This window comes from Rutidosis leptorrhynchoides, chromosome 6 (assembly GCF_046630445.1).
Source record: "Rutidosis leptorrhynchoides isolate AG116_Rl617_1_P2 chromosome 6, CSIRO_AGI_Rlap_v1, whole genome shotgun sequence".
Taxonomy (NCBI): Eukaryota; Viridiplantae; Streptophyta; class Magnoliopsida; order Asterales; family Asteraceae; genus Rutidosis; species Rutidosis leptorrhynchoides.
The window spans coordinates 61,795,081-61,867,169 of record NC_092338.1 but is presented as its reverse complement, the minus strand read 5'-3'; the positions used below and the strand labels follow the sequence as shown (position 1 = coordinate 61,867,169).

General features: G+C 35.6%; 1 protein-coding gene, 1 long non-coding RNA gene and 1 pseudogene across 2 annotated transcripts; 2 read left to right on the top strand and 1 right to left on the bottom strand.

Moving 5' to 3' along the window:
• Positions 1-41,241: 41,241 nt before the first annotated feature.
• Positions 41,242-45,941, top strand: LOC139851765 (TMV resistance protein N-like). Its single transcript, XM_071840929.1, has 6 exons — positions 41,242-41,766; positions 42,190-42,425; positions 42,485-43,251; positions 43,324-43,599; positions 43,766-44,632; positions 45,235-45,941. The coding sequence occupies exons 1-6, from the start codon at positions 41,270-41,272 to the stop codon at positions 45,847-45,849; spliced, it is 3,258 nt and encodes a 1,085-aa protein (XP_071697030.1). The 5' UTR covers positions 41,242-41,269; the 3' UTR covers positions 45,850-45,941.
• A 5,449-nt stretch (positions 45,942-51,390) lies between these two features.
• Positions 51,391-53,671, bottom strand: LOC139851767 (uncharacterized). Its single transcript, XR_011760712.1, has 2 exons — positions 53,451-53,671; positions 51,391-52,062 (listed from the first exon to the last, which is right to left on the bottom strand). It is a non-coding gene; the product is annotated as an uncharacterized lncRNA (long non-coding RNA).
• Positions 53,672-54,008: 337 nt separating this feature from the next.
• LOC139851766 (TMV resistance protein N-like) lies at positions 54,009-60,123 on the top strand (annotated as a pseudogene).
• The last annotated feature ends 11,966 nt before the right edge of the window (positions 60,124-72,089 follow it).

Sequence of the window (72,089 nt, the reverse complement as noted above, 5' to 3'; positions counted from 1 at the left end):
ATAATATTTCACGTTCAAACTTTTACACAATATTTTACAAACTTACAATACCGCTTATTTTACATATAGCATGAAATATATCACACAATAAATTTGATACAAGATGGTTGTGAAGATAATTCTAGCTAGTACACAAGTCGTTCAGCAAAGGCAATAAAGACACGTAATTCATACGTCCAGAAACAAGTCATGCATTCTGGTTTTACTAGGATTACTTCCCATCCTTGGTCTTGTGGAACATAACCGTTATGGCCGTTGATAAGACAGCGTGTTGTAACGTCGTCAAAGGGACGAGGGTTACGTAATGTCCAACAGTCCCGTAACAATCTAAAAACCTCATTTCTTACCCCAATTACCGACTCTGTCACTTGTGGGAACGTTTTGTTTAATAGTTGTAGCCCGATGTTCTTGTTCTCACTTTGGTGAGAAGCGAACATTACTAATCTGTAAGCATAACATGCTTCTTTATGTTGTATGTTAGCCGCTTTTTCTAAATTACGAAGTCCAATATTCGGATATATTGAGTCAAAATAATTTCTTAACCCATTGCGTAAAATAGCATTTGGGTTCCCCGCAATATATGCGTCAAAGTAAACACATCGTAACTTATGGATTTCCCAATGTGATATCCCCCATCTTTCGAACGAAAGCCTTTTATAAACCAAGGCATTCTTGGAACGTTCTTCGAATGTCTTACAAACTGATCTCGCCTTAAATAGTTGTGCCGAAGAATTCTGACCGACTCTAGACAAGATTTCATCAATCATGTCTCTGGGTAGGTCTCTTAAAATATTGGGTTGTCTATCCATTTTGTGTTTTTATACTGTAAAATAGACAAGAGTTAGATTCATAAAAAAAATACTTATTAATACAAGCAATTTTTACATATATCATAAAGCATAAGCACACTATATTACATATATTACACCACACGAATACAACTATCTTATTCCGACTCGCTTGTTTCTTCTTCTTCGGTTTTGGTTCGTTTTGCCAAGTTTCTAGGGATATATGATGTTCCCCTAATACGAGCCATCGTTTTCCACATTGGTTTAGAAAAACCTGGTGGTTTAGAGGTTCCCGGGTCATTGTTACAACTTAAGGACTTTGGGGGTTGACGATACATATAAAGTTCATCGGGGTTGGAATTAGATTTCTCTATTTTTATGCCCTTTTCCTTATTATTTTCTTTTGCCTTTTTAAATTCAGTTGGGGTAATTTCTATAACATCATCGTAATTCTCGTCGGAATCCGATTCATCGGAGAATTGGTAATCCTCCCAATATTTTGCTTCCTTGGCGGAAACACCATTGACCATAATTAACCTTGGTCGGTTGGTTGAGGATTTTCTTTTACTTAACCATTTTATTATTTCCCCCAAAGGTTCTATTTCTTCATCTGGTTCCGATTCTTCTTCCGGTTCCGATTCTTCTTCCGGTTCCAACTCTTCTTCCGGTTCCTCTTCGGGAACTTGTGAATCAGTCCACGAATCATTCCAATTTACATTTGACTCTTCATTATTATTAGGTGAGTCAATGGGACTTGTTCTAGAGGTAGACATCTATCACATAATATCAAACGCGTTAAGAGATTAATATATCACATAATATTCACATGTTAAAAATATATAGTTTCCAACAAAATTTGTTAAGCAATCATTTTTCAAGTAAACACGGTCGAAGTCCAGACTCACTAATGCATCCTAACAAACTCGATAAGACAGACTAATGCAAAATTCTGGTTCTCTAAGACCAACGCTCGGATACCAACTGAAATATCCTGTTCTTATTGATTAAAAACGTTCCATATTAATTGATTTCTTTGCGAGGTTTTGACCTTTATATGAGACATTTTTCAAAGACTGCATTCATTTTCAAAACAAACCATAACCTTTATTTCATAAATAAAGGTTTAAAAAGCTTTATGTAGATTATCAAATAATGATAATCTAAAATATCCTGTTTACACACGACCATTACATAATGGTTTACAATACAAATATGTTACATCGAAATCAGTTTCTTGAATGCAGCTTTTACACAATATCATACAAACATGGACTCCAAATCTTGTCCTTATTTTAGTATGCAACAGCGGAAGCTCTTAGTATTCACCTGAGAATAAACTTGCTTTAAACGTCAACAAAAATGTTGGTGAGTTATAGGTTTAACCTATATATATCAAATCGTAACAATAGACCACAAGATTTCATATTTCAATACACATCCCATACATAGAGATAAAAATCATTCATATAGTGAACATCTGGTAACCGACATTAACAAGATGCATATATATAAGAATATCCCCATCATTCCGGGACACCCTTCGGATATGATATAAATTTCGAAGTACTAAAGCATCCGGTACTTTGGATGGGGTTTGTTAGTCCCAATAGATCTATCTTTAGGATTCGCGTCAATTAGGGTGTCTGTTCCCTAATTCTTAGATTACCAGACTTAATAAAAAGGGGCATATTCGATTTCAATAATTCAACCATAGAATGTAGTTTCACGTACTTGTGTCTATTTTTTAAATCATTTATAAAACCTGCATGTATTCTCATCCCAAAAATATTAGATTTTAAAAGTGGGACTATAACTCACTTTCACAGATTTTTACTTCGTCGGGAAGTAAGACTTGGCCACTGGTTGATTCACGAACCTATAACAATATATACATATATATCAAAGTATGTTCAAAATATATTTACAACACTTTTAATATATTTTGATGTTTTAAGTTTATTAAGTCAGCTGTCCTCGTTAGTAACCTACAACTAGTTGTCCACAGTTAGATGTACATAAATAAATCGATAAATATTATCTTGAATCAATCCACGACCCAGTGTATACGTATCTCAGTATTGATCACAACTCAAACTATATATATTTTGGAATCAACCTCAACCCTGTATAGCTAACTCCAACATTCACATATAGAGTGTCTATGGTTGTTCCGAAATATATATAGATGTGTCGACATGATAGGTCGAAACATTGTATACATGTCTATGGTATCTCAAGATTACGTAATATACAATACAAGTTGATTAAGTTATGGTTGGAATAGATTTGTTACCAATTTTCACGTAGCTAAAATGAGAAAAATTATCCAATCTTGTTTTACCCATAACTTCTTCATTTTAAATCCGTTTTGAGTGAATCAAATTGCCATGGTTTCATATTGAACTCTATTTTATGAATATAAACAGAAAAAATATAGGTTTATAGTCGGAAAAATAAGTTACAAGTCGTTTTTATAAAGGTAGTCATTTCAGTCGAAAGAACGACGTCTAGATGACCATTTTAGAAAACATACTTCCACTTTGAGTTTAACCATAATTTTTGGATATAGTTTCATGTTCATAATAAAAATCATTTTCCCAGAATAACAACTTTTAAATCAAAGTTTATCATAGTTTTTAATTAACTAACCCAAAACAGCCCGCGGTGTTACTACGACGGCGTAAATCCGATTTTACGGTGTTTTTTGTGTTTCCAGGTTTTAAATCATTAAGTTAGCATATCATATATATATAGAACATGTGTTTAGTTGATTTTAAAAGTCAAGTTAGAAGGATTAACTTTTGTTTGCGAACAAGTTTAGAATTAACTAAACTATGTTCTAGTGATTACAAGTTTAAACCTTCGAATAAGATAGCTTTATATGTATGAATCGAATGATGTTATGAACATCATTACTACCTTAAGTTCCTTGGATAAACCTACTGGAAAAGAGAAAAATGGATCTAGCTTCAACGGATCCTTGGATGGCTCGAAGTTCTTGAAGCAGAATCATGACACGAAAACAAGTTCAAGTAAGATCATCACTTGAAATAAGATTGTTATAGTTATAGAAATTGAACCAAAGTTTGAATATGATTATTACCTTGTATTAGAATGATAACCTACTGTAAGAAACAAAGATTTCTTGAGGTTGGATGATCACCTTACAAGATTGGAAGTGAGCTAGCAAACTTGAAAGTATTCTTGATTTTATGTAACTAGAACTTGTAGAATATATGAAGAACACTTAGAACTTGAAGATACAACTTGAGAGAGATCAATTAGATGAAGAAAATTGAAGAATGAAAGTGTTTGTAGGTGTTTTTGGTCATTGGTGTATGGATTAGATATAAAGGATATGTAATTTTGTTTTCATGTAAATAAGTCATGAATGATTACTCATATTTTTGTAATTTTATGAGATATTTCATGCTAGTTGCCAAATGATGGTTCCTACATGTGTTAGGTGACTCACATAGGCTGCTAAGAGCTAATAATTGGAGTGTATATACCAATAGTACATACATCTAAAAGTTGTGTATTGTACGAGTACGAATACGGGTACATACGAGTAGAATTGTTGATGAAACTGAACGAGGATGTAATTGTAAGCATTTTTGTTAAGTAGAAGTATTTTGATAAGTTATTTGAAGTTTTTCAAAAGTGTATAAATACATATTAAAACACTACATGTATATACATTTTAATTGAGTCTTTAAGTCATCGTTAGTCGTTACATGTAAGTGTTGTTTTGAAACCTTTAGGTTAACGATCTTGTTAAATGTTGTTAACCCAATGTTTATAATATCAAATGAGATTTTAAATTATTATATTATCATGATATTATCATGTATGAATATCTCTTAATATGATATATATACATTAAATGTCTTTACAACGATAATCGTTACATATATGTCTCGTTTAAAAATCATTAAGTTAGTAGTCTTGTTTTTACATATGTAGTTCATTGTTAATATACTTAATGATATGTTTACTTATCATAGTATCATGTTAACTATATATATATATATATATATCCATATATATGTCATCATATAGTTTTTACAAGTTTTAACGTTCGTGAATCACCGGTCAACTTGGGTGGTCAATTGTCTATATGAAACATATTTCAATTAATCAAGTCTTAACAAGTTTGATTGCTTAACATGTTGGAAAAATTTAATCATGTAAATATCAATCTCAATTAATATATATAAACATGGAAAAGTTCGGGTCACTACACACTCCTTTGGCACCTGTGGCAAAATAGCTTGCCACAGTCACCAAAGTGATGTTTGTGGCATTTGTGTAACAACCCGACTCTAAATCGACTCGAAAATATTATTTTATTTTTTTTATATATAAAAGAGCCAACTTGGCCTGCCAGGCTTAGCCCGTGGCGCGGTCAGCCCAGCCGCGGTGCGGCTTAACACTGTTTCAGGGAGTCAGGATCTTTAAAACCCTCTACCTCCAAATCACTTTATAACCCGCGGCGCGCCCAGAAGGGCCGCGGCGCGGCTCGTCCCTGTTGCAGATTCCAACTAACAAAAATTACACAAGTGCCAATTTTCGCTAACACAAGATCCAACGTTTCAAAAGGCTTCGCGCCACATCGATAAAAAAAGTTTACATGTTTTAATACTCCCATTTAAACATTTGACCACCGAGCATCAATTGCTCGTTACACAATCAAAATAAGAGTTTCGACCACAAAAGTTTAACTACCAAACGACACTTCGAGCATGGTGTTTGGGGTTTAAACTACCCATATCTATGTCGAACTTCCAAAAGCTTCTCCTAACAAACGAAAAGTGAGATCACTAGTCCAAACGTATACCTTTGCCCTTATCTACGCCGGAGCCTAAAAAGGTAAACAACGAGAGGGTAAGCTAACGCTTAGTGAATGCAATAGTTGTACACGTACATATATAATATACCTACTTGCAACCACCTACTCATATACCGAATACATGCTAGCAACACAATTAGCTTATAATCTCAAATACAAGCTATTAACCCTCAATACCATAAGCTAGCATAACAATAGTATATATATATAACCCACACAATATAACATGCTACACTACAACGCAATAACCGTGGTTAACCAATAGCACAAGGAATGGTACTCGAATTTCCCATCGGTGTTCATAACAACCATTAGAGCACTTAACACGTCATACACTAATCCCACGGGTGGCATCTTGACACATCGATACTCCACCCCGAGTGGTGTCTTAACACATCGACACTTCACTTTTCATATTACTTGAGGTGGAATCTTAACACGTCGATACTTCACCTCGAGTGGTGTCTTAACACATCGACACTTCACTTTTCATATTACTTGAGATGGCATCTTAACACGTCGATACTTCACCTCGAGTGGTGTCTTAACACATCGACACTTCATTCTTCATATTACCTTGGGTGGCATCTTAACACGTCGATACTCCACCCCGAGTGGTGTCTTAACACATCGACACTTCACTTCTCATATTACTTGAGGTGGCATCTTAACACGTCGATACTTCACCTCGAGTGGTGTCTTAACACATCGAAACTTCACCCATTACCTTTCATGGAGTGGTGTCTTAGCACATCGACACTTCACTTGTCGCGTGCACGTGGTGTCATAGCACATCGACACTTCACATCTCACGCTACACAAATAAATACATTATATACCTACGCATATAATTATTCCACTCACCTTAGAGCCTTTAGTGAAAGATAACCGAGCTTGCAAACTTCAATGTAACGTACCTATTACATTTAGCACATAATCAATCACAACTCAAGTTGGTCAACCAACTCACTCACCATCCGAGTGTCATTTTGACCCTTGGTGCAATTCCAACCCATTTGCACACTTAACCCTAATATTGGGTCAACTTCGCCAAAACCCTAACACTAGACAAATATGGTCTTAATACACCTTTTAACACAAGGTTATCTCATTCTTGCGCCCATTAACCCACTTAGGTCATCAAAGACTCATTTGACCCACTTCAAGGTTAACACACTCATTTGGGTCACTAGCAAACCCAAATGCACCCATTTACTTTAAACACTAAGGGTGCTAGTGATTTACTAACATTTAAGACCCATAAACACAACTTACATTTCAAAACCCTAGGTTAGTCATCTTTGAGTCCTCATGACCCAACTTACCCAAAAACCCCCCAAATCACTAGCAAATGGATTTTATGCTCATCTATAACCCAAACCCTAACCCTTTAAACAATTAAATAAGGAATCAAGGTTAAGACTTACCACTGTAGCTAGTGAGGAGATGAACAACTTTAATGAATGCACCTAGGCCCGAAATCAACTTCCTCCTCTTAAATTTGAGCTTTCTCTCTCCCAAAATGGGTCTCTCTCTCTAGAATTAAAGTGGAAGAGATAAAGTGGTTGAAAAGGGAGTAAATGAAGATCTAGATCTGATCTTGTGCTTTAAATTCGTTCACAATGCGAAAATACCAATTTGCCCTCCTTATAATTAAAATAAAAGAAATCATTTTCGCCAGGTGCCAGCCGCGTCGCGGACCCATTGGCCTCGCCGCGGAACAAAGCTGAAACTGAGGGTCGCCAGCGATATATATATATATATATATATATATATATATATATATATATATATATATATATATATATATATATATATATATATATATATATATATATACACACAATATGTACGAAACGGTTTCGGGTCTTACAACTCTCCCCCACTTGATTCGGATTGCGTCCTCGCAATCCAAGCCGCATGACAAGCAGGAAGATGCACCAAAACGAATTCTTCGGGTTCCCACATAAACTCAGAACCCTTACTACGACGCCATTGGACCGTAAAAGTCCTCACCTCTTTATTTCGCAACCTTTTGACTTTCTCATCGAGTATAGCAATCGGCTCCTCAACATACTCTAACTTATTGTTTAGCTCAATCTCGTCTAATGGCACCCATGAAGAATCATCCGCAAGACACTTACGGGGATGGGAAACATGGAATGTATTATGGATCCCCGCAAGCTCTTCGGGTAATTCCAAACGATATGCAACTTCACCAACACGAGCTAAAATTTTAAATGGCCCAATAAACCGAGGAGCTAACTTTCACCGTTTTCAAAACCGAATAACACCTTTCCATGGCGAAACTTTAAGCATCACCATATTACCTTCTTGGAATTCGATCAATCGCCTACGTTTGTCGGCATACAATTTTTGTCTATCTTGCGCCTTTTTCAAATGAGCCCGAATCATATCAATCTTGCTATTCGTTTCTAAAACCAAATCGGTACTCCCGATTTCCTTTTGTCCCACTTCACCCCCAACAAATTGGAGTTCGACACCTTCGCCCATAAAGCATCTCATAAGGTGGCATACCGATACTAGTATAATAACTATTATTGTACGAGAATTCAACCAAAGGTAAGTGCTCATCCCAACTACCGCCGAAATCAATAATACACGCCCGTAACATATCCTTCAATGTTTGGTTTGTACGTTCGGTTTAACCGTCCGTTTGAGGATGGTACGCCGTGCTCATATTCACTCTTGTACCCATATCTTCATGAAACTTTTCCCAAAACCGAGATGTAAAACGGGTATCTCGATCTGAAATAATAGATATAGGAACTCCATGCCTCGATATCACCTCCTTGATAAATAACTTAGCCAAGGTCTCCGACGATATCGCTTCCCGAATGGGAAGAAATAAAGCACTTTTCGTAAATCGATCAACTATTACCCAAATCGAGTCAAATTGGGTTCTCGCCGTCTTTGGTAACTTTGTGATGAAATCCGTGGTAATGTGTTCCCATTTCCATTTCGAAATTTCTAACGGTTGTAACGTACCATAAGGATTTTGGTGTTCGGCTTTAACTTGCAAACACGTGACGCATTTTTCAACATACTTAACAACATCACATTTCATGCCCGGCCACCAATACTACTTCCTCAAATCAAGATACATTTTCGTCGCGCCCGGATGAATGGAATACTTCGACTTATGTGCTTCATCAAGTAGCACTCGTCGATAATCGCCCATTTTAGGCACCCACACCCTTCCTTGAAAAGATAACAAACCATGCGGACCTAAGGTAATAAACTCCGTTTGTCCCACGATTCGTTCCTCATGCTTATTGTTAACAAAAGCTTCGATTTGAGTCTTGCCAAGCTTTACAAGAAAATCGTTAGTAATAATCATACGTAACAATCCCAATCGTAACGTTGGGTGATGACTCTTTCGACTTAACGCATCCGCGACCACATTCGCCTTGCCCAGATGATAAAGTATTTCACAATCATAGTCTTTTACCACATCCATCCACCTACGTTGGCGATAATTAAAATCTCATTGGTTAAAGAGATGTTTCAAACTCTTATGATCCGAATAAATCGTACTCTTGACACCATACAAGTAGTGGCGCCAAATTTTCAACGCATGAACCACCACCGCCAATTCAAGATCATGAGTCGGGTATCTCTTTTCGTGTTCCTTTAATTGTCGAGAGGCGTAAGCGATGACTTTACCCCTTTGCATTAGAACACACCCGAGCCCATTTAAAGAAGCATCACAATAAACCGTCATGTCTTCCACACCTTCCGGCAACACTAACACCGAAGCTTGACACAATTTCTCTTTTAACAATTGAAAAGCAATTTCTTGCTCATTTTCCCAATTAAATCTCGCGTTCTTCCTTGTCAATTTCGTCAATGAAGAAGCGATCTTAGAAAAGTCTTGGATAAACCGACGATAATAATCGGCCAATCCGAGAAAACTTCGGATTTCTGTAGGCGTAGTCGATCGTCCCCAACTCTTCACCGTCTCTATCTTCCCCGGATCTACTTGAATACCATCCTTGTTCACAATGTGGCCAAGGAATTGAACTTCCCTTAGCCAAAATTCACATTTGGAGAATTTAGCATACAACTTCTCCTTCCGCAACGTCTTTAACACACTCCGCAAATGATGTTCATGTTCCTTCATACTCTTAGAATAGACAAGTATGTCGTCAATGAACACAATTACCAACTTGTCCAACATAGGTTGGCACACTCAGTTCATAAGGTCCATGAATGCCGCTGGTGCATTCGTAAGACCAAAAGGCATAACTACAAACTCAAAATGCCCATAACGCGTTCGAAAGGCTGTTTTCTCAATATCTTCCTCGCTGACCCGCATTTGGTGATAGCCGGACCGTAGGTCGATTTAAGAAAAGTAAGTCGCGCCTTGGAGTTGATCAAACAAATCATCAATCCGAGGCAATGGATAGCGATTCTTGATCGTCACTTTATTCAAATCCCGATAATCGATGCACATCCGCATACTACCATCTTTTTTCTTTACGAATAAAACCGGAGCGTCCCATGGCGAAGCACTCGGTTGAATAAAACCCTTCTCAAGTAACTCTTGGGTTTGATTTAACAACTCTTGCATTTCCGTCGGCGCTAAACGATAAGGAGTTTTAGCAATGGGGGTAGCCCCCGGAACCAACTCAATGCGAAATTCAACTTGTCTTTTCGCCGGAACACCCGGTAACTCATCCGAAAAAACGTCTTCAAATTCATTTACCACCGGAATGAAGCGACCCGTCCTAATCCATCCAGACGAAGTCCATATCGATTACAAATGATTCACAATAGTTGGTTACATCGCGAGGTACTTGACCTCTATATGATACATTTTACAAACATTGCATTCGTTTTAAAAGACAAACTTTCATTACATCGAAAGTTGACAGTCATGCATACCATTTCATAATATCCATCTATAAATGATCTAATCTGTCATTTACTTAATCATAATCTTTACTGAAATCAACGACTCGAATGCAACTTCTTTCGAAATATGTCATGAATGACTCCAAGTAATATCCTTAAAATGAGCTAATGCACAGCGAAAAATTTCTTTAATACCTGAGAATAAACATGCTTTAAAATGTCAACCAAAAGGTTGGTGAGTTCATTAGTTTATCATAAACATTCATTATCATCATTTTAATAGACCACAAGATTTTCATTTCTCATAAATATACGTCCCATGCATAGAGACAAAAATAATCATTCATATGGTGAACACCTGGTAACCGACATTAACAAGATGCATATAAGAATATCCCCTATCATTCCGGGAAATCCTTTGGACATGATAAAAATAACATCGAAGTACTAAAGCATCCGCTCCAACGGATGGGGTTCTTTAGGCCCAATAGATCTATCTTTAGGATTCGCGTCAATTAGTAGATCGGTTTACTAATTCTTAGGTTACCAAGCAAAAGGGGCATACTCGGCTTCGATCATTCACCCATGTAATGTAGTTTCAATTACTTGTGTCTATTTCGTAAAACATTTATAAAAATTGCGCATGTATTCTTAGCCCAAAAATATAAAGGGTAAAAAGGCAAATGAAACTCACCTAATGTATTTTGCAGTAAAAATACATATGACTATATCGAACAATGCAGGGTTGACCTCGAATTCACGAACCTATATCATTTGTATATTTATATTAAAACGTATAATCGTAATCGAGCAAATATATTATTATTAGTGATGTAGTTCATTTATATAATAGATTAATAAGTTTCATTATATATTTTTTCATTTTATATATATAGCTATATTAATATAGTTAAGTTATGTGTATTAAATATATATATTTATATATCTAATTTTTATGTTTATAACTTTATTAATGATAATTTTACTAAAAATGATATTTTTACTAATAATGATAAAATGATAGTTTTACTTATAATGATTCGTTTAATAATAATACAATTGTAATAATAGTAATAATTATCATTTTTAATAATAATACTATATATAAAGGGTATAAATATTATATGATATGTAGTATTAATATATTAAATTTAACTGCAGGTTAAAATACTATTAATGTTATTACTTTTATTAAATAAATATTGTTAGTAAAATCAATAATAGTATTATCGATATAACATATAGATATGAAATTTGATATGTAAAATTGGTATTGTTAATATTAATAATATTAATGTCATTATTATTAGCATTATTATTAGTATCATTAATAATACTATTATTAGTATTTTTATTATGTTTATCATTTTTATTAATAATTATTAAACCTATCTTTTTATTAAAAATTTCCATTATTATTAATATTATCATATCAATATTTTTCTATTACACTGTATTATTTGATATTATTATTGTTAATGATTATTAGTATTTTATCTATATATATATTTATAATTACAAATATGATCATTATGATTATTAGAAAACAAAGCATTTTATAAAATTAATACTATTATCATTTGATTATTATTAGTATCATTATTATTTATTAATATATAATTATTATCAGTATTTTATCAATAATAATAATATTATTATCATTAACATAATTATTATTAATTAGAATTATTATCATTAACATATCTATTAATTAATAATATTATTTATAATTTATAAAAAAATAGAAAAAGAGTACGAATCTATTTTACATCTTTGCCTAACTGTATATAATTTTTGTATCTATCTGCTAATTGATTCCATTACAACAAACAAATCCAAATTATGTTAAGAAATCGTACGCCACTTTTTATTTTTTTTATTTTTTTTCTGTTCTGATTACAATGGGAGTCGGATCAATTAAGCTATCAAACAAGATACATTAGCTGTAATATTATCTATTGGCCTCTATATAACACTCTGTAATTGTAATTCGATTTTAAAAAACGCAAAAATCAAACTTTAATTTGAATACCCAGCACGTACCTCTGTTCTTGATAAAATTTTCAATTACTTCGAATTCGAATGCCATTTTAAAATCCTTAAATGTAGTTATGTTAGAAATCTTTTATTCAAACTCTCTGTAAAGTTTCAAAACCAAATTCTTTCTATCGAATTCGAATTTCAGAGTCAAAGTTCAACTTTAAAAAGTCAACCGTTTTGTTCATCATGAAATTCGAAATTTTTGGATGTTTCAAGAACAATTGATGATTTAGAAAGATTCTAGGAGAGAGTTACAACCTTTTTCATGTTATAATCTTTGTCTAAAATGCCATTAATTTCAAAATCACTGGTGGAGTTCTTCGTGTTCATAGGAGTCGCTGCTACTGTTTATTATTTATTTTTTTCTTTTTAATTCTGTTAAGTCAACTCAACAACATCTGAATGTTTCTGTTTTACTTGTAATAACTAAATCAAACAATCCATTAGATGTTAGGATGTCACAGAGAATTTGAGTTGTGTGATTAAGAAGATGAATACGGGTGTTGATATAAAATAAATTGGAATGATAATAATACCAGAAAAACTGAGTCAGATGGATGGTTAAGTGTGATTGCGGTTGAGCGAGAGGTCTCGGATTCTAGTCCGATCGAGGACAAATTCTTTTTAGTGAAGCTTTTAATGGGTATAATCTCTTATTTTTGTTTCTATTATTATTATTATTATTATTATTATTATTATTATTATTATTATTATTATTATTATTATTATTATTATTATTATTATTATTATTATTATTGTTATTGTTAATGTTACAAGTATTATTATTATTGTTATCGTTAACATTATTATTATTATTATTAAGATTAATATTACCATTATTATTATTAATATTAATTGTTATTAGTATTATCATTATTATTAAAATTATTATCATTATTATCATTAGTATTATTGTTAGTAGAAAAACTATTATAATTACTAATATTAGTATCTTTAATATCAATATTAATATTATTATCGTTATTATTATTAAAATTATTATATAAAGTATGGTTATTATACTTACTAAGCATATTATTATATTTATCATCAATAACATGTTATTATCTAAAATTATCATTTTTAGTAAGAATTAGTATTATTATTAAAAAGTATAATTATTACTATTATTACAATTGTATTATTATTAAACGAATCGTTATAAGTAAAACTATCATTTTATCATTATTAGTAAAAACATCATTTTTAGTAAAATTATCATTAATAAAGTTATAAGCATAAAAATAAAGATTAGATATATAAATATATATATATTTAATACACATAACTTAACTATATTAATATAGCTATATATATAAAATGAAAATATATATAATGAAACTTATTAATCTATTATATAAATGAACTACATCACTAATAATAATATATTTGCTCGATTACGATTATACGTTTTAATATAAATATACAAATGATATAGGTTCGTGAATCCGAGGCCAACCCTGCATTGTTCGATATAGTCATATGTATTTTTACTACAAAATACATTAGGTGAGTTTCATTTGCCTTTTTACCCTTTATATTTTTGGGCTGAAAATACATGCGCAATTTTTATAAATGTTTTACGAAATAGACACAAGTAATTGAAACTACATTATATGGGTGAATGATCGAAGCCGAATATGCCCCTTTTGCTTGGTAACCTAAGAATTAGTAAACCGATCTACTAATTGACGCGAATCCTAAAGATAGATCTATTGGGCCTAACGAACCCCATCCGTTGGAGCGGATGCTTTTGTACTTCGATGTTGTTTTTATCATGTCCGAAGGATTTCCCGGAATGATAGGGGATATTCTTATATGCATCTTGTTAATATCAGTTACCAGGTGTTTACCATATGAATGATTATTTTTGTCTCTATGCATGGGACGTATATTTATGAGAAATGAAAATCTTGTGGTCTATTAAAATGATGATAATGAATGTTTATGATAAACTAATGAACTCACCAACCTTTTGGTTGACATTTTAAAGCATGTTTATTCTCATGTATTAAAGAAATTTTCCGCTGTGCATTAGCTCATTTTAAGGATATTACTTGGAGTCATTCATGGCATATTTCGAAAGACGTTGCATTCGAGTCGTTGATTTCAGTAAAGATTATGATTAAGTAAATGACAGATTAGATCATTTATAGATGGATATTATGAAATGGTATGCATGCCTGTCAACTTTCGATGTAATGAAAGCTTGTCTTTTAAAACGAATGCAATATTTATAAAATGTATCATATAGAGGTCAAGTACCTCGCGATGTAACCAACTATTGTGAATCGTTTGTAATCGATATGGACTTTGTCCGGATGGATTAGGATGGGTTGCTTCACGTAATTTCACGAATGGGTGGTGGCTCATCACTAGTATCAACAACATTTGCAAGAAAAGCCATGCCACCACTAACAAGGAAACGACGTGTCCGTGCAAAAGTGCATATTGGCACAAGTCTTCTTCGCTTATCGCCATGAATAATTAACTCTCCCCCACTTGGGGTTTTCACACGAATAGATTTTTCATGGCATGCAATATCGGCTCTATAACGATCGAGCCAATCCATACCAACAACAATATCAAAATCACCCAAAGTCATCGGAATGAGATCGATTTCAAAAGTTTCGGTACCAAACACAACATTACAATTTTTACAAACATCAATCCCTAGCACCGTTTTACCATCCGCTATTTCGACTTCTACCGGATGACTTAACTTCGCTGGCGGTTTATTTAACTTAGGCACAAATCGAGGCGACACAAAGGACAAATTAGCACCACTATCAAAAAGTATTCGTGCCGGATTAGAATTAACCATGAAAGTACCTGAGACAACTTCGTTAGATTGTTTGGCTTCATCATTGGTAATCAAATAATTGCGACCCCTAGCCGTACCCGCCGCCTTCTCTAGCCGCTTAACATTATTGTTGCGCAAGTCGGGACACTCCGGCCTCTTGTGCCCTTCTTTACCACAATTAAAACAAGTAAGCTTGGTTATAGATGATGGTTTTGGACATTCACGTATCATATGGCCCTTTTGTCCACAATTGTAGCACGCATAAGAAAAATCTCCGGAAGCACCTTTCTTCACACTACCAACACTCTCGGAACCCTTCTTGTTCTTTTTGTTTGAAAAGTTCGAATGGCTCGAACCTTCTATCTTTCTTTTGCCAAAAGTAAAGCCACTCTTCCTCAACACGAGCGCCTCAAAACCTTTGGCCATATTGAACAACTCATCAAAACTTTTCACCACATTCACACTTATCTTCTCTTGATAACTATCATTTAAGATTCGATAGAAGTCTTCCTTCAACATTTTATCATTCCCGACATACTCCGGGAAAAATTGAGTCTTGGACAAAAACACGGATTTGAGAGTGTTCAAATCCATCGACCCTTGCCTTAAGGAATGCAACTCATCCTTAAGCCTTGTAAGATCGGCCGAAGTTCGGTACTCATCGAAAAATTCCGCCTTGAATTCATCCCAAGTGAATTACATGCATTGTTCTTCACCATAAACTTGGATCTATGCGTCCCACCACAACTTAGCATCGCCCCTCAACATACTACACCCGTACCTTGTTTTCTTATCGAGAGGACATTCACAAGTACGGAAGGCCCCCTCCATATCGGAGATCCAACGGGCACTCTTGAGAGGGTCTCGTTCACCTTCAAAGGTGGGAGGTTGAGAATCCTTGAAATTCTTATAGAAAAAGTCTCGTCTTCCCACTTTATCTTCGTGAAGAGCGGCCTTAACTTGCTCCTTTACCACATTGACTAGTTGCTCATCAATCGTATCTAGGAACATCTTCTTAACATCTTCGAGAAACTCCGCCTTTTGACGTTTAAAGATGGCCTCAACTTTGGCCATAAACTCGGAGTCCTCGCTCGTACCTCCATTATCATTTTCGGGTCCATTTCTCGTCTTCATTCTATAAAACGGAAAAGATTAAACAACGAAACGAAAGGACTTAACACATATGTATATACATATACAACACACTACCCCATCTTGCTCAACAATCGTCGTACATCGCTTGTTTGACACGATTTGAACCCGTAACAATGGTAGCTAATCATTGTTACGCGAGCACGTCGCATTAACTTGCTAGTACAACGTCTATCTCGCTTGATGATTGCATAAACACAATACAAAACAATTAGCGCAAGGTTAGTTCACATAAACCTAAGCACTAACCAACTCCCGGTCCGACCCGTCTCCTACAAGTCCCGCATAAAGCGCATACACAAATAAGTCTAAGTCTAGGCACCTATCTCAAGTTGCCTAAATCCCTTAGACCATGCTCTGATGCCACTTGTAACAACCCGACTCTAAATCGACTCTAAAATATATATATTTTTTTTTATAAAAGAGCCAACCTGGCCTGCCAGGCTTAGCCTGCGGCGCGGTCAGCCCTGCCGCAGCGCGGCTTAACACTGTTTCAGGGAGTCAGGATCTTTAAAACCCTCGACCTCCAAATCACTTTATAACCCGCGGCGCGCCCAGAAGGGCCGCGGCGCGGCTCGTCCCTGTTGCAGATTCCAACTAACAAAAATTACACAAGTGCCAATTTTCGCTAACACAAGATCCAACGTTTCAAAAGGCTTCGCGCCACATCAATAAGAAAAGTTTACATATTTTAAGACTCCCATTTAAACATCTGACCACCGAGCATCAATTGCTCATTGCACAATCAAAATAAGAGTTTCGACCACAAAAGTTTAACTACCAAACGACACTTCGAGCATGGTGTTTGGGGTTTAAACTACCCATATCTCGGTCGAACTTCCAAAAGCTTCTCCTAACAAACGAAAAGCGATATCACTAGTCCAAACGTATACCTTTGCCCTTATCCATGCCGGAGCCTAAAAAGGTAAACAACGAGAGGGTAAGCTAACGCTTAGTGAATGCAATAGTTATACACGTTGTAATGACCCGGAATTTTCCGACCAAATTATACTTATGAGATTAATATTTACATAAATTAAACCATACCAACATGATAAGCAATCCAAATTGTTGAGACTTGTGTTTTTGAAAAGAGTTTTACACAACGTTTGACCGTCCAATATGACCGATGATATCACGAACTATATAACATACGATAATTATACGTTTGTGTATATATATGTATTTATATATATTTAACATGATCTAAGGATGGTTTAACATCTCATTGTGTACTAATGACAATGAGTTATAAGTATATTTTGAAACTACTAACTTAAGTTTTCAAAACGATAACTATACGTAACATTCTTTGATATATATACTTATAATCTATAATGCTTATACATGTATCGTATATATAATGTATTTAATCACTTTTTAAGGACTTAAATACATAAAACAATATAAGTATATTCACAAAAGATAGCTATATTTGAATTCTCGTTCCGTTTCCTCAAGATTTCTATACGTATATCTAGGGTATATGTACTCGTATCATACCCAGCTTCTATACATATTTACTATTGGTATATACACATCAAATCAACATCCTAATCAACATTGTTACTGCCCTAGATATGAGGTAACTAGGATTTGTCAAGTAGTATGAATTATTAGTAAGAAAACAAAATTAGGAATCCTTTTCTTTCTTTATAAACTAAAAACGTTTTTATAAATGAACACCATTTCTTCACTCCATTTTCTCATACCTACACCCTCATTTCTCTCTCAAAATACTCCTAACTTCATACTTGATCATCTCCAAGCATTTTCTCCATCATTTAGCTTCAATTACAAGCCTTAAACACCATAAGAAAACTCTTTCAAAAACATATCAAAATAACCACCCATTTGAAGAAGTTTACTTCCAACCTTTTGATCTAACTTCACCACTCTTTGATTCCAAGATTATTTTTTTATCTTTTACAGTAACTTTGTCCAAGTAACTTGAGGTAGTAACCTTGTTCATAATCTTATTCAATTCATATTCATATAGCTATCTTATTTTGTGGTATAAAATTTTAACAACAAGAACATAGTTTGAATGATTTCAAACTTGTTCGCAAACTAAATAGATCCTTCTAACTTGACTTTTAAAACACTTCAAGACCTGTAATATATCATAATGATATGCTAACCTAACAAGATATAATTTGGTTTTACAAAGAACATCTTAAAAACTGAATCTACGTCGTCGGAGTGCAACCGGGGGCTGTTTTGGGTTGGATAATTAAAAACCATCTTGAACTTTGAATTGGAAGTTCATGTTCTGGAAAAATGATATTTCTTATGAATATATTAACACATAAAAATTTCATGGATTAACTCAAAGTGTAAGTATTTTTAGAAAAATGATCATTAAATGTTGTTTTTATGATGGAAAATGATCACTTTCATAAGTTTCACCAAAGTTTGACCTATAACCTATGATTTTGAATACAAACTAAGGTATTTTCAGTTCATATTCTTAAAATTTGACTCGATCCAAGGAAGTGGCAAGTTGAATCAACAAAAACAGAGTTGTAATGAAGAAACTACGACTAAAACAAGATTGGGTATCCGAAGCTAGTTTAGCTACGAAAATATTTGGAGAAAAAGTAAATTAATCATATCTTTTCTAATTAATATGATATTTTATATATAATTACTCATGATTTGATTTTTATATATTTCAGGACCACCCGTAAACAACGCGAGAAGATTAATCATAAGACCTCATGATTGTACGCAACACGTCATTTGACAACACGGTACTTTATGTACGCAACACATCATTTGACAACATGGTAGCATGGGTTGAGATTAATTCTGATCAATATGAATACGATGGGGTCTTTATTTATTTTATTTAAGCAACTAATTGTGGACCACTAACATCGGACTGCTAACTACGGACTAAGAAAATATTAAAAGTATTAAATGTATATATATATATGTAACGATTACTTAAAAAGAAAATATGTTGATATATTATATATATGGTTAGGTTCGTGATATCTATCGGAGACCAAGTCGAATTAAATACCTTCAAGGAAAAAGTGAGTTTCATTTGCTCCCTTTTTAATTGCTTTTGCAATATATATTTTTGGGCTGAGAATACATGCGCTGCTTTTATAAATGTTTACAAAATAGACACAAGTACTTAAAAATATATTCTACGTTGAGTTGTACCACTGGCATATTTCCCTGTAGCTTGGTAACTACTATTTACATGGGTATTGTAAACGCGAATCCTGTTGATAGATCTATCGGGCCTGACAACCCCAACCGGACTGGACGACCAGTATTCAACGGTTGCACAGTACTTCGTTTTGGTGACTACACTTGGTACGGTGTAGTGAGATTTCATAATAAAGGGAATATGCAACGTTGATTAAATGTTAAGTATGGTTACCAAGTGCTCAACCACTTAGAATGCTTTACATACACTTGCGAGTGTATTATGTTTATGATTATGAAATCTTGTGGTCTATTAACATATTGAAATGATTGTTATGATAAACCTATGAACTCACCAACCTTTTGGTTGACACTTTAAAGCATGTTTATTCTCAGGTACGAGTTAAGTCTTCCGCTGTGCATTTGCTCAATATAAGGACATTACTTGGAGCCGATCATCGCAATGGGACCAAATGTTGATGACTTCGTCCAGGTGGATTAGGACGGGTCCTTTCAGTTAGTATCAGAGCGGTGGTCGTAGCGAACCAGGTCTTGCATTAGTGTGTCTAACTTGTAGTTGTTAGGATGCATTAATGAGTCTGGACTTCGACCGTGTCTACATGTCAAAAGTTTTGCTTATCATTTCTAGTCGGAAATCATCTGCTTATCATCCTTAGGAAATTACCTGCTTATCATTCATAAGTCTAGACACGTTTTACTGCATTTACTGCATTGATAGTGTATAGACGAATTCTTATCTTAGCATATCTATTATTGCGAACTTTGACTGATATCTTTTCAAAGATTCTCCGTAATTTACGGGATTTTGGTATTATATATACATATGTAAATTATGTATTGAAGAGTACCAAATCTAACTCCTATAATCTATTCCATACCAAAAATTCATTTTCCCCATTATACAAGATGGATTCCGCATCTAGTTCGAATTCTTCAGATTCCGACAGTTATGCCGTATGGATTTCCATTCGGGCTCCGAAAGCAGCATCACCGGAATGGATCAACCAATTTCCCATCATCTATTCTGGATGAATTGGGGATGGGTTCGTAATATACTAAATCACTGGAGACAAGAAGAAAGTGATCCATTCCATCCACCAAATTGCCCTCTTGGCGATGAACCTGAAGCACTTACCGGCGAACCTATTCGAAACACCATTTTCTCTCTCATTTCTAGAGTATCTCGTCACGATTATATACTATCCCATATTACAAATCTTGTTCATTCGCTCGCTCCAACCGCCAATCATCCCGGTGTACTAGCAGAAGTTAACGAACTTCGCGCTCGCGTGACGGCTTTGGAGAACATGGTGCGAAGGTTGCAAACACCAGCAGCTGCACCAGTAGCATAATCAGCACCACCATCAATAACATCAACAATACCATCATCACCACTAACAAACAGCATCCGCATCACACGTCTCGACATCATAATCTGTCCCACAAACATCAACATCATACGCACCATATATACCAAGGAGTACCAACAATAATGAGCGATGAAGTATTGATCCATAACTTCATTGATATTCTGCGAAGAATATGTGGTTTCAAAAAGTTTTGGAGATTTCTTATTCTAGCTCAAACCAAAAAGCAAATGAGATTAATATCATATTAACTCATTAAATTCATGATTTCATCTGAAGAAAATATATATGTATATATGTTTTCATAAAGATTGTAATTAAAAGTTCTTTTGTACAAAATATTAATGGTGAAATTTTTTTTTAACGGGCAGGTAATACCCGAGGAATAATTAGATTTCATCTTAATAAGTTACATTGTACATTCGTCGAAGCTGATTCAACAGTCATTTACTATCCTACTTACAACCACCGATATACGTATCCGTTCACCGCAGAATAACCATTTTCATTCAATTTCATATTTGGATTTTGAATTCCCAGAATCCAACAAGTGGCATATGAAGAAAACATATGACAAAATAAAATCTGTTAGAAACAAACAAATTAACTATGAAAAATTTTGTTAAGAATCCACGCTAACTGTTCCAGCTAACTGTTCCTAGCTAACTGATTACATTTTATTTATCGCAGTTTATTTATCGCAATTTAATTATCGCACTTTTATTTATCGTCATTTAATTTCTGTAATTATTTTACGCACTTTAAATATCGGGACACGTATACAATATTTTGACATATCATATCGACGCATCTATATATATTATTTGGAATCACCATAGACACTCTATATGCAGTAATGATCGAGTTCTCTATGCAGGGTTGAGGTTGATTCTACAATAATATATATAGTTTGAGTTGTGATCGAGTCTGAGACGTATATAGGTCACGACACGTATTAATTAATTCGTATATTATATATTAAACTATATATGAATTATTGGACTGTTACTGTGGACTATCGACTGTGGACTAATGACATTGGACAATTAAAATGAATTAAAATATTAATTATAACATATGAAACTAAACATTTCTTCAAGATTGCCACTTGATTTCATCTTAAACCTCATTGTATCTCGACGATTACAATCAGCGTTCAAATCTATCATGATTCTTAAAAACACCTCAATCGAGAGGATAAACCAACCGCACTTCATTTACGGAAGAAAAGATTGATGCATATAGTTATGCACCTGAAAAACTCTCGGAAACTGAGTAAACGTTTGACACGTATCTGTTCTAGTTCCTTTGACATTGTTATTACCGAACATCGTTTTGCAATCCCTTTCCAAAGTAGCTAATTTTGTCACAGCTCCAGCAAGACAACTCCGACTTTTCATCCGAAACAACTTTATTATAACCGCGATATATATGCGTACTCTTTATTGTTACTGGGGAACCTTTTATATTCCACAATATTACCATCAGCGATTAATCATTCTAAAAACACAATTCTCCTGAAACTACCTCGGTTTGATAACCGATGACCCAGATCAGTTAACTTTGAAAATGCTGACGAAGCAGCATGTTGTAGATGATCTTAATGGCCAAAAGTTTGATGATAAAGAAAGGAGTGTTAGGAACGCTCGATAGAAAATTTAGTACCGAAAAGCGGATTATGCAAAACTATGAAGAAAGCCGTGGACAAATCACAAAGAATAAGTTTGCCTTCAAAGAATCCAAATGATTCTGTGCCTGCTGAAATCGTTAGCAAACATCTTATTTCTCATTCTAAACCTTCACAGACAAATCTTCTTCATCATCCATTGATATTAGAAATTCTAAGATATTCTCGTATGTTCTATTATAAATATCCTCCATATTTCTGGCAATATTTTCACAACTATTCTTATCTGAGATCATTTATCTCTCCGTAATATCTGCAACATAAAAGAAACTGTGTTAGTTTCTAAATTCTGAAACCTTCGAGTTTAAAATATGAATGTTTTGAAGTAGTGTTGGGAACTGAAGCATGGATTAGTATAATATAATGACACTTGATCAACGTCATTATATTACAGTAAGTCATGCTGAGTTTCTAATGAAGCATGATGATTCACAGTACCGTCATCATGTGCCATTTACATGACTCTTACATTCTATCTAATCTCTAAAGATATCAAGGGAATATTTTTCTGGATGACTCGGTCTTCTCCAGGGTATTCTGGTAATTTAACAAATCAAAATCGTTCTATTACCATTTTCTTCTTAGAGCATTAGCTATGTTCATTCTGAATTTCATATCTACGAATTCCGGACCATTACTCGCTTCACTCGAAGTCGGGAAGAGAAAACGAAAGCATGAAGCTCCGAAAAATAATGAAGAATATAAACTCCGATAATAACCTCGAAATTACAAACCGTGTATATCGATGCATATAGCAATATAGAGACACGGGAGAATTAGAAACACTATAAACACAAGAGTATAGTAGAAGTAAATAGATTCTTCTGGTGGTAGATGAAAAAGAAGAATGACAGATATAAAAGTTAGGAGTATATCAAGAATCAGGACTGGATGGAGCATATTGATGAATGCTTTAAAGTAAGAATCAAGGGAGAAAGAATAGAAGGTGTGAGTCGTAGAAAATAAGGAAACGAAGGGGTGAATTTATAGTGAAATATCCGACAGAGCAATCGAAACAGATTATTGCATATAATCAAAGAAGATCATGATTTCCTTAATCACCAAAGAACCAAATCTTATTACGTAAGATTCTCTTTAAATCCCTTAAATCCCGAAAATCAATCATAACTACGTCATCGGTTAAGACGAATATATTTTACTCATCTCACTCTTTTACGATAGTCTCATTTATATTCTTCGCATAATCGAATCGTTTTATCTACATTACTCAATGATGATAAAACTCCATTATCACCTTATATTTGTCATGAAAACCTTCTTATTGTTATCCATAACAACCTCTATCAAATTTCGGGGACGAAATTTCTTTAACGGCTAGGTACTGTAATGACCCGGAATTTTCCGACCAAATTATACTTATGAGATTAATATTTACATAAATTAAACCATACCAACATGATAAGCAATCCAAATTGTTGAGACTTGTGTTTTTTAAAAGAGTTTTACACAACGTTTGACCGTCCAATATGACCGATGATATCACGAACTATATAACATACGATAATTATACGTTTGTGTATATATATGTATTTATATATATTTAACATGATTTAAGGATGGTTTAACATCTCATTGTGTACTAATGACAATGAGTTATAAGTATATTTTGAAACTACTAACTTAAGTTTTCAAAACGATAACTATACGTAACATTCTTTGATATATATACTTATAATCTATAATGCTTATACATGTATCGTATATATAATGTATTTAATCACTTTTTAAGGACTTAAATACATAAAACAATATAAGTATATTCACAAAAGATAGCTATATTTGAATTCTCGTTCCATTTCCTCAAGATTTCTATACGTATATCTAGGGTATATGTACTCGTATCATACCCAGCTTCTATACATATTTACTATTGGTATATACACATCAAATCAACATCCTAATCAACATTATTACTGCCCTAGATATGAGGTAACTAGGATTTGTCAAGTAGTATGAATTATTAGTAAGAAAACAAAATTAGGAATCCTTTTCTTTCTTTATAAACTAAAAACGTTTTTATAAATGAACACCATTTCTTCACTCCATTTTCTCATACCTACACCCTCATTTCTCTCTCAAAATACTCCTAACTTCATACTTGATCATCTCCAAGCATTTTCCCCATCATTTAGCTTCAATTACAAGCCTTAAACACCATAAGAAAACTCTTTCAAAAACATATCAAAATAACCACCCATTTGAAGAAGTTTACTTCCAACCTTTTGATCTAACTCCACCACTCTTTGATTCCAAGATTATTTTTTATCTTTTACAGTAACTTTGTCCAAGTAACTTGAGGTAGTAACCTTGTTCATAATCTTATTCAATTCATATTCATATAGCTATCTTATTTTGTGGTATAAAATTTTAACAACAAGAACATAGTTTGAATGATTTCAAACTTGTTCGCAAACTAAATAGATCCTTCTAACTTGACTTTTAAAACACTTCAAGACCTGTAATATATCATAATGATATGCTAACCTAACAAGATATAATTTGGTTTTACAAAGAACATCTTAAAAATTGAATCTACGTCGTCGGAGTGCAACAGGGGGCTGTTTTGGGTTGGATAATTAAAAACCATCTTGAACTTTGAATTGGAAGTTCATGTTCTGGAAAAATGATATTTCTTATGAATATATTAATACATAAAAATTTCATGGATTAACTCAAAGTGTAAGTATTTTTAGAAAAATGATCATTAAATGTTGTTTTTATGATGGAAAATGATCACTTTCATAAGTTTCACCAAAGTTTGACCTATAACCTATGATTTCGAATACAAACTAAGGTATTTTCAGTTCATATTCTTAAAATTTGACTCGATCCAAGGAAGTGGCAAGTTGAATCAACAAAAACAGAGTTGTAATGAAGAAACTACGACTAAAACAAGATTGGGTATCCGAAGCTAGTTTAGCTACGAAAATATTTGGAGAAAAAGTAAATTAATCATATCTTTTCTAATTAATATGATATTTTATATATAATTACTCATGATTTGATTTTTATATATTTCAGGACCACCCGTAAACAACGCGAGAAGATTAATCATAAGACCTCATGATTGTACGCAACACGTCATTTGACAACACGGTACTTTATGTACGCAACACGTCATTTGACAACATGGTACCATGGGTTGAGATTAATTCTGATCAATATGAATACGATGGGGTCTTTATTTATTTTATTTAAGCAACTAATTGTGGACCACTAACATTGGACTGCTAACTACGGACTAAGAAAATATTAAAAGTATTAAATGTATATATATATGTAACGATTACTTAAAAAGAAAATATGTTGATATATTATATATATGGTTAGGTTCGTGATATCTATCGGAGACCAAGTCGAATTAAATACCTTCAAGGAAAAAGTGAGTTTCATTTGCTCCCTTTTTAATTGCTTTTGCAATATATATTTTTGGGCTGAGAATACATGCGCTGCTTTTATAAATGTTTACAAAATAGACACAAGTACTTAAAAATATATTCTACGTTGAGTTGTACCACTGGCATATTTCCCTGTAGCTTGGTAACTACTATTTACATGGGTATTGTAAACGCGAATCCTGTTGATAGATCTATCGGGCCTGACAACCCTAACCGGACTGGACGACCAGTATTCAACGGTTGCACAGTACTTCGTTTTGGTGACTACACTTGGTACGGTGTAGTGAGATTTCATAATAAAGGGAATATGCAACGTTGATTAAATGTTAAGTATGGTTACCAAGTGCTCAACCACTTAGAATGCTTTACATACACTTGCGAGTGTATTATGTTTATGATTATGAAATCTTGTGGTCTATTAACATATTGAAATGATTGTTATGATAAACCTATGAACTCACCAACCTTTTGGTTGACACTTTAAAGCATGTTTATTCTCAGGTACGAATTAAGTCTTCTGCTGTGCATTTGCTCAATATAAGGACATTACTTGGAGCCGATCATCGCAATGGGACCAAATGTTGATGACTTCGTCCAGGTGGATTAGGACGGGTCCTTTCACACGTACATAAATAATATACCTACTTGCAACCACTTACTCATATACCGCATACATGCTAGCAACACAATTAGCTTATAATCTCAAATACAAGCTATTAACCCTCAATACCATAAGCTAGCATAACAATAGTATATATATAACCCGCACAATATAACATGTTACACTACAACGCAATAACCGTGGTTAACCAATAGCACGAGGAATGGTACTCGAATTTCCCATCGGTGTTCATAACAACCATTAGAGCACTTAACACGTCGTACACTAATCTCACGGGTGGCATCTTAACACGTCGATACTCCACCCCGAGTGGTGTCTTAACACATCGACACTTCACTTTTCATATTACTTGAGGTGGCATCTTAACACATCGATACTTCACCTCGAGTGGTGTCTTAACACATCGACACTTCACTTTTCATATTACTTGAGGTGGCATCTTAACACGTCGATACTTCACCTCGAGTGGTGTCTTAACACATCGACACTTCACTCTTCATATTACCTTGGGTGGCATCTTAACACGTCGATACTCCACCCCGAGTGGTGTCTTAACACATCGACACTTCACTTTTCATATTACTTGAGGTGACATCTTAACACGTCGATACTTCAACTCGAGTGGTGTCTTAACACATCGACACTTCACCCATTACCTTTCATGGAGTGGTGTCTTAGCACATCGACACTTCACTCGTCGCGTGCACGTGGTGTCTTAGCACATCGACACTTCACATCTCACGCTACACAAATAAATACATTATATACCTACGCATATAATTATTCCACTCACCTTAGAGCCTTTAGTGAAAGATAACCGAGTTTGCAAACTTCAATGTAACGTACCTATTACATTTAGCACATAATCAATCACAACTCAAGTTAGTCAACCAACTCACTCACCATCCTAGTGTCATTTTGACCCTTGGTGCAATTCCGACCCATTTGCACACTTAACCCTAATATTGGGTCAACTTCTCCAAAACCCTAACACTATCCAAATATGGTCTTAATACACCTTTTAACACAAGGTTATCTCATTCTTGCACCCATTAACCCACTTAGGTCATCAAAGACTCATGTGACCCACTTCAAGGTTAACACCCTCATTTGGGTCACTAACAAACTCAAATGCACCCATTTACTTTAAACACTAAGGGTGCTAGTGATTTACTAACATTTAAGACCCATAAACACAACTTACATTTTAAAACCCTAGGTTAGTCATCTTTGAGTCCTCATGACCCAACTTACCCAAAAACCCTCAAATCACTAGCAAATGGGTTTTATGCTCATCTATAACCCAAACCCTAACCCTTTAAACAATTAAAACAAGGAATCAAGATTAAGACTTACCACTACGATCAAAATGTAGCTAGTGAGGAGATGAACAACTTTAATGAACGCACCTAGGCCCGAAATCAACTTCCTCCTCTTAAATTTGAGCTTTCTCTCTCCCAAAATGGGTCTCTCTCTCTAGAATTAAAATGGAAGAGATAAAGTGGTTGAAAAGGGAGTAAACGAAGACCTAGATCTGATCTTGTGCTTTAAATTCGTCCACAATGCGAAAATACCAATTTTCCCTCCTTATAATTAAAATAAAAGAAATCATTTTAGCCGGGTGCCAGCCGCGCCGTAGACCCATTGGCCGCGCCGCGGCCCAAAGCTGAAACTGAGGGTCGCCAGCGATATATATATACACAATATGTACGAAACGGTTTCGAGTCTTACAATTGTTGCAAAAAGGTTGATTTCCGGCATAACTTTTCTTGTCGTCGGAGGTGAAAGGCTTCTTAGCGAAGTTGTTGTTGTTGTAGTTGCTTGATTGGGGGGCTTCCCATTTTCTTTTTTTGCCACCCGATTTATCCTCGGCCTTAGGTACCGGCACTTCAATTTTGCCCACCGTTTCTATCAATTGGCGGGCCATCTTTAAAGCTTCTTGTAGGTTAGCAGGTTTGGATGACATTACCCCGTGTTTGATGCTCTTCTAAGAGGCCATCCATGTAAAGTTCAACCCTTAGAGACTCGGGATTCATGAGGTTTGGACACATCAAGGCTAGCTCGGTAAATCGTTGATTATAGGCCTTGAGGTCATTTCGGACCGCCTTTAAATTTCTTCGCTCATGTTCGAGCCTTCGAGTCTCTTCATGTGGGAAGTATTCGGTGATCATCTTTTCCCTTAAATCAGCTCAAGAGAGTGCGTGGGCTTCATCGGTACCCACCGATTGCACATACGTGTTCCACCAAGTGAGAGCGATACCGGCGAAAGTGAGAGTGGAATACTTGACCTTGTCTTGGTCCCGACAACCGCTTATGCTAAAAACGGCTTCCGTTTGCTCAAACCATCGGGTGATAGCAACTTGTCCCCCGGTTCCATCGAAAGTGTGAGGTTTGCACCCCATGAAGTTCTTGTAGGAGCACCCCTCGTTTGAAATACCGGCTCCATGATTGTTGTTGTTGTGGTTGTTGTTATTGTTGTTGTTGTTGGAGGAGTGACCGGCCATGGTCGCATCTACAGCAGTGGCTATCATTCGTTGAAGAGCTTGTTCGGGAGTTTCATTGCGTGGACCTCGGTGAGGAGCCATTGTTCCTTCAAGACACAAGAATATCGTTGATTAGTATTCTAAATAATACTAATCGTGATATGGAATAAAGATAGAGAGAAAATTTTTCCTAGACTCGCCCTAAATTCTTTATGTCGTAATGTCGAAACGTCCATATGAGTCACCGTAATATAATCCCGGCAATTATATTACCCTAATTCACATGTGCATTAAACATTACCTCATAAAGTCAAGATGGCATGTTAAATAAATCAACAACGTGAGATTAAGATGGAATAAGAGTTAGATAAGAATAGAAGAGTTCGAGTATAAATGCACAGGTAGCCAAGTAAGTCCTACTTCAAGTCTATATGCCGGTTGTAGTCTAAACTCACTAATGCACCCTACGACTCGGGGTTGACACCAATGAACTCTAAATCCCTACAACCAACGCTCTGATACCATCTGTAGCGACCCGACAAAATCGTCATTGACGGCGCCGTCTACTTAGGTCCCGTTACGTGGTCATAAGTCTTTAAAACAACGTTGGACCAAAATATGTCGCATTCATTTCAAATGTAAAGATGTTTCAAAGTTTACAAAGTAGTTCAACGACTAATATGTTACAACGTTTTAAAGTACAAATGAAACCTATGCGACACAATTTAAAGTAAAGTCAAAAGACGCTCCATGTATGCATGTATACTCGACATCCAAGCAAGTATCAAAATAGTGTGCGGAAGCATGTATCACTTAGCATTCAAGGACCTGAGAAAAACATAGAAAATCTGTCAACGAAAACATTGGTGAAATCATAGGTTTAGTAAGTATATGTTGAACCACAAGATTTATAACGTTGAAATAATAGTAAACCATTCTAAAAGTTGTTGTTGTTATCACGAGCACCCAATTATCAAGGCTTAACTGTCACAAACCCCGTTAATATAGTGTTAGAACCTACACTTATACTCGAAAAATATATTTCATCAGTTTAACGATAGTGAACCGTCCGAATGAGGGTTTGTCAAACCCGTACGGCCACACAACATAAGTTCTCGCTTACACCCTGCAAGTGTAACTATTGATAATTGAATTGAGGCTTTTTGTTCTAACTCGTACGTAGAATGTTTGTTTTCGCACTTGTGTTCACTTTGTAAAACGAAGCGTTTATGTTTTCTCATTCCAAATATAAGTATAAAAGAGTAAAAGTGGGACTATGATCTCACCTTGTATGCACGAAAGCAAAGGTACTTCGCAAAGTAAACGTGTGCAAGAAAGAATGCTAGTCTTGACCTAAACAAGTAGGTCGTATCAATAATGGTAAAACACGGTCGGTCAAAGTTGTTCAATTAGTCCTATGGCTCGTTACGACTCTATTATATAGTATGTGAATCACGTTGTCAAGTTTAATGCAAGAATCAAGTATAAGGGAAGGGTTATAACGATTAAACAAAGTATTGGTTAAGTTTGAATAAAAGTTAACTTTGGTCAAGTCAAAGTCAACAAAAAATTCAACGCGTTCGGGCCGGGTCTCGGACAATTTTTCTGAGCTAATTTATCATATATGAGCATGTTAGAGCAAGTTACATGTTAATCGGAGGTGCGTAGCATAGTTAGAATTTAACGTGAAAAAGGAAAGTTGAACAACCCCCAAACGCGGCAAATGCCGCGCTGCACCGATGGATGGCAGTGCCGTGCCAGTAGGCGTGAGCTGATTCCTGGCTGTTTCAAATGTTCAAGTCTCGAACCAAACTTCATTTAAACATAACTAATGAACCGTAAACACTTAAAACGCATGCCATACATCGTTGGAAAGGTAATTTAACGAGGAATACAACTAAACACATTTCATTAAACAAAAACATCATTTTCAATAACCGAAATCTCGTCGGATGATCATTTAATGCTCACCATTTAATGTTTCAAGCTCATAAATGCATTTGATGATTCGGAAACTTAACACACACATATAAAACGCCGTTTCGTAGGTAATTATGCATACAATACTACTAAACACTTGCTAACAACATTGTAAAGCATTTAAAGCATCAAAATTTACATTTAAGGCTACCAAACCCTAACCAAAAATCATAAATTCATCAATCATGTTAATGGAGTCTTTCTAAGTCAACCTACATACCAAATTGAAGCTAGTGATGCTAGTAACACATTTAATACATGCACCTTTAACATCTAACAACATTTAAGCAACCAAATCTCAAGATCAAACTACTCACTTTTCAAGTTCAAGCTAGTTACACCAAAACAACAAGATCGAGCATATAAATCATATATTCATGTTAGACTCGAGCCACAGACACTAATTAACACTTTTATAAGTCAAAAACATCAAGAACAAGGAATCTAGAGTTTTTAAAAAGTTACCCAAAAGAGATGAAGTTGATATGAAATTGAAGAGGAAGATGCAAGGATTCCAAATATGTAATTTGTTTTGAAGAACGCTTGCTAGATCGAATTTAGATGATGAATCTTTGATTTGGGTGTTGAGAGCAAAAACATGGAAGTATCAAATTGGGAGGTGAATGAATGAGTGGAGGAGGAGGATGTTTGACTAGTTGACCTAGTCAAATCTTTAGTCCTTTGGCAAGTTTAGTCCCTCGAGTTTAAAGGCGGGTGCGTGAATTAACCAAACGAACCACCTTAAATACGTAGAGTAAACGAGAGATGTTATAATTAAATAACGGACTTTAAAATAATTAAACGGAAAAGACGGGTTGTTACAACAACCCAGTTGATAGTAGATACATGTTGCTTATGGATGCGGTGAGATGATGTGGTTGGCAGGTTTTGGTTGCCGGTTTCCGGTTGGGTTCTTGTCGTGGTTTGTTTGTCTGATCATTCCTTTTCCAATTGGGCCTTTGGTGTCATACTAGACGACGATCTCCCTATTGGAGATTTGTTTTGCAGATGGGATCGATCATCTTTGGGCGTTTTGAGAAGTTTTGATGGCGGGCAGTGTTTTTTAATTTTCGAGGATTCATCGGTTGTTAGCATTCTCCCAATGGTTTGGTGTTTTGCCAGAAATGGTTATGGATACTTTCGATTTTGGGTTCTTGATTTTTAGTCCTGGTTTGTTTTAGCATGTTATCTTATTTGCTTCGTTGGTGATTCAGTATTGTTTTAGCTAGCCTGTTATCTTATCTGCTTGGTTGGTGATTCATTTATCTATTTAATATTCAATTTATTTATTTAATTGTTTTTGGGAAAAAACGTTTTTTTCAAAATTGTTAATTTCCTTTTTTTTAGATTCTCCAAATGGTTTGGTGTTTTTGCCGAAAATAGTTATGGATACTTTCAATTTTGGGTTCTCGATTTTTAGTCTTGATTTGTTTTAGCTAGCATGGTATCACATATGCTCCGTTGGTGATTTAGTTTTGTTTTGTGTTGGTTTGATTTGCTTCTGTACGTTGCAATTTATTTTAGACTAACAATATGTTTTCTTATACTTTGTTTTTCATTTATTTATCTAATGTTCAGTTTATTTATTTAATTGTTTTTGGGGAAAAAGAAGTTTATTAAAAATTGTTAATTTCCTGTTTTCGTACTTCTAATCATGTAATTTCTAATACCTTTAATGTATTTTATTTAATTATCTTGTAAGATTTATAAATTATATAAAGTCATATAGAGTGTGTTCACTCTAATAAATAAATTAAATGAATATCACTCAACGTCCATGCTAACCGTTGTAAACCGTCTTCAAGAGTTTAACTACTACTATTATTTTGGAGTTCTAAAATTAAGACTATTATTCTGTTGATACTTATTTCCGGCAAGCAGTAACAAGTATCAGTACAACACTAGAACTATTTAGTGTGATGAGGTAAATTGTCAATTAATGGTTTCCCTCTGGACGGATTCCTGCATTCCTGATTCACGGTTAGAATGTCGTGGGGTGACTTCATCAATCTCATAGAGCTAAACTATAAGTTGGTCCGTCTAGCGCTCTGCAACTAAGTATTAATGTTCTAGAGAGAAAACGTACTATGTAAGAGAGAAACTGTTCTCTACCACAAGTCCAGTCCAGTTATCCAGAAAAGTGATGGCTCAAATGACCTATTTAAAGGCATAAGTGCTTCGTGATATTCGGAGACACATGTTATTCTGCTATTGATTGATTTTATTCGAAGATTGTGTAATCGACTTAATGCTAAGTAGTGGTGTGACATGTGTTCTGCTCACGTGCTAATTTTTAAGCTTAAGCATAGAAAGTTGCCTTCAGGGCTTTTACAAAAAACATTGGGCGACCTGATATATGATATATTTCCTTATTTGTTGCTATTGACGGAACATGTTGAACGGGTAAATATCAAAAAAATGCTTTTAATACATTTTCCCTATATTTCCAGTGCTTTTAATACGATGTTATGTAAGAAAAACTCAACTTTTTAAACCAACTGAATTGATAGGAAACATTTATTAGCTAAATCTGTTTTATAACTTTTTAAACCAACTGATTTGATAGGAAACATATATTTAGCTAAATCTGTTTTATTTCATATGTACAACTTATAAGACCTCTTTAACCTGACAGGCGTGTTGACGTGTTGATGAGTATGGATGAATTGCTTGACGGGCGTGCTAATAACAGGTAAATGGAGTGGTGTGTTAAAGTAGTGTTCTGAGTGATGTGTTAAAGTATGATTGAAAGGTGGGTAAGAAAATGATATAAAAATAAAAAAGAACCAATCAAAAGTGAGCACATCACAACACGCCTTGAACTTTTTGTGTGCCACCATCCAGCAGGCCAGTTCCATTCCCCGCACGCTACGTTAGCCGTGTGCTAGAGGCGTATTGGGTGCACATTAAGTCCGGCAAAATTTCACCTTGCTTGTAAATTGAAATTGGAAATTGGAAATTAGAAATGTAGTAGTGTATATGTCATCTACTTTGCCTTGTTTTGATGTACTCGGATGGGTTTCAAAGTCAAAATGAACCGGCTTTACAATACGATTCCCAGTTCATTTCTCACACCATTTACATAACCGAGAAGGCATTAAAATCTTTGCAATCAAATTCAACAAAATTTGCTTGAAATTTTCGTAGTTTAATTCACAAATATAAATAAATATATACAATATAATATATACTCCGTAATATATATAGATATAGATATATAAAGTGGCTCAGATCTGTATAATAGAAGTCAGACAAAGGGAGTCGGACACCGCCATGGCTGCAACACCAGTTGCATTTTCACATACCATCCGGGTTGCCCCGCCAAGCTACGGGCCAAATTCAACCCAAAGTCCGATTACGATGGTCGGATTACAATAAAAATCCATACAAACACTTACATCATCATTGCCATATCCATCCATCAAATTGAGGTTAAAATAAAAGACAGGTGCATATATAGTTATAATAACACACACACGTACACACATATCTATATTTACATCTATATATAGAGAGAGATAGAGAAAGATATTACTGGATGATGTTTGTGTAGCATAGGTATATAGTACTCGTATATTCTTATTTATTTATTTATTATATTTTCAAGGGTTGTTTGTTTTTAGCTGCTTGAAAAGAAGGGAACAAATTCATGGGCTCAAAACATAACTAGATGTTTTGGCAAAAGAGGGGCAACAACCCTTAATAAAAACACCCAGCCTCTCTCGCCGGAGCCTCATTTGTGCTTCCGACCATCGTTTCTTCAGATCCCCAATCTTTTTTTATTCATTCATTGTAACCTAGACGTGTAATTTATAGTGGCATTCTCTTGTTTCCATTTGTACCCTTGGATTCTACGAGAATTAAGAATCGTTACCTGAGGGTATATAGGTAAAATTTAGAAATATTTTAGTTTTTGTTTTAATTTAATTTTAAAGTTATACTACGGAGTACATTTTTTCCCCAAATAAACGACAATAAGAGGAACTTCATCTTGCACTTGCAAGAAACAAGCAAGAGATAACATTCGAGCTCAACTAACACAACTAAACTAAACGTGAGCTCACAACTAAAAACCTAAATTGAGAAACCGAAGCACAACAAAACAAACTTACAAGACCAACTATCTAACTATCAAAAAGAGACGATACGAAATTTAAGTTAAAAAAAAAGATTTGAAACCATCTAAATGTAGAATTATACATTTATATACGGACTAATTGTACTAATAAGAGCACTCAACCCTTACGAACCACAATGATCATCAGTTTCAATGGATATTCATCCGAATTGTAGAATATATAATAATTTCAACATATATAGATTCATTATAAATATGTACCTAATACAATTTTGATAGTCATTTTTATTTTGTAATTAAACGTAAATTTACTTATATTAATTGTACATACAGGTATAGATTTTACATTTACAGGTGACCCTAGTTTTCTCCGTCTTATTTGGGCAAAAACATTTTGCATGAAACTTTGAGCTTTTTCGACAACTTTTTGCAGCAATCTCTTTTAACTTTTCATCATGTTTAATTTTAATGTCTGGTTTGTTTCAATGGGTTATTGGTGAAGGGTAAGACGTCCGAAGGTAATAGAAGAAAACCACGCAAAACCCCAACCTAGGATTTTAACGAGTCGTACGATTGGTGGTGACGAGAAGACGGACTCAAGCACCAGTGATTATTTTATGTCAAAAACCATATGCGGCCTAAAAATGCTAGGGTGATCATCTAGGGATCTAATCAGAATTATATATATTTACAAGAAAAGAAAAGAGAATTTTATAGAATACAAATGATAATGATAATGATAATTTGAAAAGAAAAGAAAGGGACTATCACTAAAATGCCCATTTTTGTTCACCTTTTTGCGTTGGAGCCCAAAATTTTTTTTTTTGTGCCAAATTGCCCGCGCAAGGCGCAAGGTGCCTTGCGTCCTTGCACCTGGGGGTGCCTATTGCGACCTTGCTTCCCGGGGACGCAAGGACGCAAGGTGCCTTTTGCGACCTTGCTTCCCGGGGACGCAAGGACGCAAGGTGCCTCTTGCTCCTGCCTGATCGTTTTCCTTCAGACATTTCATCGAACACCTTATGTGCATGCACAAAATGTAAACCAAACCCTGTGAACTACATAGTTGTTGATGAACATAATTTTACAGTAAGATGATCAATGTATTTTACTTGTAAAAGCACCATTTCCTAAATAATCTCTGTATATTAATTACTTGTAACTTAAAAGCACCACATCACAAGATTTAATAAAATACGGAGGTAGAATCTCAGTAAAATACAAAAAGTAAGGAAGAAACCCTACTAACCTTGATAAATGAAAGATCTACCCACAATAATGATGTGAACGTACGTACAGAAAATAATACGTTCTTCTTCTTCTTCTTCTTCTTCTTCTTCTTCTTCTTCTGTATACTTTAGAGAGAAAACTGGTTTACATTTTGTGCATGCACATAAGGTGTTCGATGAAATGTCTGAAGGAAAACGATCAGGCAGGAGCAAGATGCACCTTGCGTCCTTGCGTCCCCGAGAAGCAAGGTCGCAAAAAGGCACCTTGCGTCCCCGGAAAGCAAGGTCGCAAAAGGCACCCCCAGGTGCAAGGACGCAAGGCGCAAGGCACCTTGCGCCTTGCGCGGGCAATTTGGCAAAAAAAAAAAAAAAAAAATTGGGCTCCAACGCAAAAAGGTGAACAAAAATGGGCATTTTAGTGATAATCCCGAAAAGAAAGCTAAATAAACTTGCTTAGGTCTCCAAGTGGACATGAGCCTTCTTGATGAAAATGAACTTTAAAAATTCCTCAATTTCACACGAATACGATGTGATGATATTATTTTGAGAAATTAGCAAAAATACACTATTTTTCAAAGTCTTCAAACAATATATAACTGTTTTCAAAAAAATTGGTAATTTACACCAATTAGTCGACCAATAATTTGGTAGACTACCTCATAGAGTGGTCGACCAACTATTTTGAAAGGTAGTCGACCATAAAACAACACGGGCGACCAAAAATTTGGCCGACTACCATATTTACTTCTAATGGGTACCATATTTAAAAAAATATGGTAGTCGACCAAATTTTTTGATCGCTCGTGTTGTTTTTTGGTCGATTACCTTGCAAACAGGTAGTCAACCACACTATGAGGTATTATACCAAATGATTGGTCTACTAATGGTGTAAATTTTCATTTAAAAAAAAAATAATTGTTCAAAAGCTTTTTTAAAAAGTGTATTTCTGTCAATTTCCCTATTATTTACTACCTCCATTAGTGGACATGGAACAGCTTGGTACTGTATATTGTTTTTTCATTGGATTCTTCTGGTGACCAAACGCATTTATGTTTACCTTTTCAAGAAAGGATGTAATCAAGTTCTACATCGTTTATCTAATTTTTTTTTTTTTTTTTTTTTTGGAACGGCAAAATTTTATAAACACACCGACCCTCTAGAAAGACTTTAGAGAGGCCGCCACCACCACTTACAACGGATTATTGAGCCAAGAAGCCCAAGATAAATTACATTTTCTCCTATATCTAATCCAATTAAAAGAAAAAATACATATATAATCAAAAAGCTCAGACATGTTTATCGTAGGATTATTAAAAACAACCCCGTTCCTATGCCTCCAAATTAACCACACACACGTAGCAACAATCGCGAATATCTTGGTCTTGACCTCTTCTGAACCACTCCAATGCTCAAACCAAAGCATCCAATCTGACCATGTATTAAAAACCGGCATGCTAACGTCGATCCACCTCCTGACCTTCGACCAAAGTTGCGATGCAACATAACAATCGAAAAGAATATGGTCCCGATATTCAACATTATAAGAACACAGAGGACATGCAATAGAATTAATCTCCAAACCACGACTCGAAAGATTAAGTCTCGTAGGTAACCTGTCAATCCCCACTCGCCATAAAAAAATGTTGACCTTTCGCGGTAAAGCGTTGCACCAATTTGTAGATGGTGCAAGCGATGGCAAAAGGATGTCATCCACTCGAGCTCTTGTCGCATGAACTGAGAAGATACCATCTAAAGCCATAGACCAGCACCACGAATCATCATCCGAAATCAACGTAACCGAACTAAGCTCAGCTAACATGCTGTTAAACAAAGCTTCGTTCCTACCACCCAACACTTCATGGCTCCAATTCCATATCCAAGTACCATTAACCAACCGATCACTTAAAAAACAATCAACATTTGTATCCAAGTGTGCAAGATTCGTTTATCTAATATATAGATATTCGATATCACTATCATACTATCTTCAATTAAACTTTGTATTGTTATCATAAAGTTAGCCTTCAAAGGCTTGATAAAACCATTAAAATAAGTAGATTGAATCTTACACTCATGTGCCATCCCTACTAGGCTGCATTTCAGAAACTGTGAACATTTGGAAATGGAAATTACATAGGAAGAGAAGTCAGTTTCTTAAAGATAGGAAGAACCAACCTTACAAATAGCATCAATTTCGTCAAAATGATCATATGCAGTCACTTCAAACCCCTTGAAAAAAAAATGGACAGAAGTGCCTAAGATATTAAAAAGTTTCAATGTCTATATTTTAAGTAGTAGAACGTCCAATCTAGTGTTATTTTATCTTATGCGATTTTGTCAAATAGCATCAATTTCTTCAAAATGATAATATGCACCTCACTTTGAGCCCTTAGAAAAATAAAATGAACAGAAGTGCCTAAGATATTTAAAAGGTTTTGATGTCTTAAATTTTACTAGTAGAACGTCCAGCAAGTGTTTAGCATTATCAAATACATATCACATTCTTCTCAATTTCACCAACGGATTTACACAGCACTTCAATCGCATCTACAATCTAGATTGGAGAATCTGACAAAGAAGTCATCATTAAGCACACCCACATATGTAAAGGTCATTATGTTACATATTGCAGCAAAGAAAAAAAAAAAAGGGTAAAACCGACCCTCTGGCGGCCCCACACCGAACGGTCCCACGGCCAATATGTGAGGAAAAACGCGTAACCCATACTTAAAGGGACATGGGGCAGGGATTGAACCCATGACCGCCGCTTTATGCTGCATATACCCTAACCACTAAGCTACCATCGCGGGGACATTTGCAGCAGAAGAAACTAAGAGTCCAGTTAATAGTTTTATGTATGTAACGTAAAATAATGTTACAAACTATTGCAGAAGAAGAAACTAAGGGTCGAATTAATAGTTCATAGTTCAATGTTATTAATTATAGCACTATGCTACAAATATCTTACATGTCTAAAGGGCAATGCATGCCTAACATACCTTTGGATAATTAGGGTACTGGCGGAAGAAGGATCACTGCCACCAATGGTGAGTGATTTAAGGTTGAACACCTTAAAAATGTTACACTAATGTGCTTAAAAATGTTACTGCTATAGCCCACACTAGTTAACAATCTGTACATAAAGACAAAAGATTTATAGAACAAAAACAATGCTAACAGAAATAGTAAGAATGTTAAGAAAGTCTACAAAACAAGAGTGTGTTTCAAGAGCCCATTTGTTTAGGATATAATACCTTAATTCTACTAGAATTAGTGGCTTCAAACACAATGTATAAATCTTGAGAGAGCATGTCTCTTTCAGCGGTCTGTTAATTTTTGATCTTCCACGACAATTTGGGTGACTGTGGAACTATACTCGTTGGCATAATGTTCAAATGTAATATAATTAAACAAATACATATATACATCTGAAGTAATATATGTGTATAGCCTACATGTGTAAAAAATTGAAAAAACACGTACCTGGTTAACAAATCTTATTCTAAGTTGAGCTAAAAGAGCAGACATCATACTGCAAAGAACAAAAACTGAAATCAATAAGAAAGCATGAGATATACCTGCATTTCTTTAATTCCTTTGTTCACAAATTCCAGCTCAATGGTAAGTAAAGCAATGTTAAAATCAAGTGGAATAAATCTAAAACGTTAACCATAGTAAACACTTGAAACGTTCTTTAACTGTGTGTAATATTATGAAAATTACAAAAACCTATTATGTCTAAATCTCAAAAAGAGGTTTGATAACACAGAAATATAATCGAGAAAATGTACCAGTTTAGCTTAAAAATATTGACTAAAAGCTGATTTTCGTTATAAAATAATTTGATAGCTCAAATGAAGAGAATTTGGCTCAGATTCTGTAAGTGTGAAGTCAAACAAAGGGGTCAGACACCGCCATGGCTGCAACAACGGCTGCAATTTATCAAATTACCATCCGGGTTGCCCCGCCAAGATACGGGCCGAATTCAACCCAAAGTTCGATTATGATGCTCGGATTACAAACAATTCATACAGAAACTAATATCATCATTGCCATCTCCAAATTTCTTATTCCATTTCATCAAACACCATCACAAACACATCTCATAAAGTTATGTTTATACAGAGAACGAGGTCGTGATTGTGGAGACAAGTAATAGAACATATAAGTTTACGGACATCGACGCAATTTGTAACAAACCACAGGGACCAACGGAGTAATTTTGTCTACTTATAATTATAATTTGTATGTATCTGTTTCTTTTTCAAAACATTTCAAGGGTTGTTTTGTTTGAATTCAGGGAAAAAAAATTGGAGACAGACTCATGGGATCAACATGATCAGATCAAAATCAGATCATGTAGTGGCAAAAGAGAGGCAACAACCCTTTAAAAACACCCGTCTCTATCGCCGGAGCCTCATTTGTTTGTGTTTCCGAGCATCATTTTCTTCAGATCTTCAATCCCCAATTTTTTGTATTAGCGATCTAAAACTGTAAATTAATACTGTAAATTAATTAATACTTGTACGAATATCCCTTAACGGGCTTGGTTTTGGGCTTGGGCCTTTGACGGGTAGTATCGATAACTTGTAAATAATATGGTACTTTCAACTGTAACTCTCTGTAAGTTAGTTGACTTGATACTATACGGATCAATTATTAGTCTCCTCATCTTTTTACACCTACCACCATTTCATTCAGTCAAATTGTTATGCAAATCTCAAATACATCAATGGCTTCTTCTTCTTCTGGATCACGGAAGTATCATGTGTTTCTTAGTTTCAGAGGGGAAGATACTCGCAAGAACTATGTAGATCATCTCTACAAAGCTCTTTCAGATAAACTAATTCACACTTACAAAGACGACCAAACACTTCCTCGGGGCGATTCCATCGGTCCATCCCTGTTGAATGCTATCGAGGAATCGCAAATTGCGGTCGTCGTATTCTCGGAAAACTACGCTGATTCATCATGGTGTTTGGATGAACTTGTACATATCATGAAGTGCAGAGATGAGAGAGGACTGATAGTTATACCCATATTCTATAAGGTGGATCCATCAGATGTGAGGAAGCTGAAAGGCCAATTTGGAACAGGATTTGCCAAACCAAAGCGCGATAAAAGCATCATCAAAGAGGAATTATGGAAAAAAGTAATCGTTGATGCAAGTAATATTTCGGGTTGGGAACCCAGTCACATAGCCAACGGGTTATTCTCTTTTTGCTTTCATTATTATAATAATAATAATAATAATAATAATAATAATAATAATAATAATAATAATAATAATTATATTTTCTTTCTTACAGAAAGTTACTCGTGTATTGTTCTATTTATCAATTACTCCGTACAGTTATGATATATTCACTTGTTTTGACCCCTTATAATCGATCGATCATTATTAAATTAAATAGTCAAACCATCAAATATTATGTTCTTTTTCAAGCTATTAACTAATTAACGATTAATTATTTATGGGTTAATTGATAATAAGCAAATGATGATCCTAACATTTTTTCTGATATTGATCGAATATTAATTTAATAAAGACACACCAGGCTTGGTTTTTGGGGAAAATTATTACTTGTGAAAGTCAGCATACACTAATCATCCTTAATCTCGAATGTGCAGGCATGAAGCAGCGGGCATCAAATCAATTGTTGATACCATCTCAGAAAGATTGTTTTCCTTAGATGAAGATGTTGATGATGACCTTGTTGGAATGGGGACTCGCTTGCAATCTTTGAAATCACTGCTAGATATTGAATCAGGCGGGGTGCACATGGTTGGGATATGGGGTGTCGGGGGTATTGGCAAGACAACTCTTGCTTATTCTGCTTATGATAAATTCTCTCATCAGTTTCAAGGTCATTGTTTTATTGACCAAAAGTTCAAGAGAATATTCTAAAAACTCTTTTGAAAACAGATGTGAATGTACAAAGTGTTGAAGAAGGAAAAAATATGATGAGGAGGAGGTTACGTCGTAGTAATGTTTTAATTGTTCTTGATGATGTTGATAAAGATGACCAAATAGAGGCGTTGGCTGGATCTCATAAATGGTTTGGGGGTGGGAGCCGAATAATAATCACAACTAGAGATGAGCATTTGCTAAAAAGAGAGAATGTAAAGATATCTCATGCCAGTTTATTATCACACGATGAGGCGTTTCAACTGTTTAATAGACATGCAGTGCAGGAGGATAAGCCTCCTATAGAAGACTATGATACGCTTTCACGACGTGCGGTTTCTTATGCAGATGGGCTCCCATTAGCACCTAAAGTTTTAGGTTCTTTTCTACGTGGCAAAGACAAGAAGGAGTGGGAGAGTGCCTTAGAAAAGATGAAAAATATCCCAAATCCTACAATCATGGACAAGCTCAAAATAAGTTATGATGGACTGGAACTTTACGAAAGAGAGTTATTCTTGGATATTGCTTGTTTCCATAGGGGCGATCTTGTAGTATACGTAAAGGAGATGCTTGAAGCTTGCGGGCTTTACCCTGATATAGGGATCAAAGTGCTTATAGAAAAGGCTCTCATAACTATTTCGAAGAATAGGTTTGAAATGCATGATCTGATTCAAGAAATGGGCCACTACATCGTTCGAGGCCTACATCCTAAAAATCCGGAGAAACATAGCAGGGTTTGGAAGGATGAAGAAATTGTAGAAATTTGTTCCACGGATTCAGCAAGGGTAATGGTTTTGCTATCTTTGATATCCTTGAAATGATTGCAAATATAACAAGGTTTTGTTCCATTATTGCAGGAAAATAACGAGATTGAAGCAATAAGGTTTGGTTACATGTCATTGGGGTTTTGCAAACTTGTTTCGAACATGAGGAAATTAAGGTTGTTAATTGTGTCTGGAGATAGGTTTCATGTTCATCACGTTGAAGGGCCTTGTTTTCTTTCAAATGAGTTGCAGTATATTTCATGGAAATATTATCCTAGATGTCCGTTTCCAGCAGATTTTCAACCAACGAAGCTTGTTTTTTTAAAGTTGGAAAATACCTTGCAGAAACAACTTTGGCAAGGTTACAAGGTAAACTCAAGTAATGTCCTCTAATTTAACATTTAACATTTAACATATACATACGAGTACAGTAGAGGTTACACCTTGCAAAAAGGAATTTACACTATAAGTTTAGAGTAAATATATCAATACAGTAACTTAGTCTTAGCGTTAATTCTTTACTTGTATGTATCAGCGTCTACCACAACTGAAAAAGCTTATCATCCACAATGCACATAAGTTAGTCAGCACACCAAATTTTGGTGGATTTCCATGTCTTGAATATCTGAAACTTGGTGGTTGCAACAGTTTGGAAGAGATCCATCCATCACTTGGAAACTGTAACAGTCTAGTCAACGTATTTGTATCTTATTGCGACAAGCTTAGAGATTTTCCAAACATCATCTGTATGCAAAATTTGGAGACTCTTGACATCACGCTATGTAGAGCGCTTGCTGAGTTCCCAGAGATCCACGTAAGGATGGATAGCTTGAAAATGTTAACAATTAGTGAGGTTGGGATAGAAGTTCTGCCGGCCTCATCAATCGGACATTACTGTACCAACCTAATTTCACTAAAGGTGACCAATTGTAAAAAATTAAAAAGAATAGAAGGCAACTTTCAAGAAATGAAACAATTGGAGAAGTTTGCGTTTAGTGGTTTGTTTATTCATGTGAAGCTGTTAAAGGATCTCTTTAGCAGAGATTGCTTGTTAAGAAAGTTGGATCTCAGCTGCTGTCTCTTGAAAGATGGAGAGATCCCTTGTGATGTTGGCGAGTTATTCAACTTAACATTATTGAATCTAAGTTGGAATAACTTTTCAAGATTACCTTTTACCCTCTTGAAACTTACTCACCTCAAAGCACTGAACCTCAGTTTTTGCCATAACCTTCTAGAATTGCTGGAACTTCCATCCAGTGTAGATTTATTTATAGGGAATAACTGCAACTCACTTGAATCCATAGGAGACTTTTACAAAAACTGTAAGAGGTTATCTCAAGTCTACCTTTCTGATTCGAATAGTGTGACTGGTGCTGAAGGATTACTACAATGTATGCTCCATGTATGTCTCTCTCTCTCTCCCCCCCTCTTTCTTTAAACTTGTTTGGCATATGGCATATTTGGATAGTTATTATTATTTTTATTAATTAGGGGTCCAGTACTCCAGTTCGCTCGTTAATGAAGCCTTCCTCTAAGGAAATCACGGGTCCAACAGGTTATAAGCAGCGGGTGGAATGGGTTGTGTTTATCACGGGTCCAACAAGCCCCCTCCAACCAGGAGGTTGTAAATAATCATGAAAAATCATATAGGTTTTGTGAGTTTGCCTTTCAAAAGAATATAAGTATTGGACTCATGCTTAATCAATAAGTATGTAAAACTAACTTTGAAATTTGAACCTTAAATTAAAGTGATGCGAACTGCGTGTTTGGAGAGACATGGAAAGAGTTAAAAAAAAAAAAAAACCAAGGGAAAATAACTGGGTCACCAGACCCGGCCTGTTTAACCTGTTTTTAAAACTTGACCCGTTTGAATCCAGACCCAACCCTAAACAAGCAGCCCATTTTCCCTGGCTTTGGGTTGTATATGCACATGTTGTTGGAATTACAGAGTTTATATATGTACACCTGGTCAACAAAAAATAATGATTGTGTTGATTTAATTAGGGGAAAGCTATAAATCACCACATGAAACTCTATGTTGATGGCCTTGAGATTCCGAAGACGTTTATACCTCCTCTGCGTAGAGGAAGTACATGTAGATTGCAACTTCCCCAGAATTGGTACAATGACTTTTGTGGATTCTTAATGTGCTCTGTCTTAAAGAAGGGGTCCATAAGGAATCAACGTATTTCTTTGAAGCACGAGCAGAGTAAAAGGATGGGCATGAATGTAGAACCTGGGTTATGGAAGGAGTGTGATGAAGATGATAAATATACACGGGTGGTTTATGTTTCCTTTGATTCATTGAGACACACTACTTGGTGGGACTCCAATTCCAACGCGGTTTCATTTTCAGTTGGAGTTGATATAAAAGATGTATGTAGAGGTCTTGGAGTTAATAATAAAGATGTATGTAGAGGTTTTGGAGTTAAGCTGGTTGCCAGAGAAACTAACAGTGTTATAACAGAAACAGCTACTGATTTCTCTGAATATTGGGACTCAGATTCCTTTGAATTTGGGGATACAAATTTCTCTTTATTTTGGGAGGACAAAGACAATTGTACGTTCAAATTCAAGATTGTAGATGATACAAAGTCGACTTTGAAGATTTGCTATTAAAGTCACTATGTTCTTCCACATCCCTTTTAAATGGCTAGTACTAGTAATGTTTCTGGATGGGAATCCAAGAAAGTTGCTATCGGGTTGTTCTCTTTCTTCGTTTTCGCTTGCATTATAATTCCTTTATTTTATGCTATTTGTGTTGTAATTGACACTGTCAAGAAACTTGTTTGACTGGTTGGGAGTTTACTTCCCAAATGACTAATTGATGCATCATGAAAAGTGGTTTTGTGTTCAAATCATATAGCAAAAATACTTTGGCCATAAAATTATTAGTTTGAGATGGATTTAAATTAGAATTTATTAGGATTTTAGTAGGTTACTCATGTTTTTGATCAATCATATACTTATATATGAGTCTGATATAATCACTTGTTTTAACCGCTAGCTCTCGACCTTCAATCTTCGTTTTCGTCATTGACTTCATTGAACGTTCATTTACTTAGACATCTCATGTTAGGAAACAACTTAAAATAACCAAAGAAAGAATGTACTCCATAGTACACTGGCAACTTCCATGAAAATATAAGTATTGGGATCATGGACATTTGTAAATATTCATGAAAAATCATATAGGGTGTGTGAGTTTGTTTTTTTTTTTTTTTTTTTTTTTTTTAAATATAAGTATTGGGATCATGCTTAATCAATAAGTATGTAAAACTAACTTTGAATCTTAAAGTTTACACGCTTGACTCACTCCCTAAACACATAGTTATAGTACGTATTATGAAAGCAAGGTGTTTCAGAATTTCAAATGTGTGTTTTACAAAGTTTAATTAAGGGTTGTAAATGTTAGATTATGGAGACATTTATACAAAACGAGAAAAAAAAAAAAAAAAAAAAAAAAAAACTGTTCCAACACTTATACAAGGCGTCGGAAAATGCTAATGATGGGGATGATTCAGAAAGCGGTGATGATTCCGAACATAGTGCGAGTTCTAGTGATGAGGAGGACACAAATGAAACCGGTCCAACCATTCCGGTTACTCCTACACCAAGATGCTCGACTAGAGTGCCCAAACCTAATCCTAGGTATTCTCCATCAGCAAACTACTTGCTCTATACCGAGAATGGTGAACCCGAAAGTTACTTTGAGGCAAGAAAAACAAAAGAATCCATACAATGGGAACTTGCCATGAAAGAAGAGATGGGATCACTTGAGAAGAACAAGACTTGGTCACTAGTGAAGTTACCTCATGATAAAAGGGCATTGCAAAGCAAATGGGTATATAGAATCAAGAATGAGATGGATGGCAAGAAAAGGTACAAGGCTCGTTTGGTAGTCAAAGGCTTTCAACAAAAGGAAGGGGTTGACTACAAAGAGATATTTTCACCGGTAGTTAAAATGACTACTATCCATTTGGTACTTTCTATGGTTGCATCCGAAGACTTACATCTAGAGCAACTAGATGTGAAGACTGCATTCTTGCATGGTGATCTTGTTGAAGAGATCTACATGAGACAACCCGAGGGCTTTGAGGTAAAGGGTAAAGAGAAGTGGGTTTGTAAGCTAAAGAAAAGTTTGTATGGGTTGAAGCAAGCACCTCGGCAATGGTACTTGAAGTTTGACGAGTTTATGAAGAAGATTGGTTTCTTAAGATGTGAAGCGGATCACTGTTGCTACTTGAAGAAATTCAAGTCTTCATATATAATCTTATTGTTGTATGTTGATGACATGTTACTTGCAGGTTCAAACATGTCCGAAATTAACAAGTTGAAGGGATTACTTTCACGAGAATTCGAGATGAAAGATCTTGGCGGTGCTAGGCAAATACTTGGCATGAGTATTGTGCGTGATCGTTTGAAGGGTACTCTATACTTGTCTCAATCCAAATATATTGAGAAAGTAGTAGAGAGGTTCAACATGGAAGATTCAAAGGCTCATTCTATGCCTTTGGGAAGCACCTTAAAACTATCGAAAAGTCAATCACCAAAGACGGAAAGAGACAAGAAGGATATGGAAAAGGTTCCATATGCATCGGCCGTGGGTAGTATTATGTATGCCATGGTTTGTACAAGACCCGATAGTGCTCAAGCAGTGGGAGTTGTAAGTCGTTATATGTCTAATCCGGGGAAAGAGCATTGGGAAGCGGTCAAATGGTTGCTTCGTTATTTGAAAGGTACTTCTAATATGGGATTGTGTTTCTCCAAAAACAATCTCATACTTAGAGGTTATGCGGATGCTAATTTGGGTGGATGTGATGATTCGGGGAAAAGCACTACGGGTTATGTTTTCACAATGGGGAAGACGGCGATTAGTTGGTTATCTCGATTGCAAAAGAGTGTTGCTTTGTCAACCACCGAAGCCGAATACATGGCTATTGCGGAAGCTTCTAAAGAGCTAGTGTGGTTGAAGAACTTCTTAGGTGAGTTGGGTAAAAGACAAGACTATTGCGTCTTGTATTGTGATAATCAAAGTGCGGTTCATCTTGGGAAGAATCCAGTGTTTCATAGTCGAACGAAACACATCAAGATAAGGTATCATTTTATTTGACAACATATAAATGATCGCACTTTATTCTTGGAGAAAATCCTTGGTAAGAAGAATCCTGCCGATATGTTTACTAAGGTGGTTACGACGGAGAAATTGAGGTTTTGCATTACCTCAATTGGTCTTCTCATGAATTGATGAGAGAAGACCCCAGCTAGAGATGTGAATGGTGTTACAAGTTTAACAAGTAGTATTGAAGACCTTTTATCGAAAGTCTACTCATCCGAAGAATGTGTTGAGCGTGCGTGTCCCAAATGGTATTTGGCGGTAATCGAAGGTGGTTTAATGTTCTTGGTTAATTCATTGATATAATTGGAGTTTTGTTCAAAGTCTCCAAGTGGGAGATTTGTTAGATTATGGAGACATTTATACACTTGCACGAATTTTGCAGATTTCGGGAAGCGTGAAGCAGTAAAATGCGGCGCATCTTGACATGGATGCGGCGCATTCATAGAGCAAAATAGTTCGAGAGTTATTGATGCGGAGCATTGAGCTGATATGGCGCATCAGGGGTCAGATGCGGCGCATCACCATCTCGATGCGGCGCATCGAGTGCTGGTACATGAATCTGGAACGTGGAATTGAAGGGATGCGGCGCATCACCTCTCAGATGCGGCGCATCGCCTCTCTGTCAGCAATTTGGCAAGTTGCAACCTTTACATCCGAGCATGCTTTGGCCTCCTTTCACTTTAGGTGCAAAGTTAATCACTTTACACCTAAAATTAGGGCTGTGATCATGCCATTACAAGGTGGAAAGCATGGCTAGTTGGTAAACAAGATGATTACTTGTCATGATGAAGATTCCTAGCTAGTTGTCATGGTGTTCTTGTTTTCTCCTATATATAGAACTCATTGTATGCAATTGTAACATACCACATACAGATTCTCAGTAATAAACACTCTCTAGTTGGTCCGTGGACTAAAGCAATCACACCGATTGCATATAACCACGTTATATCTTGTGTCGTTCTTACATTTACGCATTTATTATCTTTCGTTCATTAAGTGGGTTTGAGTGATCTTGATAGAATCACTACTCGGCTAGTAGTCTTGTAGAATTACTAGCTTTGTTTGGGTCCTAATATACTAACAGTAAATCACATATTATACAATTTTAAACTTGTGCTAATTTAAAGTAATGCAAACTGTGTGTTTGGAGAGACAAGGCAAGTGTTAAAAAAATCAAGGGAAAATAACTGGGTCATCAGACCCGGCCTGTTTAACCTGTTTAAAACTTGACCCTTTTGAATCCAGACCCACCCCTAAGCAAGCAACCCATTTTTCCTGGCTCTGGGTTGTGTATTCACATGCCGTTAGAATTACAGGGTTTAATATATGTAAACTACCCGCTTTTCGAAAAAAAAATATATGTAAACTACCCTGTCAACAAAAATAACGATTGTGTTGTTTTAATTAGGGGAATGCTATAAATCACCATATGCTTCTCCAAGTTGATGGCATTGAGATTCCGAAGACGTTTATACCTCCACTGTTTAGAGGAAGTAGATGTAGATTTCAACTTCCCCAGAATCGGTACAATGACTTTTCTGGATTCTTAATGTGCTCTGTCTTAACGAAAATCTACTACAATGCTAATCCTAGCATATCTTTGAAGCACGAGCAGAGTAATACGATGGGCATGAATCTTGAAGCTGAGTTATGGAATGAGTGTGATGATGATAAATATACTTGGGTGTGTTATGTTTCCTTTGATACATGGTGTAGTGGTTTTGGAGTTAAACTGGTTTCCAGAGAAAATGAAAGTGTTACAACGGAAACAGCTACAGATTTCTCTGAATTTTAGGACACGAATTCCTCTGAATTTGGGTATGATACATTCAAATTCAAGATTGTAGATGAAGACGATTATACATTCAAATTCAAGATTTGGGGATGATACAAAGACGGCTTCCACATCCCCTTTTTAATCCCATGTACTAGTAATGTTTCGGGATAGGAACCCAAGAACGTTGCTAGCGGGTTATTCTCTTCTTTTTCATATTTCCTTAATTTTATGCTATTTGTGTTGTAATTGACACGGTCAAGAAACATGTTTGACTGGTTGGGAGTTCACTTCCCAAATGACTAATTGATTTATCATGAAAAGTGGTTTTGTGTTCAAATCACATAGCAACAATACTTTGGCGATAAATTTTTTAGTTTGAGATGGGATTAAATTGGAATATATTACTCACCTATGTTTTTTAATCAATCAATCATATACTTGTTTTAATTGGAATATATTACTCACCTATGTTTTTTAATCAATCATATACTTTCAGTGTTTGATATATTACAACAACAACAACAACAAAACCCAATACCACGTGAGTGGTGTATGGGGGAGGTGAGATGTAGACAATCCTTCTCCTATCCTAGAATAAAAACAAATCATTTCTCCACCCAGAGTGAAACACTCTCAAAAGTAGAGAAAGTCATCCCTCTCTCTATTCGACGGATAAAGAGATTGCTTCCGAGTAGACCTCCGGCCAATAAGTAGGAAATTTTTTTTTTTAAAAGTAAAATAAAATTAAAAATAAAATTGAGACACCATGAAAATGGTAGAATCAAATTTTCATGGGTTTTAAATCATGCCTGGAATTCAATTTAGGCTCTAAACGGCAGTCAAGACGCCAATAAATCGACGCTTGCTATTGACTCAAAAATAGAGCCAAATGTTTGATATATTCACTTGTTTTAACCGCTAGTTCTTGACCTACAATCTTCACTATCGTCTTCGACTTCATTGAACGTTCATTGACTTAGACATCTCATCTCAGGAAACAACTTAAAATAACTTGGAGTAGTATCTTAAATGTTTTTTGTGCAGATACACACCTATCAAGTACCTGAATGCTAGATTTTTACTTTTATTGACTAACCATTGAGTTGACTAGTTTGCCCAACACATTAAAACACTAAGACTCGATCAGCATCCCCACTTGGTTTTAAGTAAGCAGAACCACTTGAATTGATAGTGACAATATATGATTAGTAATTGAGTAAAAAAAGAGGTAAAATAGACCCAGGAAACGAAACAAAAACTTCCGTCAAGAAAGCAAACACAGAGGGCTAAATATACACATAACACAGTAAACAAACTGAACCATACTGCTGGTCTACAAGACAAATGGTTGGCATGACAATCTGATCACAAAAACTACACTTCAAACAAGTATCAATATGAACCAGAACACACAACATTTACAACAAAAAACTCAAATTTGCAATGTACTACAGGTATCTGCAACATTAGAAGATTAGGCACAAATCTATAAGAAGTAACCCAAGACCGATACAGGTTGGCAGCTTTTCCTCAATTCAGCAGATAACCCATAATATCACTTGAATGTGTCTTTAGGTCAGTTAGAATGCGCCTCGCCTCAAAAGCTTTTCCAACGCAGCGATTTGATCCACAATTGCAATTGGATTGACACGTGAACATTGGACACCACAAAAGTCTAGAATTTTTGAATGAACCACAACTTTACTATGAAGTACCCCTACACACACTATCCAAGATTAAAATTGGTACAAACATTTTTATTCTAATTTGAAAGGAAGGATCAACTGCATTCCAATTCTCAATTGCATATATCAACAAGCTTATTTAACTCTTCTAAAGCTCTTATTGGGTTCGCCCATGTAATTTTTTACGCCAAATCCCAAAACATATCCTGTTCAATTCCCCTTACACAACATTTACAGGCAGTCCAATCTAACTACAAAAAAAAAAAACCCAAGTTTTAACTTCAACAAAAGAAGAATGCTTTAAACATTAATTCAAATTTTACTAAATCTACCAGTTGGTTTAAGCAGTAATAATCAGGGACAACTGCCAACAACTAGTCTGTTATCATTCTATCATTTGGTATTTTCTAATTAAAAATTAAAAACTTGTTTTCCTAATCACAAAGCACACAGTTACACCGAATAAAAAGTTAATTAAGGAGGTTCAGATCTGTTTAGGAACAGGGCAAGTGGATTAATCTGCAGCCCATGGCTGCAATAACAAGAGGTTGCAAAATGTGAAAATACTACAAGTATCAGGAGAAAAATAACTCTGAGTCGTCCACACCCAGCCTGTTCAACTTGTTTAAAAACATGACCTGTTTAGAATTCAGACGCAACCCGAAGAAACAAGCCCATTTGATCTGGCTTTGGGATATTTGCGCGCCTGCGCATGCTGTTATAGTGAAAAGGTTTATATCTTTGAAGCACGAGCAGATTAATACGATGGGCGTGAATCTTGAAGCTGAGTTATAGAATGAGTGTGATGATAGTTTACAAATATGCAGTTAAAAAAACTTAGTTTCCTTCATTCAAGTACGATGATAGTTTACAGATTCGTTCTAATGCAAAACTAATAGTTATCAGATTGCTTATAATCAAGTCCATAACAAACATGAATAAGCATACAAGTCATTAAAAAGCAATAGATAATATCTGAGAGGCAATCCAAGCAGAGCATCAATAATGCTTCCAACTCAAATTTTGCAAATCCCCATCCTTGACCTACCAAGATCATAAACCATTATCTCTAAGAAAGCTTACATCTAATATGTTTCTATCAGATAAAAAATCAAACACACAAACAGACCACATCTTAAATTTGTTGGCTACAGGAAGTGATATCAAATTTTGTGATCTATAGTTTTGAATTATAGATTTGGGATGACATATTAATGAAATGAGTATCAGAAATTTAACTAATTTCTTCTGATCTGTTGAATTTGAGGTTCGAGTACTATTCCAAGACCCTAATAGTGTAACATGCCCATGCATACACAAATTCGATTAAACGCTAACATGAACACACATATGAAAATGAATTAACAAATTCAATGAAACATCTAATATGTTTATAACTGCTAATAACATTTAACCTAGATTACAAATTAGCTCAATCAAATTACTTCACAACATATAATCATTGGAAGTTTTAAGACAATTAAGAAAACAACAATATAAAATAAAGATCCTTATCTTGGCACTTGTTTTATGAACACCTCTAGAAATGTAGATTAAAAATCTAACTCCCTCTTCATCACTAAACGCAATTACATTCATGTTATTAAATTCTTCTGTAAATAACAGAATCTCAACTTACTGCAACTGGATGCCTAAGACGCTTCAACCTTCCTGTGACATTCAACACTTTCAAAGCTGTCTCAACCAGTTACTCAACCCACTCGACCCACCCATCATGCCATTTTTATTCTAGTTTGCTACGGAAAAATTACAATGAATCTTTTGATCAAACTTTGACCTGCATAAGTTTCACCGAGTCATATCAGCTACTACAAAACAAATATAGTTGTAGGTTCACAATTGCAATAAGCCAATAATACACATGATCAGTAATTGCGATGAAGATGATAAATACTAAATAATTGACCCCACCTAAGAGCTTTTCCTCCACAAAAAGAAACTTGGATGAAAATATCAATAATGTGAAACCAACGCACCATATGTGAAAACTAAGGTACTATATTTGTAATTTTGTCATTGAGGTAATATCTTCGTATCTTCTTATCATCTTATTTGATTATTTGATTTGATTTATTTGATTATTTGATTGGCTATAAAATCTTTCTTAAGTTATCTTCTTTTCATTCAGCTAAAATAATAAGCTTTTAGTTATACAGATTAAATCTCAAATACATCAATGGCTTCTTCTTCTTCTTCTTCTTCTTCTTCTTCTTCTTCTTCTGGATCACTGAAGTATGATGTGTTTCTTAGTTTCAGAGGAGAAGATACTCGCAAGAACTATGTAGATCATCTCTACAAAGCTCTTTCGGATCAACTAATTAACACTTACAAAGACGACCAAACACTTCCTCGGGGTGATTCCATTGGTCCATCCCTGTTGAATGCTATTGAGGAATCGCAAATTGCGGTCATCGTATTCTCGGAAAACTACGCTGATTCATCATGGTGTTTGGATGAACTCGAATACATTATGAAATGCAGGGTTTGGAGAGGACTGATGGTTATACCCATATTTTATAAGGTGAGTCCTTCAGATGTGAGGAAACTGCAAGGAAAATTCGGAAGAGCATTTGCGAAACGAAAGCGCAATAACAGTACCAAAGAGGAATCATGGAAAAAAGCAATCGTTGAAGCATGTAATATTTCAGGATGGGAACCTAGTCACATAGCTAACGGGTATTCTCTTTTTACTTTTTGCTTCATTATAATTATATTTTCTTTCTTACAGAAAGTCACTCATGTTTTTAATCATTTATTGTTCTAGTTATCAATCAATTTCAGTTATGATAGCATCACTTGTTTTGACCCCTTATAATCGATCATTAAAATTAAATAGTCAAAACATCAAATATTTTGTTCCTTTAATTTCAAGCTATTAAAGATTAATGACAGATTAACTGATAATAGGCGAATAATGATCCTAACATTTTTTTGTGATATTGATCCAATTGCTGCTTCAATTATAACTGGAGAGTTTTATATTAATTTAATAGACTCACCGTACTTGGTTATGGGGGAAAGTTATTTACAGTACTTGTGAAAAGTCAGCAAACACTAATCATCGTTAATCTCGAATGTGCAGGCATGAAGCAGCGGGTATCAAATTAATTGTTGGTATGATCTCAGAAAAATTGTTTTCCATCGATGAAGACGTTGATGATGACCTTGTTGGAATGAAGACTCGGTTGCAATCTTTGGAATCAAAGCTAGATATAGGGCAGGTGGTGTCTACATGGTTGGGATATGGGGTGTTGGTGGTAGTGGCAAGACAACTCTTGCTTATTCGGCTTACGAAAAATTCTCTCATCATTTTCAAGCTCATTGTTTTATTAATCAAATTCGGGAGGAGTCAACAAAACATGATGGTTTGAAAAAAGTTCAAGAGAAAATTCTATCAGCTCTTTTGAAAACAAATGTGGATGTACAAAGTGTCGAAGAAGGAAAAAAAATGATAAGAAGGAGGTTACGTCGTAGTAACGTTTTAATTGTTCTCGATGATGTTGATAACGATGAACAAATAGAGGCGTTAGTTGGATCCCATAAATGGTTTGGGGATGGGAGTCGAATAATAATCACAACTAGAGATGAGCATTTGATACACAGAGACAAGGTAAAGATATCTCATGCCAGTTTATTATCACTAATTAGCACTTACAAAGACGACGAATCACTTCCTCGGGGTGATTCCATCTATCCATCCCTGTTGAATGCTATTGAGGAATCACAAATTGCGGTCATCGTATTCTCGGAAAACTACGCTGATTCATCATGGTGTTTGGATGAACTCGAATACATTATGAAATGCAGGGTTTGGAGAGGACTGATGGTTATACCCATATTTTATAAGGTGAGTCCTTCAGATGTGAGGAAACTGCAAGGAAAATTCGGAAGAGCATTTGCGAAACGAAAGCGCGATAACAGCACCAAAGAGGAATTATGGAAAAATGCAATTGTTGAAGCATGTAATATTTCGGGATGGGAACCCAGTGAAATTGCCAACGGGTATTTATTTCCTTTCCTTTAGAAGGTTACTCAAGTTTTATTTATGTAGATATTTTGTTCCTTCTCAAGCTATTATAAATATGAATAAATTCATTTATAATAAATAATAATGATCTTAAACATGTTTTTGTGATATTAATCGAATTGCTTCAGTTATAACTGGAGATCTTATATTAATTTAATAAAGACACCCCGGTCTTGGTTTTTGGAGAAAATTATTACGTAGTACTTGTGAATGTCAACATACACTAATCATCCTTAATCTCGGATGTGCAGGCATGAAGCAGCGGGTATCAACTATCTTGGAAAAATTGTTTTTTCTTAGATGAAAATGTTAATGAAGACCTTGTTGGAATGGGGACGCGTCTGCAATCTTTGAGAAAACTGCTAGATATAGGTTCAGGTGGTGTGCAGATGGTTGGGATATGGGGTGTTGGGGCAGTGGCAAGACAACTCTTGCTTATTCTTCTTATAAAAAGTACTTTCACCAGTTCGATGGTCATTGCTTTATTGACCAAGTTCGGGAGGAATCAACAAAACATAGTTTGAAAAAACTTCAAGACAAAATTCTATCCACTCTTTTGAAAAAAGATGTAAATGTACAGAGTGTGGAAGAAGGAAAAGATATGATAAGAAGCAGGTTAAGTCGTAGTAAAGTTTTAATAGTTCTTGATGATGTTGATCAAGATGAACAGATAGAGGGCGTTAGCTGGATCCCATGAATGGTTTGGCGATGGGAGCCGAATAATAATCACAACTAGAGATGAGCATTTGCTAAAAAGAGAGAATGTGAAGATATCTCATGCAAGTTTATTATCACACGATGAGACGTTTCAGCTCTTCAATAGACATGCAGTGCAAAAGGATAAACCTTCTACAGAAGACTATGATACGCTCTCACGATGCGTGATTTCTTATGCAGATGGGCTCCCATTAGCACTTAAAGTTTTAGGTTCTTTACTACGTGGTAAAGACAAGAATGTGTGGGAGAGTGTCTTAGAAAAGATGAAGAATATCCCAAATCCTAAAATAATGGACGTACTCAAAATAAGTTATGATGGACTGGAACGTGTTGAAAGAGAGTTATTCTTGGATATTGCTTGCTTTCATAGGGGCAAATATGTAGATGACGTAAAGGAGATGCTTGATGCTTGTGTGTTTTACCCTGATATAGGGATCAAATTGCTTATAGAGAAGGCTCTCATAACTATTTCGACCAATGGTAAGTTTGAGATGCATGATCTGGTTCAAGAAATGGGCCATTACATCGTTCGAGGCCAACATCCTAAAAATCCCGAGAAGCATAGCAGGGTTTGGAAGCATAAACAAATTGTAGAAATGTGTTCCACAGATTCAGCAAAGGTAATGGTTTAGCTATCTTTGATATCCCTGAATTTAACGCAAATTTAACAAGGTTTTGTTCCATTAATGAAGGAAAATAACGAGATTGAAGCAATAAGGTTCTTTTGTTTTGATGACAACTCATTGGGGTTTTTCAAACTTGTTTCGTACATGAAGAAATTAAGGTTGTTAATTGTTGAAGGAGATAGTTTTCTTGTTGAAGATGTTGAAGGGCCTTGTTTTCTTTCAAATGAGTTGCAGTATATTTCATGGGGAAAATATCCTAGATGTCCGTTTCCAGCAGATTTTCAACCAACGAAGCTTGTTGTTTTAAAGTTAAGTTTCACTTTGCAAAAAGAACTTTGGCAAGGTTACAAGGTAAACTCAAATGTTCCTCTAATTTAACAATTAACATATTTAACATACAAGTATATTAGAGGTTACACGTTGCAAAAAGGAACCATGAGGGTGGTGGTGGCATGGTAAGACACTGACCTTCCAATGTGGAGGTCAAGGGTTCGATTCCTTGCACCCTCAAAGTTATTCTCCTTCATGGCCACGGAGGTTCGCCTGCAATGACTCCGGGCTACTCGCAAAGCGGGTAGTCGCCCTGGATTAGCCAGTTAAAAAATGTTAGATACCCAGGTTAAAAAAAAACACATTGCAAAAAGGAATTTACGCCATAAGTTTAGAGTAAATATATCAATACAGTTACTTAATTAGTCATAGCTTTAATTTTTACTTGTATGCATCAGCATCTGCCACAATTGAAAAAGCTTACCATCAAGAATGCGAAGAACTTAGTCAGTACACCAAATTTGGATGGATTTACGTGTCTTGAATATCTGGAACTCAGTTTTTGTAAGAGTTTGGAAGAGATCCATCCATCACTTGGAAACTATAACAGTCTAGTCACTTTAATTGTATCTTATTGTAAGAAGCTTAGAAGTTTTCCAACCATCATCTGTATGAAAAATTTGGAGACTCTTTACATCAGGAATTGTGAAGCGCTTGTTGAGTTCCCAGAGATCCACGCAAGCATCGATAGCTTGAAAAAGTTAATTATGAAGAATGTTGGGATAGAAGTTCTGCCGGCCTCATCAATCGGATACTACTGTACCAACCTTATTTCGCTAGAACTGAATTGTGAAAAATTAAAAAGAATAGAAGGAAACTTTCAAGCCTCGAAACACTTGGAAAAAATAAAGATCAAAAATAAGCATAAGCTTGAGAAGCTGCCAAACGATCTGTTTAGTGTATGTAATTTAAACTTAACAGTGTTGGATCTCAGTTTTTGTGAATTGGAAGATGGAGAGATCCCTTGTGGTGTTGGTGAGTTATTCAACTTAACAGTGTTGGATCTAAGTTGGAATGACTTTACGAGATTACATTTTAGCCTCTTGAAACTTACTCGGCTCAAAGCACTCTACCTCAGTACTTGCAGGGAGCTTCTAGAATTTCCGGAACTTCCATCCGGTGTAGAATCATTTGTAGGGAATCATTGCAGCTCACTTGAAGCCATGTTAAAATTGTAAGAGCTTATCTCAAGTCTACCTTTATGATACTAATGTGACTGGTGCAGAAGGATTACTGCAATGTATGCTCCATGTATGATAACTATCCCTCTCCTTCTTTTTACTTGTTTGGCATATAATTGGATAGTAAGGGTCAGGTTATAAGCAACGGGTGGAATTAATGGGTTGTGTTGTTAATCACGGGTCCAACAAGCCTAGTGGTATCGACGAACCCCTCCAACCAAGAGGTTGTGGGTTCAAGTCCATTGACATTTGTAAATATTCATGAAAAATCGTTTAGGGTGTTTGAGTTTGTCTTTCTAAAAATAATTATGTACATAAAAAAAATTATGTAGATAACTTGTGCTAAATTGAAGTGATGCGAACTGTGAGTGTTGGAGATAGATGTAAAGAGTTAAAAAAAATCAAGGGAAAATAGTTGGGTCACCAGACCCGGCCTGATTAATCTGTTTAAAAAACTTGACCCGTTTGAATTCAGACCCAACCCTAAGCAGCAGTACATTTTTGCTGGCTTTGGGTTGTGAGTATGCACATGCTGTTAGAATTACAGGGTTTAATATATGTACACTACCCTGTCAACAAAAATAACGATTGTGTTGTTTTAATTATTAGGGGAAAGCTATAAATCACCATATGATTCTTAAAGTTGATGGCCTTGAGATTCCAAAGACGTTCATGCCTCCTCTGCTTAGAGGAAGTACATGTAGATTGCAACTTCCCCTGAATTGGTGCAATGACTATTGTGGATTCTTAATGTGCTCTGTCTTACCGAAATACGGCGACCTCAATGCTGCTCCTATCAAATCTTTAAGCACGAGCAGAGTAATACGATGGGCATGAATCTTGAAGCTGAGTTATGGAATGAGTGTGATGATGATGATGATGATGATGATTATGTTTATGAATATATTACATCAGTGAGTTATGTTTCCTTTGATTCATTGAGACACACTACTTGGTGGGACTCCACTTCCAAGGCAGTTTCATTTTCATTCAGAGTCAATGGATATGATGTATGTAGTGGTTTTGGAGTTAAGCTGGTTGCCAGAGAAAATGAAAGTTTTATAACACAAACATCTACAGATTTCTCTGACTTTTGGGACAACACAGATTCCTCTGAATCTGGGGACACAGATTCCTCTGAATTTTTTGACAAAGACGATTATACGCTTAAATTCAAGATTGTATATGATACAAAGTCGTCTTTGGAGATTGAATATTAAAGCTACTACGTGCTTCTCCACATCCCTTTTAATTGCTAGAAGTACGTAATGTTTTCGGGATGGGAACCCAAGAACGTTTCTATCGGGTTATTCTCTTTCTTTGTTTTCGCTTGCATTGTATTTCCTTTATTTTATGCTATTTGTGTTGTAATTGACATGGTCAAGAAACTTGTTTGACTGGTTGAGAGTTTACTTCCCAAATGACTAACCTATGTCTCATGAAAAGTGGTTTTGTGTTCAAGTCATATAGCAACAATACTTTTGGCGATAGAATTATTAGTTTGAGACAGGTGTAAATTAGAATATATTAGGATTTTACTAGGTTACTGAGTTACTCATGTTTTTAAATCAATCATATATACTTATATATCAGTCTCTGATATATTAACTTGTTTTAACTGCTAGCTATTAACCTTCACTTTCATCATTGTCATCGACTTCATTGAATGTTCATTGTTTAGAACGAACAGTGTGTGTGTCTAGGAGTTTTGGTCGTCTGTGACCAAGTACTCCCACTATAAATCGTTTTGACCAAGTACTCCCACTATAGACCGTTTTGATCTGGTTAATGTTGCTCCACCGGAACCTCGGTTCTATTATATATATACATATTAATTAATATTAATATTTTTGTCAAAAAAAAAAAAAGTAAACAACTTATATTATCTTGGAGTAGATACACCTATCAAGTACCTGTTTGCTAAACTTTTACTATTACTGACTAACCTTTTTGGTGAGTAGCTAGTTTATCCAACACATAATAAAAAAACACTATGACTCGATCAGCATCCCTGCTTAGTTTTAATTAAGTGGAACTATTCCGTTTTGGTTCTTCACATTCTTACACAAATAACTTATGCCGGCTACAAATGCATAATTAGTGTTAATTATAAGTAGTTATCATTAAATCTTGAGGGATTTTGTTTCAACATAATGGTTATTATAACAATATTTTTGTGACATTGATCAAATTAATTGTAGAGGTTGGGTTGTAACAGATCTTATATTAGTTTAACAAAGACTAATTGGTCTTTGTTTGTGCTTATAATCATTACTTCTGATTGTCTGCATACAATAATCATCCTTTTTTCTTAAATGTGTCGACATTAAGTAGCGGACACCATATTAATTGTTGATACGATCTTAGAAATATTGTATTCCACAAGGTTATAAGGTTTATACTATTCTAAGGTTACAACCACTGAACTACCTTTGTTGAGAAGCGAGGTGTTAGGGGTAGTGGGGCAAGATAACTCTTGCTTAATGTACTTATAAAAAGTTTTGTTACCAGGGATACAAGGTCATTGCTTTATTGCACACAAATTCGACGTGAATCAACCCAAACATGATAGTGCCCATTCTATGAATCGTAAGCACTAGTAGCACATATTGATAATAGTTAATCCACTAATGTCGCTAGTTTGAAACCCAAAAAAATTATGTGTTGTTAAAAGCCTAATTAAAGAAGGGATTTTCCATGAGATACAGATGTTAACCCTCCAAAGCCAGTGAGTACAACTATAATTAAATTGCCATATCTCAGTCTACCTTCGTTTGTTTTGAGGTTGAAGGGAGACCATTACATAAATTGCAAATACTTGTTTGTATAACGATACATACAGAACTCCACAGTCCCCACCACATGCGGTACCAGATTCGAGCTTATGTAATGTAATACATCTAAACTCTCTGTAATTTCATCTTTCTTGATTAATACATATTTACAACATACAACGAGGATATATATAGACCCGAGATACAAGACCTGACTGCCCAATAAATACACCAACCCAACTAACTACATTAATTGCACCGTTTCAACTAACTACATTAATTGCACCGACTACCTACTAACATTAAATGTGTATACGTATGTCTTATGTATTGTAACACTCCCCCTCAAACTGTAGCATAGATATTGATCATGCCCAGCTCGTCACAAAACTGACGGATGCAATTTCTAGGTAATGCTTTGGTGAATAAATCATCCAACAGTTCATTACTTTTGATATGAGGTGTTTGAATAATTCCTTCTTCTAACTTTTCTCGAGTAAAATGACAGTCAACTTCAATATGTTTGGTCCTTTCATGGAAGACGGGGTTGCTTGCAATATGAATGGCTGCTTTGTTATCACACCACAAATTCATTGGTTCGGACTGAGCAAAACCAATCTCGCTAAGAAGGTTACGAACCCAAATAAGTTCACAAGTTGTCTGGGCCATGGCTCGATACTCGGATTCCGCACTTGAACGAGATACCACATTTTGTTTCTTACTTTTCCAAGATACAAGATTTCCTCCAACGAAGACACAATAACCAGTTGTAGACCGTTTAGTTGCAGGATCGCCATTATAATCAGCATCAGAAAATCCCTCGATAGTGTGATGACCATGATTCTGGTATAAAAGACCACGACCAGGTGTACCTTTTAAGTACTTTAAGATGTGAGCGACAGCATCCCAATGTGAGGTTCTTGGAGATGACAAGAACTGACTAACAACACTCACCGGGAAAGCAATATCAGGACGGGTGAGTGTAAGATAATTTAGCTTGCCGACAATCCTTCTATATTTTTCTGGGTTCATAAGAAATTCTCCTTCGTCAGGTTTTAACTTTATACAAGGTATCATTGGTGTTTCACAAGTTTTTGCGTTAATCATCCCAGAATCACTGAGCACGTCAAGGCAATACTTTCTTTGAGATAAGAAAATACCTCTTTTATTTCGAGAGACTTCAATACCGAGAAAATATTTCAAAGGACCAAGGTCCTTCGTTTGAAATTGAGTACTTAAGAATGTTTTTAACTTGTGAATTCCTTCTTTATCACTCCCAGTAATTACAATGTCATCCACATAAACAACAAGCAAGATGCACCTAGAGTTTGATGAAGCGAAGAATACGGAGTGATCATATGCACTTCTTCTTAGGCCAAAGTTTCTAACTACCTCATTGAATTTTCCGAACCAGGCACGAGGAGATTGCTTCAAACCGTAAATTGCTTTTCGTAATTTGCATACTTTACCAGACTCCCCCTGAGCAACAAACCTAGGTGGTTGCTCCATATAGACTTCTTCTTGCAAATCTCCATGTAAAAATGCATTCTTCACATCAAGTTGGTGAAGTGTCCATTGATATGTAGCAGCTAAAGAAATGAATAATCTGATAGATGTGAGTTTAGCAATAGGAGAAAAGGTCTCAGAATAATCCACCCCATATGTTTGAGCATATCCCTTAGCAACTAAACGAGCTTTCAATCGTGCCAAAGAACCATCAGGATTAACCTTTACCATGAAGACCCACTTACAACCAATTGCTTTTTTAGAAACAGGTAAGTTAACTAATGCCCAAGTGCCATTATGATCGAGTGCATTCATTTCCTCAATCATAGCAGCACGCCATCTAGAATGAGCCAAAGCTTCACCAACAGTTTTCGGAATGGAGACAGAGTCTAAAGTGGCAACAAAAGCACGAGAAGAGACGGACAATTTATCATAAGAGACAAAGGAAGCAATAGGATAAGTACACTTACGTTTACCTTTTTGAAGAGCAATCGGTATATCAGAATCAGAATCGAAAGATTGAGTATCATGAATATCATTAGAAACATTACTCGGTGACTCACCGGGAGGATCTACCGACGATGACTGTGGCTCAGGAGCGGGCACTGATGTAGCACGGGGACGTCGACTGTATATATATTGAAAATGGTCAGTTTGTTCTGATGGTGTGGGCTCTGGTGTGGGATCTGGTGTGGGAACTGGTGTGGGATCTGGTGTGGGAACTGGTGTGGGATCTGGTGTGGGATCTGGTATGGGATCTGGTGTGGGATCTGGTGTGGGTACTTTCATGCTATATCTCAATAAGTCATCACTCTCCTTATGATTGTGAGAAATGGTTGTGGGAAAGAATGGTAATTCTTCTTGAAATGTGACGTCTCTGGAAACAACATAGCGTTGGAGAGTTGGTGAAAAGCATCTATACCCTTTCTGAAGACGAGAATATCCAAGAAACACACATTTGATGGACTTTGGATCTAATTTAGTGAGGTGAGGTTGAGTGTCCCGAACAAAACAAGTACTACCAAAAATATTTGGCTCAATCGGAAATAAAGATTTTGTGGGAAACAAGACTAAATATGAAATATCACCATTAAGGACAGCAGATGGCATTCGATTTATAAGGAAACATGCAGTTGAAATAGCGTCAGCCCAAAATGGTTTTGGAACATTCATTTGAAATAAAAGTGCTCGTGCTACTTCAAGAAGATGTCGATTCTTTCGTTCCGCAACCCCATTTTGGGCTGGTGTGTCAACACAAGATGACTCGTGAAGGATACCATTCTGAAGCATATATGACGAAAATGATTCGGAAAGAAATTCTTTGGCATTATCACTTCTCAAAGTTTGAACCGGAACCTGAAATTGCGTTTTTATTTCAGTAACAAATGGGAAAAAGTGAGTAAATACTTCGGAACGATTTTTCATCAAATAAAGCCAGGTAACACGAGAATAATCATCAATGAAGGTAACAAAGTACTTAAAACCAAATTTGGAAGTAACTGAACATGGTCCCCAAACATCAGAGTGAACCAATTCAAATGGAGCTGAAGCTCGTTTATGGACTCTGGGAGGTAAGTGGATTCGATGGTGTTTAGCAAACTGACATGACCCACAATATAGAGACGATAAATTAGAAAATTCAAGACATAATTTCTTCATACTCTGAAGAGAAGGATGTCCCGACCTACAATGCATCTCATAAGGGGATGATGATTTAGAGCATACCAAAGAGCGTGGTATTTTAGTTTCAGGTTCAAGTATGTATAGGCCATCAGATACTCTTCCTTTACCAATAATCTGCTTTGTCGATAGATCCTGGAAGACACAATAATCAGGATAGAGTAAAGCAACACAATTCAAATCTCGGGTAATTTTGCTAACGGCCAACAAATTAAATGAGAAGTTAGGTAGACTTAAAACTGATGACAATGAAATAGATGGGGTAAGATTGACGGTACCGAAACCAAGGACAGGAGAGGTAGTACCATTTGCAATTGTGACATGAGATGGTTGTGATTTAAAGTCGGAGAAAAGATGATGATCACCTGTCATGTGATCTGAAGCACAAGAATCGATGACCCATTTAGAGGACGATGATAATAGGCATGTATTAAGCTTACCTGATCCAGCAAAAGCAGCAAATGGTGTCGCGAGTTTTACGGATCCTTTCAATTGAACATATTCTTTATATTCTTCTGCAGAGATAGTGAATGTGGAAGAACTTTGCACTTGTGATGAGAATTTCTTTTCATCATCCTTGTGTAATGACCACAAATACACAGGACCAAGTATGTATGGATATAGTAAGAGCTTAACAAATAACCAAATCAAAATCCCACCAAATCCACAAACTTCAAACATATCTATAATATCCATCAAATCGGGAAAGAAAAAAAAACAGTCACTTAAAACTAACTTTTTTTTTTTTATGCCACTTGCAATTACAGCCTACTTTTGACCAAACCCACGTTGTATTAAACGTGTTTTTTTTTCATCTAGCAATCGGAGTAATATTCCAGAAACTAGCAATCAGAATCACGAGACTGACGATCGGACAAGAAAACCGGCGGTGGAGAGTGATCCACGCGCCCTCATGCGCCGGCGAGTGGCGGCGACTGGTGGTAATAGGGCGGCGCGTGGGGTGGCTTACGGCTGTCAGAAGTTTTTCGTTTTTTTTCAGAAATACAATTCGGGACCTTCTGGGACGTTTGGCGGGGGTGGTGAGATCTGAAAGTGACTTCGAAACGTTTTAATTTGGAGACTAAAGTGATGGCTGCAGGTTGGGCTGCGGGTGGTTATGGTGGTGGTGGTGACTTACAGACCAGACTCAAACACTCATAGGTACGCTCTGATACCATGTAATACATCTAAACTCTCTGTAATTTCATCTCTCTTGATTAATACATATTTACAACATACAACGAGGATATATATAGACCCGAGATACAAGACCTGACTGCCCAATAAATGCACCAACCCAACTAACTACATTAATTGCACCGTTTCAACTAACTACATTAATTGCACCGACTACCTACTAACATTAAATGTGTATACGTACGTCTTATGTATTGTAACATGTAAAAAGTGTCTTCTTGTCCATATAATCCACAAATGCAAAGCCATCAATCATTGTTGTAGTAGTCGTACCTCCAACAAAGCAAATATTCTTTCAGAATATAGATAAGTCAGATAATCAATAATATTCATGTGAAGAACTGCAAAATACCTCCAACTAATCTGTAATTCTGTGATAAATAATAACACTACATCAATCAAAACCTTGTTTTTATGAAACATTTAATTCATTACAATGATGAAAACTTGTATACAAATTTGAGGCTCAGATCTGTTTACAAATGAGGCAAGAGGATCAATCCGCCATGGGTGCAATAAAAAAGGTTGCAAAATATAAAGAATACTATCACATTTCACCATCCTCTGAAATTGTCCAGCCAAGTTACTGATCAACTCAAAAACTTGCCCCACTAACAGCTTGGAACAGAAAATAGATAAATATCATCACTGCCTCATATTATTGTTGTCGTATAATATGACGAAATACCCTCACATGCTATAAACTGTGAAAAAAGGCAAATCCAAACACCCTGTGCTGATAATCTTTGAATACTCGGAATCAGACATAATTGAATCAATCAGACGCTGCTGTTGACCACAAAAACAAAATATACGCATAACAAAGTTAACAAACCGAACCATAAACAGAAAACTGCTGGCCTACAAGACAAATGGTTGCTGTGACAATCTGACAACAAAAAATATGCTTCAAACATGTACCACTATGAACCTTAACACACAACATATACCACAAAAAACTCTCCAACAGGTTGGACACCAATGGAGCCTACATCAATTCAACAATGAAGTTCTCTGAGATATCCACTAAGAATTTTGATCTGCGTTGTGCTACCGGTAGTTGCAGTATCAAAAGATTAGGCACAAGTTTATTCAGGTTAATCTATAAAAAGTAAGTAACCCAAGACCTTTACCATTTCAAACAATGAACCAGACTTCAAAAGCTTGTTTTCAACACACAAAGCATTAATCCACAATTGCAACTGGATTGACACATGAACATTGGACACCACGAAAGTCTTAAATTTGAATGAACCACGAGTTTACAACGAAAAACCCTACACACAATATCCAAGATTATAATTGGTACAAACATTTTCATTCTAATTTGAAAAAAGGATCAACTGCATTCCAATTCCCAATTCTTGGCATATATAATACAATTTGTTAACGACCCGACAAAATCGCCATTGACGACGCCGTTAACTTAGGTCCCGTTACGTGGTCATAGTCCCTAAATGAGACGCGTTTGACCAAAATTATGTCGCATGCATTTGAAACGTACAAGACTTACAAAGTTTAGTTTACCAAACGGTTCGACAACAAGTTTAAGTTTACAAAAGTTATAAAGTATAAATGAAATAACTTGCGACATAATATAAGGTGAAAATCACGAATGCTATAAATAGCGTATGCATGAAAAAATTAAGTTTGAATCCTAAAATGCTATCCCTGGCGTATGCATGTATGCTTGACCCCAAACAAGTAATCAAAGTGTGCAGAATCATGTATCAAGTAGCCAAGAATGAACCTAAGAAACATATAGAAAACTGTCAACGAAAAACATTGGTGAAATCGTAGGAGTATTTGTAAACGTATGTTTTTGAACCACAAGATTTAGTATAGTTGATTATCCAAATCGTTTGCATTCCAAAAGTTGTTATTCGCGAGCACCCAATTATCAAGGCTTAACGTTTCACGAACCCCATACACATAGTGTTAGAACCTACACTGTTTCTCAAAAATATATTTCATCCGCATAACGGTAGCGAACCGTCCGAATGAGGGTTTGTCAAACCCGTATGGCCATACAACATAAGTTCTCGCTTACATCCTGCAAGTGTAACTAATGATAATCGAATTGAGGCTTTTTGTTCTAACTCGCACGCGGAATGTTTGTTTCGTACTTGTGTTCAAAGCATAAAAGTAAGTAGTATAAAATGTATACAAAGTATATGTTTCTCAGCCCACGATTTAAAGAATAAAAGTTGTTGAAAAGGTGGGACTATTATCTCACCTCGGGTGCACGAGTATAAAATTACTTCACAAAGTAAACGTGTGCATGAAAGTTGTTTAGCCTTGACCTAAACAAGTAAGTTGTATCAAAATCGGGTTACGACACAAGGTCGGTCGAAATGTGTTCAATTAGTCCTATAGCTCGTTACGACTCGGTTAATATAGCATGTGAATCACGTTGTCAAGTTTATGCAAGAATCAAGTATAAAAGAAGATTAGAACGATTGCATAAGTGTTTGGTTAAGTTTGACTAAAAGTTAAACTTGGTCAAAGTCAAAGTCAAAGTCAAAGTCAACGGGGCCGGGCCGGGTATCTGACAATTTTTCTATGAAAAATAAGCATATATAAACATGTTGGCCAAGTTTCATGTTAATCGGAGCTGCGAGTAAACGGGGATGAGTTTGTGAAAACACAAAATAAGTTGGTCTACTTTTTCTGCACAGGAGCGGCGTACCTAGACCAGGAGCGGCGCTCTTGAGGACCCAGGGGAGACGATCTTGTTTCCAGGAGCGGTGCTCCTGACGTATGATAAAAAACTCTACAAGAGGCTGACCAGGAGCGGCGCTCTTAATACAGAAGCGGCGCTCCTATACCTGGGAAATTGATGTTTCTGCATTTTAACAAGTGCACGGACCAAACTGCAAACAAACACAATTTATGAACCGTAAACATTCAAAACACGTATCTTATATCTTTGGAAATGTATTTTGACGAGGGATACAACTAAACACATTTCATTTACCAAAACATCATTTATGAAAATAAAACCTCGTCGAATGATCGTTAAAAGTTCATTATCCAAGTTTCAAGTTCATAAAATGCATTTCATGACTCGGGAGTCCAATTTACACATACGATATGCCGTTTCGAAGATAATTAAAAATACATTGCAACTAAACACTTTTTAACAACATTTCATAGCATTCAATGCATCAAAAATCCATTTTAAAGTTCGTCAAACCCTAACCAAGAATCATAAAACCAATAATCATGTTAGTGAAGTTTTCCAAGTCAACCTACACATCAAATTGAAGCTAATGATGCTAGTAACACATTTAATACATGAAGTTTAACATTTAATCAACCAAAATCAAAGATTAAGCACACCCATTTTTCATATTCAAGCTAGTTACTCAAAACAACAAATCGAGCAAAACAAACACATATTCATGTTAGACTTGAGCCATAGACACTAATTAACACCATTTCAAGTCAAAAACACTAAGAACATGAAATCTAGAATTTTAGAAATGTTACCCAAACGAGATGAAATTGGTATCAAGTTATAGAGGATGAAGAGAGGATTCCAAAAGTACAAATCGTTTTGTTGTAAGCTTCCTTGAAATGAATTAGATGATGATTCTTTGTTTGAAGAAATGAGAGAAAAAGATGGAAGAAAACATGAATGAGGAGGTGAAAAAGAATGAGTGGTGGTGAGGAGTTTGACTATTTCAACTAGTCAACTTCTTTGGTCCATTGGCAACTTCGGTCCCTCGTGTTTGGAAAAGGGTGCGTGAATTAACCGAACGATTTATTTTAAATACGCTAGTGTAAACAAGAGATGTTATAATTAAATAACGAAAATATTAAAACGCTAGTCAACGGAAGATACGAATTTAGATAACGAAAGATATTATCTAAAAAAAATGGGCGTTAAAATAATTTAACGGAAAAAGGCGGGATGTTACATTACCTACACCTTAAAAGAAATTTCGTCCCGAAATTTATTTGGAAGTAATAGTCGTTGTTTCTTCCTCGAGATCTTGCGTTGCCAATTCTACGAATAAGTGTACGAAGTGGAGTTTGTAATCGATAGTAAGCTCGTCGAAGGGAATAACAAGTTCTTGTTCGGCAAAACACTTTTTCAAGTATGATACATGGAATGTAGGACGAACGAAACTTAATTGAGTCGAAAGATCTAAACGATAAGCAACGGTTCCAATACGCTTCAAGATTTCAGAAGGATTAAAATATCGCGGATTTAGCTTTTTACGTTTCCCGAAACGGATTACACCTTTTCAAGGTGCGACTTTTAACATTACGCGGCCACCCACTTGGAATTTGTGGGGTTTACGTCTAACATCGGCATAGCGGCAATTACTGGCCGTCTTGAGCCTTTCTTAGATTTGAACAATTTCTCGGTTGTTTCATGAATGAGTTCGGGTCCGGTGGTTTGATTGTCGCTTACTTCGGTTCAACAATTTAGAGAAACGACAATTGTAGCTATATGAAGTTTTCAAAAGGTGTGGCGTTAAGACTCGAATGATGACTATTGTAGTAAGAGAATTCGACTAAAGGCAAATACTTTTCTCAAGTAAATTTGAAGTTGATAACACAAATCGTATTATGGTTTCCAAGGTTTGAATCGTACATTTGCTTCGTTCGTCGGTTTATGGGTGATACGCGGTACTCATGTCTAAACGTGGTCCCAAGACTTTTTGTAAGTCTAAAAGTGAAACGAGCAGCTCGATCCGGAACGAGGTACATCTCTTTAAGATATATTTTTGAACAAGTTTATTAGGACTTGAAAACGTTTGTTAGAATAAGTTTCTTATCGATTTCTGAAAACGTTTGTTAGGACCATTCACCCTCGTGGCGAATACTAGTATAACGTGAAGAGTCTCTCTCTCCATTGAGAATTTAGAATAAAAGATTTCCTTGTACGGAAGTACGAGTGTAATGCGAGAGAAGTTTTCGCCTCGAAGTGAGCATAACAAGCATATTGTAGTTCGTCGGTAAAACTGTGCGAATACGAGATAGTATACACGTGTAACATATGTTTGAAGTCAAAAGAATTTGTCATTCATTCGGAAGCATAGATATGGTTCGACAATAATCGAAGGTGTCTCCCTGGTATGGTTGTTTTCAATATTCTCGGAGTTTTCGGATATCCAACAAGAAAAATGAAGTCATGTATATGGAACATAGTGGTGATTAGGTTGATCGAGTCCAATCACCATCACGAGTCATTAGAACTTTGGTATGACTTACTATAATATAACCAAGTTGATCGAGTGTCGTTATATTATACTAACTCATACCTCCATTCCCACATCACTCCATAGAATCAAATTCGTGTAATCGTGAAGATTTAAAATGGACAGAGTGTAACGTCATCTCTAACGTGACTCGCATTGAATTGAAAGAATTTGTGCAACTCTAAAGAAGCGTTTCCCGAGGGAAGTGTATAAATGATTGTCCACGTCAATGCGGTTGAAGTCAAACAATAATGTCTTTAGGCACGAAAAAAGTAACGAATTATGATAACGAGTAGTACGTAACCGTAGTGATAAGTAGTGATGACGATACTCATCTAAAGTAGTGGTGGTAACTTTACAACACTTGTGGATAGTAAGATGAGACGGGGTGAATAACAACGTGGGAGACAGAGTTCCCGAACTAGTATAACTAATGGAGTCGTCGTCATCCTTGCGAGTATGCATCTTGAATTTACGTGTGTTACCAGAAAGTGGTAGAATACGGATTCGTATGATGAAAACTTGGTACCACTAATAAGTTTGCCTAAGAATGATTCAAGTATAAATGTACAAGTAGTCAAGTAAGTGCTATCTATAGCAAATGTATGTCAGTTTACAATGGCTAACTATCCGGTTGTAGTCTAGACTCACTAATGCGTCCTAACGACTCTGTCAGACATACTAATGCATATCCTAGATCCCTACAACTAACGCTCTGATACCATCTGTAACGACCCGACAAAATCGCCATTGACGGTGCCGTTAACTTAGGTCCCGTTACGTGGTCATAGTCCCTAAATGAGAAGCGTTTGACCAAAATTATGTCGCATTCATTTGAAACGTACAAGACTTACAAAGTTTAGTTTACCAAATGGTTCGACAACAAGTTTAAGTTTACAAAAGTTATAAAGTATAAATGAAATAACTTGCGACATAATATAAGTTGAAAATCACGAATGCTAGAAATACCGTATGCATGAAAATATTAAATTTGAATCCAAAAGTG

Excerpts from the sequence above, each read along its gene's own strand:
- LOC139851765 (XM_071840929.1), top strand. The coding sequence starts at position 41,270 with ATGCAAATCTCAAATACATCAATGGCTTCTTCTTCTTCTGGATCACGG. Across the intron at positions 43,600-43,765 it reads AACTTTGGCAAGGTTACAAG|CGTCTACCACAACTGAAAAA; the intron begins GTAAACTCAAGT and ends TGTATGTATCAG. Across the intron at positions 44,633-45,234 it reads TACTACAATGTATGCTCCAT|GGGAAAGCTATAAATCACCA; the intron begins GTATGTCTCTCT and ends TGATTTAATTAG.